Source organism: Lactuca sativa, chromosome 5 (assembly GCF_002870075.4).
Source record: "Lactuca sativa cultivar Salinas chromosome 5, Lsat_Salinas_v11, whole genome shotgun sequence".
Classification (NCBI taxonomy): Eukaryota; Viridiplantae; Streptophyta; class Magnoliopsida; order Asterales; family Asteraceae; genus Lactuca; species Lactuca sativa.
This window is the reverse complement of record NC_056627.2, coordinates 26,412,825-26,484,913: the sequence shown is the minus strand read 5'-3', so window position 1 is coordinate 26,484,913 and position 72,089 is coordinate 26,412,825. Positions and strand designations below refer to the sequence as shown.

The window sequence follows — 72,089 nt, the reverse complement described above, 5'->3', positions numbered from 1 at the left end:
ACAACACTCTACTACTATCTGACTGCTAGTGAATACTACGGCTACCCATGCAGACTTACAACACTCTACTACTATCTGACTACTTGTGAATGCTACAGCTACCCCTGCAGACTTACAACACTCTACTAGTATCTGACTGCTAGTGAATGCTACGGCTATCCCTGCAGACTTACAACACTCTACTACTAACTGACTACTAGTGAATGCTACAGCTACCCCCTGCAGACTTAAAACGCTCTACTACTATCTGGTTGATGCTGGAAAAATGTTGTGGCTTTCCCGCTGCTCTACCATGCTCTATATGCTGTCTCTGCTACTAACTACTAACACGGAAGCATCTCTTGCTAACCGTTCTCAAGATCCTCATTCCGACTCACTAGAGTCCTACAGGCGGTCCTCCAACCTGGATTCCCAACCAGCTACTAACCATCTCGATTACATGAACTAACTGTTGGGAAGTTCCTCAAACTCCTAATCCTGAACTCATCAATCCATCAATCGCTGTGATACTATCTTTTCTTCTTAGAGTCCGCGTATTCATTCTGAGTCTACATGCTTTTATCCTCGGAGGATTCTCCCCCACTTGGATCCGGCTAACTCCTTAATGCTTACTGGTCGAAAGGATTCCCCATCCTTCCTTCCATGAAAAGGGCGATCCGCTGCCCGCCCACGTTTACCTCTGTTGGCGCTCCAACTAATCCTTACCAGATATGAACCATTCCTGATAACTAACCGAGCACTCTTCAATCCTTCACTGAATTGCTTTAGTGACTGCATCCCGAGAACTTGCATTTAGGGTAAACATCTCCAACTCATTTCCCTACTATCCGCTAGCTACTTCACTAGAAGCTTTAAATCGTCACTATTGAGGATATAACTGATCAATACCCGAATAATATCTTCGAAAGTAGTGAGGCACTACTGAATCTTACACATACATGCTATAGTCACCGCACTTGAAGTAACCTGATCTAGAGGGGACGACCTCCAATTCACCATTCTAATTCCAAGGTATGCAGATGGCATATAACTCAATCACAAGCAGTTAATATAATACTCAAAGATACATGCTTACTAACATCGATGCAGTACCATAACAATAGATTTACTACAAAAGGAAGAATTCAAATTACATACCTACGATCTAGTGTGGCTCGATCTTGACTTTCTGCGGAATGATGGGCGCCTGACCCTGAACTCTCTCCACCACCAAGATGGGACATCGAGACTTGAAATGACCCAGCTGGTGACAATGAAAACATCTCTGATCCTGCTTACAGTCCCGATACACATGCCCCCTTTCCCCGCACTTGAAACACCTGAACTTGTGACAAGCAAACCCATGAGTCCCTCCATAGTTACCATACACCTCTAGGTCCTCCTGACCTCCAACGCCCAAGTCAGCTGAGTAGGACTCCACACTTCTTCGCAATCTCCCTGCAACACGTGCCCGCATCTTTTTTTCGAGTTGCCCATCCAAACCAATCTCCTGCTCTCGATTGACCCCGACTACTTCATTAATCGTATGAACAACAACTGGCTGTCCCTGGAACTTAACGGTCAACCGACCAGTGACCTGCTCAATGATGTTGGGTAACTTCTCGCGAATGACTAGCGAAACCTCATTAACTACCCAATCATGCAAGGGTCTCTCCTGGAGACAGGGTGCCCCACTCACACCTGTCCCCTGATGGTAAGAGCTAAAAATGGGAACTCCCTCGCTGATGGATCCCTAAAATCCATAAGCATCTGGCTCTAGACGAGCCCCAAACTGTCCTGAAAATATTTCGGCCCTAAAGGCCTCAAGATGACTGTCCATAAGCTCCAGGATGGCCTCTCTAACCGAGCCGAAAATCACTAGAGTCTGATCAATGATGTTGCGCATAATCTCTACGGAAATGAAATCCCTCATCTGACCATCAAGCTACCCGACTCTAGTACCTGAGCCAGATTCCTCCCTGGTAGCTGAACTGCTAACTGGTATCTCATGCAACATCACCATGCTGGAAACATAACACATTATTGATCAATACGCACTGCTGCTGAGGGATCTCTCACACACTCTGCTATTTCCCTGGTTTTACCTCGGCCCCTCTTGAATCGAGTACGGATCCTCTGCTTCTAGTAGTACGGGCCCATACTACCTTCCACATCTATCCGTACTTTCCTCAAGAGTTACCTCAACTTCACCAAGTCCCTTTTCTCTACTGCTAATCTTCGCTACTCTCATCCTAGGCTTGCCCTAGGGAACCTCTGACTCCACCCAAATAGTCCTCAGCTGCTGAAGGCCTCCTCGTAATGCCAATTAGCCACCATCTGAATACCATCACATGTGATGAGGCTCACATAATCCTTCCAGTAAAAGACTCGTCCCTACAACGGTTAGACTCAGACGAGAGCTGCGCAATAGGGCCAAATCCAGCACTCTGAGATTATTCAACCCTGATCACATGTGATGTGACGTATTCACCTAATAGCTAACTCTCATCACTCAGAATCCCTCTAAGCATAGAGCAAGCAGAATTCAGATAAAGGAAACATACTCATGCAGACTATTCTCATAATCAAGAAACTGTACTAGCATACAATGTTGAACTCATACTATCAGGCATAACCTAAACAGGTTATCCTAATGCTGTCTACTCAATACTAGCATGCAATTCTCATAAGGCTGAAACACATAAGCAGGCACATAAGGCATCCTCCTAGATCCTTAGTCCTATACTAGCATGATGTTCTACTGAAACTGAAACAGAAACTGAAATTGGAACTAAAACTGAAACTGAAACTGATAATCATAAACTTGTATGGGTAATTTGGGAGTACTTACTTGAGCTCGGCTTATTGCATGCACCACACCCTTTTTCTCTTTTCAAGTTATTCTCTTTCTAAATATTCTCTTCGCTTTTTCTAAAACTCTTTTCTTTTCTCAAACTCCTTTTTACTAAAAATTCCTTTCGAAAATGTTTTCTTTTGAAAACCTTTTACCGTTTCCTTAGTTTGAGTCCAGACACATTCTCAAGTATGTCCGAATCCCTCAAACCAAGGCTCTGATACCAACTTGTAACATCCCAAAACACGACCCAAAAATTTCTTTTAAAAACATTACAAAAACCATATTTATAAAAACCGCATCGTAAGTCATAATATAATTTCCAGTTGTTAATCCAAAACATAATCTTATTATCAGAGTAAACATTCCCAGGCTAACTGACTATGGTGTGTGTACTGCAACCTCTCCGAGCTCCTCCTTTGAAAACCGAGTACCTGAAACCAAAAACTGAAACCATAAGCACGAAGCTTAGTGAGCTCCCCCAAACTACTACATACCATACAATAACATATAAACACATATTGGGCCTTGCCCACTGCATCGGATCGAAGTCCGGAAACTGCATCGGATCGAAGTCTGGAAACTGACTGGGACCTTGTTCCCTACATCGGATCGAAATCCGGACTAACTGGGGCCTTGCCCCTGCATCGGACCGAAGTCTGAAAACTGACTGGGACCTTGTCCCCTGCATCGGATCGAAGTCCGGACTAACTGGATCAGACCGAAGTCCGGAACTGATTGAACATAACATAACATAAACATATCAACTAGCATGAACACACATATACTGCATACTGCATCGGGCCGTAGCCCGGAACACATAACACATAAATCCTGTCTGAGCCACGAAGGCATCGAACATACTAACTACTGCATTGGACCGAAGTCCAGAAACTACTGCTAGCTAAACGGGCCGGCATTGTGGCCTTAGACCGGTTCCTACTGCAAGGAAACTCACCTGAACTGCTGAGCTCTGTTGATAACCCTCTGATTGCTAACCAACAACCCTCTGAGGCGCTGCTCCTTTAGCTCTCCGAGCTACCAAACACAATATAACACTTAGTCTGACAGTCCTCCAAAAGTCAACTAAGTCAACTCTTGACAACGTCAAAGTCCTGGTCAAAGCTAATCATCCAGGTCAACCCTACTCGTCGAGTCTGTCTGCTGACTCGCCGAGTTCATATGCTCAGAATCCTTTCATTTGCGACTCGACTCGTCGAGTCAGCCCCTGACTCGCCGAGTCTACCGATTTCCGAGTCCTGTCCTGTCCAACTCATTGAGTCCCCACTTAACTCACTGATCCGAGTCTTAACTCGAAGGGTTTGGGGTTTTGCGACTTGACTCACCGAGTCCAAGAACAGACTCGCCGAGTCCAAGGCAATCTTCAACAGACTCGCTGAGTTGTTCTTCCAACTCGTCGAGTTCCTGCCTATCTTCATCCAACTCGCCGAGTCCACCCATGTGACTCGCTGAGTTACTACGCGATTTAAGTCTGGTATCTAGCCAGACTCGCCTAGTCCTCTCCCAGACTTGCCGAGTCCTCTCCCATACTCGCCGAGTTCTTACGTGTATTCTCATAATCTCGAGTCACAGAGCTTCTCCTTTGCTCCAAACAATAGATCTGGTCTTCTAAGACTATCTGAACACATAAAGTTGCTAACTTTACATGTGTCTATGATGCAATGAAGCCAAAACACTACAAATTAACTATTAAGGAGGCTAATTGGGCTAGAACAAGGTCGTGGCTACCAAAAGATGTCTTTCTTGAGCTCCTGGAGCTCAAGGATGTCTAGATCTACAATATGAACCGATATAACTGCTTCATCATTACGAATTTATGGTTTTTGAGCCCAAACCACCCATTTGGGGGCAAACTAAATCTAGAAATACAATAGCCAAGGTGAGAGCTTTATTACCAGAAAGTGTAACGACCATAAAAATCCAACCAATTTAAACTTTTCAAAAACAACCCGATTTCATAAAATTATTACAAAAAGGTTTTCAATACAATTATTTCAGAGTGTTCCCAAAATCACATCACAAAACATAATCATGAGGAGCGGTACGATCACGCCTTTGCCTTGCTACGGTCTCCTGAAGAACCTAAAAAACATTAAACCACAACTGTAAGCCCGAAAGCTTAGTGAGATATCCCCAAAATACCAACCACATATACCATACACGCATAACATGCCATATCATAACAGAACACAAAACAGCCATGCACCTCGGGTCTACTGTGTGACTGGTCTGCCGCACCGGCCTTCAGTCCACCTGATCGACCCTCCGAGTCTAACCACATACATCGAGTGTATAGTGTGATTGGTCCGCCTGCACCGGGCCTTCAATCCACCTGGTCCACTCTTTGAGTCTACAGTATGACTGGTCCACCCGCACTGGGCCTTCAGTCGGCTTGGTCCACTCTTCGAGCCTCGGCATGTCTGGTCCGCTCTCTTGGGGCCTACAGCCTATCCGGACCGCTCGCTGGGCCTTCGGGATAACCGGTCTGCCCTAGGTATGTTGGTCTACAGCCCAAAGCAGGTTCCGCCTCAACCCAACCCCAGTCCAACAACCATGTGCAGATAAACATTCAATCATATAACATATCACATCCAATCAAACCGATCTAACAGATCACATAGCATAACATCATCCTAACCAGGATACCGACCTAACCAGTCACTAGCATAGCATCATCCTATATACCAGGATACCGACCTTAACCAGGTCTCTAACATATACCATCCTAACTACCAGGATGCAACACAACAAACAAAACATAACAACGATACCCGGATCACAATCCGATAAAAGGGTCGGCCTTGGTGCCGTAGACCCTGTCAATATAGTGAGGATAACTCACCTCGCAACTGTCGACTGAACAGATAAACCCAAGATGCTCCGACCACTGATACGATCTCCAACACTGGCCAACACCAAAACTCTAAACTCAAAACAAAAGCCAACAATTACCAAAATGCCCCTGGAAATCAACTGGTCAACCCTTGGTCAAAGTCAAAGTCAAAGTCAACCCCTGACTGACTCTACTCGCCGAGTCAACCCGATGACTCGCCGAGTCCCCATGCACAGAACTTCCCCAATCCGCGATCCAACTCGCCGAGTCACCACGAGACTCGCCGAGTCCAACAACTCTGAGTCCTTTCACACTCGACTCACCGAGTCATCCCTTGACTCACCGATTCACAGCTCAACCAGAAGAAAGGTTAGGACCTCACGACCAGACTCGCCGAGTCCAAGGCTATCTGCAACCAACTCACCGAGTTGTTCTTCCAACTCTCCGAGTTCCTGCCCATAGTCAACCAACTCGCCGAGTTGTTCTTCCAACTCGTCGAGTTCCAGCCTATCTTCAAGCAACTCGCCGAGTACACCCTTGTGACTCGCCGAGTACCCCTAGATCTAAAACCATACAGAGGCTTTCCAAGCCATGCAGAAGCTCTAAACCATAGATCTACTCTTTTACAAGCCATCCATCACGTAAAGTGGCAAACTTTACGTGGATCCAAAGAGATCTAGGCATTTTACATTCTAGGGCTAGGGTTTGGGACAAAAGAGCTTCACCAAACACTCAAGAATCGGGACTTTATGACATATAGGACCGTCACAAGCTTAGATCTGAAGTAACATCCTCAGATCCAAGCTTCTATCTCAATTTAGATGTCATATCAACCACCACACATGAACCCATGAAGAAAATAGCTTAAGGAAATGGTTCCTTACCCCTAGAATGAGCCCAACCAACTGTAGATTCCTGATCTCCCCAAGCTTCCTGATACAAGCCTCCAATCTTCAAGCTTAAAGCACCAAAGATCCTTCTCTAAGCTCTAATTGACTCAAGAATGGGGTCTCCTCACGAATTTAGGGCTTCTAGAACTCAAGGAATAGTAAAGAGGCTGGGAGAAGATATGATGTTCTTTATATAGGGCTCAACCCTCGAAATTAGGGTTTTCTCCACTCAGCACCTACTCGCCGAGTCCTTCCATGCTACTCGCCGAGTTGGTCACTTAACACGCGACTAGAGTCGCGACCCAACTCGCCGAGTCCACTCGTGGACTCGCCGAGTTGCCCTTTCCTATTTACACTTTTAGGCCTTCAACTCTACTCTTGATATTCTAGGATGTTACAATTCTCCCCCACTTAAATTAGGCTTCGTCCTCGAAGCCTGCAGCAACACGACTCCAGAACTACTCTCCCAATGCATCACCTGGCATTAACCAGACCAGGTTCCTCAAAGGACAACCACCAAAACCCAAGCCCAATTTTCCTTCCCGCGGTGTTCTAACCACCGCTTCAAGCCGACCACTGGCCTCACCCTTTGACAACAACACTTACAAACTTATCAATTGAGTATCATTCCATGATACTTCACCCGCTCCAAATCACAATAATCACTTGACTCAACAAGCTAGAAATAACCATGAACCATCAGAATTCCCGGTCTGAGCCCAACTTTATTCATTCCATGCTAACAGGATGACACATCCTTCAGCCTCGGAGCAACTCCCATGAGTTTCTCCACCGCAATCTCATACCCATGCTGAACTGGCTCTAGCATCTTCGGGTTGGGAAAACCCGATACACTGACAACACCTCCAAACATCCCCCAGGATGAATTTCCACATTATACATAAATCCTTGATCGAAATCAAACTGGAAATCCAAGATACCATTCATGCATTCCTTCCGAGCCTCAACAAACATTCAACACGGATGTGATTCCATACCACAGCCGCAGAAACACTTCTCATCAACCATGATTGGAACACCCCAATCATAACTCTGCACTACTGCTTTCCCTTCCGTGAACTTACACTCCCTCTCGGAGCTACATTCCTTTCCCTTTCCTTACCGAGGAAATCCACTTGGCCGCCTTGTCACGATGACAAGTGCCATGGTGTTCACCCAATACAACACCATTCTCTTATAGCATAACCGTTATCCCATGCACCATACATGCTCTGGATCCACTCACAAGGACTCTCAATTCCATGCTCTACCTTCCACTCACCACGATCAATACCCGGGGCCAGACCTTCTGACGCTAACACGTCGCGACATACTCAAACCATTTCCTCTTATCGATCTCTCAACACAAGAAGAGTCTACAGCATGACTGGACTGCCTTTCTAGGCCTTCATCCCATCTGGACCACTCTCGGAACCTTCAGCAGGTCTGGACCACCCTCTAGGGCCTTCAGCCTGTCTGGACCGTTCTCCGAGCCTTCGGCCTGATTGGTATGCCCACCTGCCTTCAGTCTATCTGGATCGCTCAACCAGCATCCAACATCCCGAATTATCCCTCCTGGAAAACTCTCCCATGCATATTGTTCTAGCCCTCTAGGTGTTCCGAACTCTATCTCCACCCTACATACTCAATCCCGGCCCGATCCCAGGCCTTCCACAATCAATCACCCTTGGTCTGTATCCCGCCCCGCATACCTGTCACTTACTTATACCAACCTATACTCTTGGCTGAAAGAACCACTGCTGAATCCCAAGCAGCTAAGCAACCTCTCATGCACATCGACCTTCCGGAGAATTTTCCAATTCTCCCCCACTTAGAGCACTGACTATGAACCACTGGTCGCCATCACCGACCTCCCTCAACAACCCTACACAACACAAACACTTACACGCGAACTGATTCCCACTAGAACGAGCAACCTTCACAAAATCACATATCAACACAAATCATCTCGGCTCGAAAGAAACCCGACCTTCAGCAACCACTCCTCAGACCGCAGATGATACCCGACATTCGGACTAAAAGCCAATTTTCGACTAATAACCCTCATGAATGATAACCAATGAAATTCCCAACACCAAACCCTTAACCATACCATAACCCTCAAGGAACAACAAATACAATACCAGAAACCACACAACGAGACTAGCAGATATACAATACTAAACAATAATCATAAGATAACAAGACATCAAGAAAGAACCATACCCGCAGTTGCATCCGGTACTGCCCTGACCTCCTCTGCTGTGAGCTGAAAAGCACGACCCTGAGCCCTAGGGGGCTCCGCTCCACCCTGACCTCCGCCCGTGATCCTCAATGTGGCCGGTGCTGGAGCCTACACCGGTCGTGCAGCAAGCTGTGGAGAGTTGACCCTCAAGTGTCCAACCTGATGACAATGATAACAAATCCTCAAATCTCGACCCGGGGCTGCCTGTCGACAATCCCTCGTATAGTGCCCCTCCTTTCCGCACTTGCGGCATGCACCACCAGACCTACAAACCCCGGTGTGACCCTTCCCACACCTCCCACAAGTGTGGCTGCTCTGATCTCCCAATCTAGAATCAACGGTCTTGGACCGTTTCGGTGCCGGCTGCGACTGCACCGGAGCCTGCCTCTGCTCTCGCAACTGTAACTCAATCTCCAACTCACGTCGCCTGGCGGCCTCCTGCAACTCTAACAAGGTCTCGCACCTCTGCGTAGACACAAACTGCCTGATATCCCGCTTGAGCATACTCAGATATCGGGTCATCTGAGCCTGCTCCGAAGCAAACTCGGGGCAAAACATCGCCCTCTCAGTGAACATCCTGGTGATCTCCGTCACCGACTCTGAATCCTGCTTCAGCTCCAGGAACTCCTGAGCCAACCTCTCTCTCTCAACTCGCGGCACATAACAAGTACTGAACATCTTCCGGAACTGATCCCATGAAACCGTAGCTCTCTGCACATCCGAATACGACCCCGTGGTCAATCTCCACCAATCCTTCGTCCCGAGCCTTAACAGGTTCAGAGCACACCTCACCCTCTGATCAGCAGGGCACGAACACGTGAAGAAACACCCCTCCACGTCCGAAAACCATCTCATAGCAACAATCGGGTCCTGAACCCCGTCGAAGGTAGGAGGCTTTGTATTATCAAAGTCCCTATACTGAAAACCCCGACCAGCTCCTCCCCCTGCCGCTGCTACAGTCGTTGTAGCCGTCGCGGCAGCCGTCTCTGTAAGGGCTGCATAGCGCTCATCAAAATACTCAACCATGGCGGTCTTGATCGACCCAAACAGTTCCGACAACTCAGCCCGGAACAACGCAACAACCTCATCATGCAGGATCTCACGAATCCGCGCATCCAACTCGCATGTGCTCATCTGGCCAATAACCTTGGGCGGTACTGACCTGCCCTAAACTCTCTCTCCTGCTCCCGATCCTAACCCGGATCCACTCCCAGCATGCCTCAGAACCTCCATACTGAAAAACACCACAAGATCTCAGATACTTCCCACAAACCCCAGAACCAACTCCTAGCCCAACCCTAGAGGTCATGGTTTCCTTGATACGCGTATGGGTCCTATGCTTTCAGCAGTACGGGCCCATACTACCTTCCACACCTACCCATATTTGTATCAATTATACCACAACACCCTAGTGAAGAACATACATAACAAGCACACAACCCTCACTCCTAGAGGAACACTGGAAATCTCCCACAAAGGAAACCTTAGGCTAACAGGCATCATAAATCAGGCAACATTATCATGAAACCCTGAAGATCCCTAGCCTAATACTAGCATGTTGTTCTATCAAAGCTGAAAACAAATATGATGTATGGTATTTTGGGTTTACTTACTGGCTCCGGCTGATCGTACCTCCGCGTCCTCCTTTACTCATTTTAAAAACCATTTTAAATTCTCTTTTGAAAACCCTCCTCGATTTGAGACTAGATTCACACGAATGTTCCTCCAATTCACTCAAACCAAGGCTCTAATACCAACTTGTAACGACCATAAAATTCCAACCAATTTAAACTTTTCAAAAACAACCCGATTTCATAAAATTATTACAAAAAGGTTTTCAATACAATTATTTCAGAGTGTTCCCAGAATCACATCACAAAACATAATCATGAGGAGCGGTACGATCACGCCTTTTCCTTGCCACGGTCTCCTGAAGAACCTGAAAAACATTAAACCACAACTGTAAGCCCGAAAGCTTAGTGAGATATCCCCAAAATACCAACCACATATACCATACACGCATAACATGCCATATCATAACAGAACACAGAACAACCATGCACTTCGGGTCTACTGTGTGACTGGTCCGCCGCACCGGCCTTCAGTCCACCTGGTCCACCCTCCGAGTCTAACCACATACATCGAGTCTACAGTGTGATTGGTCCGCCCGCACCGGGCCTTCAATCCACCTGGTCCGCTCTCTGAGTCTACAGTATGACTGGTCTGCCCGCACTGGGCCTTCAGTCGGCCTTGTCCACTCTCCGAGCCTCGACACGTCTGGTTCTCCGTCTTGGGGCCTACAGCCTATCTGGGCCGCTCGCTGGGCCTTCGGGATAACCAGTCTGCCCTGGGTAAGTTGCCCTATAGCACAAAGCAGGTCCCGCCTCAACCCAACCCCGGTCCAACAACCATGTGCACATAAACATTCAATCATATAACATATCACATCCAATCAAACCGATCTAACAGATCACATAGCATAACATCATCCTAACCAGGATACCGACCTAACCGGTCACTAGCATAGCATCATCCTATATACCAGGATACCGACCTTAACCAGGTCTTTAACATATACCATCCTAACTACCAGGATGCAACACAACAAACAAAACATAACAACGATACCCGGATCACAATCCGATAAAAGGGCCGGTCTTGGTGCCGTAGAACCTGTCGATATAGTGAGGATAACTCACCTCGCAACTACCGACTGAATAGATAAACCCAAGCTGCTCCGACCACTGATACGATCTCCAACACTGGCCAACACCAAAACTCTGAACTCAAAACAAAAGCCAACAATTACCAAAATGCCCCTGGAAGTCAAGTGGTCAATCCTTGGTCAAAGTCAAAGTCAAAGTCAACCCCTGACTGACTCTACTCGCCGAGTCAACCCGATGACTCGCCGAGTCCACATGCACAGAACTTCCCCAATCCGCGATTCAACTTGCTGAGTCACCCCGAGACTCGCCGAGTCCAACAACTCTGAGTCCTTTCATACTCGACTCACCGAGTCATCCCTTGACTCACCGATTCACAGCTCAACCAGAAGAAAGGTTAGGACCTCACGACCAGACTCGCCGAGTCCAAGAACAGGCTCGCCGAGTCCAAGGCTATCTGCAACCAACTCGCCAAGTTGTTCTTCCAACTCGCCGAGTTCCTGCCCATATTCAACCAACTCGCCGAGTTGTTCTTCCAATTCGTCGAGTTCCATCCTATCTTCAAGCAACTCGCCGAGTACACCCTTGTGAGTCGTCGAGTACCCCTAGATCTGAAACCATACAGAGGCTTTCCAAGCCATGCAGAAGCTCTAAACCATAGATCTACTCTTTTACAAGCCATCCATCATGTAAATTGGCAAACTTTACGTGGATCCAAAGAGATCTAGGCATTTTACATTCTAGGGCTAGGGTTTGGGACAAAAGAGCTTCACCAAACACTCAAGAATCGGGACTTTATGACATATAGGACCATCACAAGCTTAGATCTGAAGTAACATCCTCAGATCCAAGCTTCTATCTCAATTTAGATGTCATATCAACCACCACACATGAACCCATGAAGAAAATAGTTTAAGGAAATGGTTCCTTACCCCTGGAATGATCCCAACGAACTGTATACTCCTGATACAAGCCTCCAATCTTCAAGCTTAAAGCACCAAAGATCCTTCTCCAAGCTCTAATTCACTCAACAATGGGGTCTCCTCACGAATTTTGGTCTTCTGGAACTCAAGGAATGGTAAAGAGGCTGGGGAGAAGATATGATGTTCTTTATATAGGGCTCAACCCTCGAAATTAGGGTTTTCTCCACTCAGAACCTACTCGCCGAGTCCATCCATGCTACTCGCCGAGTTAGTCACTTAACACGCGACTAGAGTCGCGACCCTACTCGCCGAGTCCACTCGTGGACTCACCGAGTTGCCCTTTCCCATTTACACTTTTAGCCCTTCAACCTTACTCTTGATATTCCAGGATGTTACAATTCTCCCCCACTTAAATTAGGCTTCGTCCTCGAAGCCTGCGACAACACGACTCCAGAACTACTCTCCCAATGCATCACCTGGCATTAACCAGACCAGGTTCCTCAAAGCACAACCACCGAAACCCAAACCCAATTTTCCTTCCCGCGGTGTTCTGACCACCACTTCAAGCCGAACACTGGCCTCTCCCTCTGAAAACCACAATTACCAACTTATCAATTGAGTATCATGCCATGATACTTCACCCGCTCCAAATCACAATAATCACTCGACTCAAGAAGCTAGAAATAACCATGAACCACCGGAATTCCAAGTCTGAGCCCAACTTTATTCATTCCATGCTAACAGGATGACACATCCTTCAGCCTCAGAGCAACTCCCATGAGTTTCTCCACCGCAATCTCATACCCATGCCGAACTGGCTCTAGCATCTTCGGGTTGGGAAAACCCGATACACTGACAACACCTCCAAACATCCCCCAGGATGAATTTCCACCATATACATAAATCATTGATCGAAATCAAACTGGAAATCCAAGATACCATTCCTGCATTCCTTCCGAGCCTCAGCAAACATTCAACCCGGATGTGATTCCATACCACAGCCGCAGACACACTGCTCATCAACCATGATTGGAACACCCCAATCATAACTCTGCACTACTGCTTTCCCTTCCGTGAACTTACACTCCCTCTCAGAGCTACATTCCTTTCCTTTTCCTTACCAAGGAAATCCACTTGGCCACCTAGTCACTATGACAAGTGCCATGGTGTTCACCCAATACTACACCATTCTCTTATAGCATAACCGCTATCCCATGCACCATATATGCTCTGGATCCACTCACAAGGACTCTCAAGTCCATGCTCTACCTTCCACTCACCACGATCAATACTCGGGGCCAGACCTTTTGACGCTAACACGTCGCGACATACTCAAACCATTTCCTCTTACCGATCTCTCAACACAAGAAGAGTCTTCAGCATGACTGGACCGTCTTTCCAGGCCTTCAGCCCATCTGGACCACTCTCGGAACCTTCAGCAGGTCTAGACCGCCCTCCAAGACCTTCAGCCTGTCTGGACCGTTCTCTGAGCCTTCGGCCTGACTGGTACACCCACCGGCCTTCAGTCTATCTGGACCGCTCAACCAGCATCCAACATCCCGAATTATCCCTCCAGGAAAACTCTCCCATTCATATTGCTCTAGCCCTCTAGGGGTTCTGAACTCTTTCTCCACCCTACATACTCAATCCCAACCCGATCCCAGGCCTTCCACAATCAATCACCCTTGGTCTGTATCCCACCCCGCATACCTGCCACTTACTCATACCAGCCTATACTCTTGGCTGACAGAACCACTGTTGAATCCCAAGCAGCTAAGCAACCTCTCATGCCCATCGACCTTCCGGAGAATTTTCCAATTCTCCCCCACTTAGAGCACTGACTATCAACCACCGGTCGCCATCACCGACCTCCCTCAACAACCCTACACAAGACAAACACTTACACGCGAACTGATTCCCACTAAAACGAGCAACCTTCACAAAATCACATATCAACATGTAATAGCCCGGATTCCCAGGTATTAATTATTCTTATAATTTTGGTGATTTGTGAGGAGTTGGAGCTCAAACTCGCCGAGTATGATCGCGGCTTGGGCACGGTTTCACGTCTGGACTCGGCGAGTCCAAAATGTGGACTCGGCGAGTCCACGCTGTTTAATGAAATCCTAATTTCCAGGGTATGAGACCTATTTAAAGGGGCTTATGGCCGTCATTTGCGGCCACCAACCCCAGAGAGAACACTAAAGAGTCTTTGAGCGTGTTGTGAGAGAGAAGAGGAAGATCCTTGACTATTTGTGGGTGTTTTTGCATATAGAAGAGGATCAAGGCAAGAGGAGACCAAAGATGGTGTTAACCCAGTGATTCTTGAGCTCAGAGACTTCATTTGAGGTATCCATTCGTTCCTTTCTCAGTCCTTGGTGTAAATCTTAGAGTTAGGGTTTCTTTGTGGAGTGATCCATGGAGTAATTGGCCTCCTCATGTGTTGGTGCTTTAGATCTGGGCCCAAAGAGGTCCAGAGACCCTTTTCCCTCAAGCTTTATGAGTGTTAATGGAGGCCATGAGCTTAGAATAGCATTCTAGAGACCATATCATCAAATAAGGCCTTTGAACCTTTGCATGAGCACCAAGATAGTAACTTTACGTGATGTATGTGCTTGGAAAGACTAGATCTATGAGTTATTTGAACGGATCTGACCTCAAGAGTGAGTTTGAGTTTATGCATGGCATAGACTCGTCGAGTCTGAAGAACAGACTCGGCGAGTAGCATGAAGATTGTCCATAACCACTCAGCGAGTGGTCTTGCCGAGTTAAGGGGTTGACTCAGTGAGTCAGGGAGAGTCAGAGAGGGTTGACAGGTGGACTGAGTTAAGATGAAACTCGCCGAGTTGTTCTTGAGACTCGGCGACTTGAGTCGTGGTGGCCGTGCAACTCATGCCAAGTGTAACTCGTCGAGTTAGGAAAATACTCGACGTGTCGAGAGAGGATCCCAGGGAATCAGTGGATGCATATAGACTCGCCGAGTCGCTATAGTGCACTCGTCAAGTCCGTTCAAAGTTGACCGTTGACCATTGAGCAGTGTTGACTTGATAGGGGTAGTCAACCTTAGTTGTGAAAGTGTTAACTAGAGATGTATTGTGTTATAGGAGGATTATAGCTCAGGGGATCGAGCGCGAGTGATTTCCGGGATTTGCTTGTTATCGAGATACGCGAGGTGAGTCTTCTCACTATACTTTACCTTGCGTAGGTAATCAGAGTTATGTGACAGAGTATTTTTATGCTATATGTATGTTATGTGTTGTACTGCATTATTTCTATGTGATTTATGTTGTGCATGTTTATAGAGTTGGAACCGGAAGGTTCACAGAGATTAGAACCAGAGGGTTCACAGAGTAGGGTCTACGGACCCACAGAGTTATAGCCTCGAGTGGCTAATATGTGTTATGTGTGGTATTTTGGGGAACTCATTAAGCCTTGTGCTTACAGTGTTGGTGTTATTTGTTTCAGGTACTAGTGATGACCGTGGGAAGGCACCGGCTTGATCAGTACACACACGGGATTTTTATGTTATCAGATCTTGGGATTTTTATGTAGCATGGATTGAGTTTCAAATATTAATGCTTTTATGAATGTTAAATGATTTGTGTTTTTATAAAATGCGAAAAATTGTTTTTGAAATTTACGGTGTTACAAGTTGGTATCAGAGCCTTGGTTTGAGGGATTCGAGTACACCTTCGGGCGTATTTGAACTCAAACTGAGGATTTGTGAAGTATTTTCAAAAAGAGTAAAAGATTTTTGGAAAAACGCAAAGCAGAGTTGTGTGTACGAGCAGTCCGTGCCCGAACGGTGATTTCCCAAAATACCCTCATGTTATGTAATATTGATATTGATATGATGTATTCTCATGCTAGAGTAGGCTAGGTACTCTTATTAGGACTAGAGTGGCCTGATTTGTGATGCCTTAGCCTAGGGAGAGGTGAGTGCTATGAGGTGCTTGAGAGTGAGTAGGTAGCAGCGAGGGGCTTATGAGAGATCGGTTAGAGAGTGGATTATGCATGATAGAGTACTTGGAATTTGGGATCCGAAGAGGAGGACTTGGGGTGTATTCTGCTACAATGCGGACAGTAGTATTGGGCCCGTACTATTGAAAGCACCGAGGCGGTGCACAGCCCAAGTAGGAATCTTTGGAATACCAAGGATCAAGGAGGAATGAGTTGTCAAGTGTGAGTATGCTCAAATGGATTCTAATTTATCGTATGCTGTATTTTAGAGGTAGATCATGGTGAGTACACGTCTTATGCCTGAGAGCAGTGGGGCCAGTGATGAGGAGATCCGCCGGATCATCCATGAGGAGGTGGCTACGGCCATCAGGGCAGAGATACCAGAGATTTTCGGGTCTATTAAGACCACGTTGATTGAGACCTTCGATGAGCATTATGCCACTCTTTCTGAGGCTGCTATTGCAGCGGCCACCGCAGCTATTGCTGCCGCGAGGCCGCAGGGTGGTGATGCGTTGCTGTTCCGAGAGTTCAGCACACAAAGCCGCCGGAGTTTGATGGGACCCAGGACCCGGTGGCGGCTATGAGATGGATTTCTGACATAGAGGGGTGTTTCTTCACTTGCTCATCTCCTGAGCATTTGAGAGTACGGTTCGCACTGAACCAGCTTCGCTTGGGAGCGAAGGACTGGTGGAAGTTTGTGACGGCGCACTTTACGCCTGCTGAGCTTACGGCAGTGACCTGGGAGAGGTTCACTGCCATGTTCCGAGATGAGTACGTTCCCCAGGTGGAGAGGGAGCGTTTGGCCCAGGAGTTTCTGACCCTCAAGCAGGGTACTGAGTGTGTTACGGTGATTACCAGGATGTTCCACAAGAGGGCGATGTTCTGCCCTGAGCACGTGTCCACTGAGCAAGCATGTATGAGCCGATATTTGAGTATCTTGAGGCGAGAAATTCAGGAGTTCGTGGCGAACTCCTCGTACCAGACATTTGCCGAGCTTCGGGCAAATGCCCGGAAGAGGGAGATTGAGCTAGAGACTCGGGCCAGGGAGGAGGCGGAGTCTCAGGGGAGGGATCGGCGACCGGCGCAGTCTCAGCCGGCAGCCAAGCGGGCCAAGCCCGCTGATCCCAAATCAGGGAGCCAGAAGGGCCGCACTTGCGGGAAGTGCGGAAAGGGTCAGGATGGAGCCTGTAGAGCGGGATCTTGCTACAAGTGTGGCAAGGAGGGGCATATCGCCAAGGACTGCCCCAAGGGGTTTGCGGTGTGTTTCCACTACAACCAGACCGGACACCGGAAGGCAGAGTGTCCGCAATTGCAAGGATCATCTCAGGGAGCACCTCAGGGATCTGCCCCTGCCGCCATCAAAGCTACCGAGAGTCGGCCAGTGAAGGCTGAGGCGCCGAGGGAACGAGCGAGAGCCTTTCAGTTGACTGTGGAGGAGGTCCGCGCATCGTCCGATGTCGTGGTTGGTATATATTCTTTCGTGTATTTATTTTGATGTTGAGATATTATGCTTATATTATGTTATGCATAGGTACTTTCCTTGTGAATTCTTTACCTGGCTTGGTGTTATTTGACTCGGGTGCGAGTCGGTCTTTTGTATCTTTGGCTTTTAGTCAGCATATCAGTGTTAGTCGTGAGGCATTGAGTCGGCCTCTGAGAGTTTTCATAGCTGACGAGAGGGTGATATATGCCACGGAGGTTCTCTGGGGGTGCGTGTTCGAGATTTTCGGTGTTGAGTTCCCGATTGATTTGGTTCCTATTGCGATGGGTGATGTCTGTGTCATTGTGGGCATGAACTAGTTGAGCAGATTCGGTGCGGTTATCGACTACGAGCGACAGCTGGTGACCATACGAGACCCTAGTGGGGGAGTTCTTATGGTGTACGGCTAGGGTACACGTTTTGGATCAGCATTTTGTTCGGCCGCTTGGGTGAGGCAGTGTCTGCAGCAGGGCTATAAGGGTTTTGTGGCGTATGTGATGGATACGCGGGTGGATTCTGAGAGACCGAGGTCAGTTGAGGAGGTTCCGATAGTGCGTGAGTTCCCGGATGTATTTCCAGAGGAGTTGCCGGGTGTGCCTCCCGTGAGGCAAGTGGAGTTCAGTATCGATTTGGTTCCAGGGGCTGCGCCTATCGCTAAGGTGCCTTATCGCCTTGCACCTCCAGAGATGCAAGAGTTATCCTCGCAGCGTCAGGAGCTGCTAGGGAAGGGGTTTATTCGGCCGAGCAGCTCGCCGTGGGGAGCGTCTATCCGGTTTGTCAAGAAGAAGGATGGTTCACACTGGATGTGCATTGATTATCGGGAGTTGAACAAGCTGACGGTCAAGAACCGTTATCCGTTGACGAGGATCGACGATTTGTTCGATCAGTTACAGGGAGCATCTTGGTTCTCCAAGATCGATTTGAGGTCTGGATATCATCAGGTGAGGGTGCGAGATGAGGACGTCCAGAAGACAGCGTTCAGGACGCGTTATGGGCATTACGAGTTTGTGGTGATGCCTTTCGGGCTCACCAATGCCCCGGCAATGTTCATGGATCTCATGAACCGAGTGTGCAGGCCGATGCTGGATCGGTCAGTGATTGTATTTATCGACGATATTTTGGTATATTCGAGATCTAGAGAACAACATGAGGAGCATTTGAGGGAGATCCTCGGAGTTCTGAGAGCGGAGAGGCTTTATGCCAAATTCTCCAAGTGTGATTTCTGGTTGTGAGAGGTCCAATTCCTGGGTCATCTCGTTAACCAGAAAGGGATATTGGTAGACCCGGCCAAAGTTGAGGCGGTGATGAGTTGGGAGGTGCCGAGGTCACCCTCCGAGATCAGGAGTTTCCTAGGGTTGGCAGGTTATTATCAGAGATTTATCAAGGATTTCTCTAAAATCGCAGTGCCACTCACCAGGTTGACCTGGAAGGGTGTCACTTTTTCATGGGGCCCCGAGCAGCAGGCCTCCTTTGAGACGCTTTGCCAAAGGTTATGCGAAGCCCGGTGTTAGCCCTCCCGGAGGGGATGGAGGACTTTGTGGTATACTGTGATGCATCGATCTTGGGGTTGGGAGCGGTGCTGATGCAGAGAGGGCATGTGATAGCATACGCATCGAGGCAACTGAAACCTCATGAGACGAGGTATCCCACCCATGACCTAGAGTTGGGGGCAGTGGTGTTCTCCCTCAAGATTTGGCGTCACTACCTGTATGGGGTTCGGTGTACGATATACACGGACCATAAGACCCTGAAGTATTTGATGGATCAGCCCAACCTAAACATGCGGCTAGGGGTGTAAGTGAGCCGAGCTACTCGTGAGCTACTCGGGATCAACTCGTTAAAAGCTTGACTCGAGATCGAATTAAACGAGTCCGAGCCGAGCTCGAGCCTAGATATGAGGCTCGTTTACTAAACGAGCTCGAGTCGAGCTTCAATTAATGGGGCTCGCGAGCCTAAACGAGCTTAAACGAGCCTCTCTCTCTCTCTCTCTATATATATATATATATATATACACACACATACACATACATACACACACACACACACACACATATATATATATGTGTGTGTGTGTGTGTATATATATATATATATATATATATATATATATAGTCTCGTTTAGGCTCGATTAGGCTCGCGAGCCCACTAAATTGTTCATGAGCCGAGCCCGAGCTTCATTTTAAGGATCGAATCGAGCTCGAGCTCGAGCTCGAGCTTCCTCAAATTAAACGAGCCGAGCTCGAGCTTGGTCAGGTTCGGGCTCGGCTCGGCTCGTTTACACCCCTACATGCGGCAGAGGAGGTGGTTGGATGTGGTCAAGGATTATGATTGTGAGATTTTGTACCATCTGAGCAAGGCTAATGTGGTAGCCGACGCCCTGAGTCGCAGGGCGGAGAGCGCCCCATTGCGAGGTGTATGTTTGCGATTGACCGTGATGGCTCCGGTGTTGGACACCATTCGTGGAGCACAGGCTGAGGCCATGAGATCGGAGAACCAGAAGAGAGAGCGAGTTGTTGGGTTGGTATCGGAGTTCGTTACCGATAGTCAGGGGCTTATGACCTTTCAGGGGCGTATATGGGTACCGTATGTGGGAGGGGCACATACCATTTTGATGGAAGAGGATCATCGGTCGAAATTTTCGATCCATCCTGGGGCCACTAAGATGTATTTGCACATAAGGAGAGAGTATTGGTGGCCCTATATGAAGAGGGATGTTGCGTGGTTTGTTGAGAGATGCTTCACCTGCCGTAGGGTTAAGGCCGAGCACCAGAGACCGCATGGTAAGTTGCAGCCGTTGGAGGTTCCCGAATGGATGTGGGAACAGATCACCATGGATTTTATCACCAAATTTCCAAGGACTGCCAGGGGAGTTGATGCAATTTGGGTGATTGTGGACAGTTTGACGAAGAGCGCTCACTTTATTTTTATCAGTGAGAGTTCTTCAGTAGAGAAATTGGCAGAGGTGTATGTGAGGGAAGTGGTGTTACGGCATGGAGTGCCGATCTCGATTGTTTCAGACCGTGATGTGCGTTTCACTTCCAGATTTTGGAAGAAGTTTCACAAGGAGTTGGGTACTAGACTGCATTTTAGTACCGCATATCACCCCAGACAGACGGACAGAATGAGCGGACGATTTAGATGCTCGAGGACATGCTCCGGGCATGTGTGTTGGATTTTGGGGGAAGTTGGGATACGTACTTGCCCTTGGCAGAGTTTTCCTACAACAACAGCCATCATTCGAGCATTGGTATGCCGCCCTTTGAGTTGTTGTATGGGAGGAGGTGCGGGACCCCCATTTGCTGGGGAGAGGTCGGACAGCATGTGATGGGCAGTACAGAGATCGTGCTTCAGACGACAAAGCAGATCCAGCAGGTCAGACAGAGGTTGTTGACCGCTCAGAGTCATCAGCAGAGTTATGCAGACAGACGCCGATCCGAGCTTGAGTTTTAGGTCGGCGACCTTGTGCTCCTGAAGGTCTCACCTTGGAAAGGAGTTATTCGATTCAGGAAGAGGGGCAAGTTGGGGCCCCGATATATTGGTCCATTCCGAGTGATCGCGAGGGTAGGCAGGGTAGCCTATCGTTTGGATTTGCCAGCAGAGTTGGGGCAGATTCACGACACTTTCCATGTGTCGCAACTGTGAAAGTGTATAGCCGATGAGTCGGCAGTGGTTCCATTAGAGGATATTCAGGTGGATGCGAGCCTGAATTATGCTGAGAGACCAGTGGCGATCAGAGATCGGAAAATCAAGGTTCTGAGGAACAAGGAGGTACCCTTGGTTTTGGTTCATTGGCAGCATCGGAAGGGGTCCGAGATGACTTGGGAGCCAGAGCGTGAGATGCATGAGCAGCATCCGGATTTATTTGCAGAGCGAGACTTCGAGGGCGAATTCTAGTTCTAGTGGGGGAGAATTGTAACAGCCCGGATTCCCAGGTATTAATTATTCTTATAATTTTGGTGATTTGTGAGGAGACTCGGCGAGTTGGAGCTCAAACTCGCCGAGTATGATCGCGGCTTGGGCACGGGTTCACGTCTGGACTCGGCGAGTCCAAAATGTAGACTCGGCGAGTCCATGCAGTTTAATGAAACCCTAATTTCCAGGGTATGAGACCTACTTAAAGGGGCTTATGGTCGTCATTTGCGGCCACCAACCCCAGAGAGAACCCTAAAGAGTCTTTGAGCGTGTTGTGAGAGACAAGAGGAAGATCCTTGACTATTTGTGGGTGTTTTTGCATATAGAAGCGGATCAAGGTAAGAGGAGACCAAAGAAGGTGCTAATCCAGTGATTCTTGAGCTTAGAGACTTCATTTGAGGTAACCATTCGTTCCTTTCTCAGTCCTTGGTGTAAATCTTAGAGTTAGGGTTTCTTTGTGGAATGATCCATGGAGTAATTGGCCACCTCACGTGTTGGTGCTTTAGATCTGGGCCCAAAGAGGTCCAGAGACACTTTTCCCTCAAGCTTTGTGAGTGTTAATGGAGGCCATGAGCTTAGAATAGCATTCTAGAGACCATATCATCAAATAAGGCCTTTGAACCTTTGCATGAGCACGAAGATAGTAAATTTACGTGATGTATGTGCTTGGAAGGACTGGATCTATGAGTTATTGGAACGGATCTGACCTCAGGAGTGAGTTTGAGTTTATGAATGGCATAGACTCGCCGAGTCTGAAGAACAGACTCGGCGAGTAGCATGAAGATTGTCCATAACCACTCAGCGAGTGGTCTTGCCGAGTTAAGGGGTTGACTCAGTGAGTCAGGGAGAGTCAGAGAGGATTGACAGGTGGACTGAGTCAAGCTGGAACTCGCCGAGTTGTTCTTGAGACTCAGCGAGTTGAGTCATGGTGGCCCTGCAACTCATGCCAGGTGGAACTCGTCGAGTTAGGAAAATACTCGACGTGTCGAGAGAGGATCCCAGGGAATTAGTGGATGCGTATAGACTCACCGAGTCGCTATAGTGCACTCGTCGAGTCCGTTCAAAGTTGACCGTTGACCATTGACCAGTGTTGACTTGATAGGGGTAGTCAACCTTAGTTGTGAAAGTGTTAATTAGAGATGTATTGTGTTATAGGAGGATTATAGCTCGGGGGATCGAGCGCGAGTGATTTACGGGATTTGCAAGTTATCGAGATACGCGAGGTGAGTCTTCTCACTATACTTTACCTTGGGTAGGTAATCAGAGTTATGTGACAGAGTATTTGTACGCTATATGTATGTTATGTGTTGTACTGCATTATTTCTATGTGATTTATGTTGTGCATGTTTATAGAGTTGGAACCGGAAGGTTCACAGAGATTAGAACCAGAGGGTTCACAGAGTAGGGTCTACGGACCCATAGAGTTATAGCCTCGAGTGGCTAATATGTGTTATGTGTGGTATTTTGGGGAACTCACTAAGCCTTGTGCTTACAGTGTTGTTGTTATTTGTTTCAGGTACTAGTGATGACCGTGGGAAGGCGCCGACTTGATCAGTACACACACACGGGATTTTTATGTTATCATATCTTGGGATTTTTATGTAGCATGGATTGAGTTTCAAATATTAATGCTTTTATGAATGTTAAATGATTTGTGTTTTTATAAAATGCGAAAAATTGTTTTTGAAATTTACGGTATTACACAACACAAATCATCTCGGCTCGAAAGAAACCCGACCTTCAGCAACCACTCCTCAGACCGCAGATGATACCCGACATTCGGACTAAAAGCCAATTTCTAACTAATAACCCTCATGAACGATAACCAATGAAATTCCCAACACCAAACCCTTAACCATACCATAACCCTCAAGGAACAACAAATACAATACCAGAAACCACACAACGAGACTAGCAGATATACAATACTCCACAACAATCATAAGATAACAAGACATCAAGAAAGAACCATACCTGCAGCTGCATCCGGTACTGCCCTGACCTCCTCTGCTGTGAGCTGAAAAGCACGACCCTGAGCCCTTGGGGGCTCCGCTCCACCCTAACCTCCGCCCGTGATCCTTAATGTGGCCGGTGCTAGAGCCTGCACCGGTCCTGCAATAAGCTATGGACAGTTGACCCTCAAGTATCCAACCTGATGACAATGATAACAAATCCTCAAATCCCGACCCGGGGCTGCCTGTCGACAATCCCTCGCATAGTGCGACTCCTTTCCGCACTTGCGGCATGCACCACCGGACCTACAAACCCCGGTGTGACCCTTCCCACACTTCCCACAAGTGTGGCTGCTCTGATCTCCCAATCTAGAATCAACGGTCTTGGACCATTTCGGCGCCGGCTGCGACTGCACCGGAGCCTGCCTCTACTCTCGCAACTGTAACTCAATCTCCAACTCACGCCGCCTGGTGGCCTCCTGCAACTCTAACAAGGTCTCGCACCTCTGCGTAGACAAAAACTGCCTAATATCCCTCTTGAGCATACTCAGATATCGGGTCATCTGAGCCTGCTCCGAAGCAAACTCGGGGCAAAACATCGCCCTCTCAGTGAAAATCCTGGTGATCTCCGTCACTGACTCTGAATCATGCTTCAGCTCCAGGAACTCCTGAGCCAACCTCTCTCTCTCAACCCGAGGCACATAACGAGTACTGAACATCTTCCGGAACTGATCCCATGAAACCTCAGCTCTCTGCGCATCCGAATACGACCCCGTGGTCAATCTCCACCAATCCTTCGTCCCGAGCCTTAACAGGTTCAGAGCACACCTCACCCTCTGATCAGCAGGGCACAAACACGTGAAGAAACACCCCTCCACGTCCGACAACCATCTCATAGCAACAATCGGGTCCTGAACCCCGTCGAAGGTAGGAGGCTTTGTATTATCAAAGTCCCTATACTGAAAACCCCGACCAGCTCCTCCCCCTGCCGCTGCTACAGCCGTTGTAGCCGCCGCGGGAGCCGTCTCTGTGAGGGCCGCATAGCGCTCATCAAAATTCTCAACCATGGCGGTCTTGATCGACCCAAACAGTTCCGGCAACTCAGCCCGGAACAACGCAGCAACCTCATCATGCAGGATCTCACGAATCTGCGCATCCAACTCGCACGTGCTCATCTGACCAATAACCTCGGGCGGTACTGACCTGCCCTGAACTCTCTCTCCTGCTCCCGATCCTGACCCGGATCCACTCCCAACATGCCTCGGAACCTCCATACTGAAAAACACCACAAGATCTCAGATACTTCCCACAAACCCGGGAACCAACTCCCAGCCCAAACCTAGAGGTCATGGTTTCCTTCATACGCGTATGGGTCCTATGCTTTCAGTAGTACGGGCCCATACTACCTTCTACACCTACCCATATTTGTATCAATTATACCATAACACCCTAGTGAAGAACATACATAACAAGCACTCAACCCTCACTCCTAGAGGAACACTGGAAATCTCCCACAAAGGAAACCTTAGGCTAACAGGCATCATAAATCAGGCAACATTATCATGAAATCCTGAAGATCCCTAGCCTAGTACTAGCATGTTGTTCTATCAAAGCTCAAAACAAATATCATGTATGGTATTTTGAGGTTACTTACTGGCTCCGGCTGATCGTACCTCCGCGTCCTCCTTTACTCATTTTGAAAACCATTTTAAATTCTCTTTTGAAAACCCTCCTCGATTTGAGACTAGATTCACACGAATGTTCCTCCAATTCACTCAAACCAAGGCTCTGATACCAACTTGTAATGACCATAAAATTCCAACCAATTTAAACTTTTCAAAAACAACCCGATTTCATAAAATTATTACAAAAAGGTTTTCAATACAATTATTTCAGAGTGTTCCCAGAATCACATCACAAAACATAATCATGAGGAGCGGTACGATCACGCCTTTTCCTTGCCACGGTCTCCTGAAGAACCTGAAAAACATTAAACCACAACTGTAAGCCCGAAAGCTTAGTGAGATATCCCCAAAATACCAACCACATATACCATACACGCATAACATGCCATATCATAACAGAACACAGAACAACCATGCACTTCGGGTCTACTGTGTGACTGGTCCGCTGCACCGGCCTTCAGTCCACCTGGTCCACCCTCCGAGTCTAACCACATACATCGAGTCTACAGTGTGATTGGTCCGCCCGCACCGGGCCTTCAATCCACCTGGTCCACTCTCTGAGTCTACAGTATGACTGGTCCGCCCGCACTGGGCCTTCAGTCGGCCTTGTCCACTCTTCGAGCCTCGACACGTCTGGTTCTCCGTCTTGGGGCCTACAGCCTATCTGGGCCGCTCGCTGGGCCTTCGGGATAACCGGTCTGCCCTGGGTATGTTGCCCTACAGCACAAAGCAGGTCCCGCCTCAACCCAACCCCGGTCCAACAACCATGTGCACATAAACATTCAATCATATAACATATCACATCCAATCAAACCGATCTAACAGATCACATAGCATAACATCATCCTAACCAGGATACCGACCTAACCGGTCACTAGCATAGCATCATCCTATATACCAGGATACCGACCTTAACCAGGTCTTTAACATATACCATCCTAACTACCAGGATGCAACACAACAAACAAAACATAACAACGATACCCGGATCACAATCCGATAAAAGGGCCGGTCTTGGTGCCGTAGAACCTGTCGATATAGTGAGGATAACTCACCTCGCAACTACCGACTGAATAGATAAACCCAAGCTGCTCCAACCACTGATACGATCTCCAACACTGGCCAACACCAAAACTCTGAACTCAAAACAAAAGCCAACAATTACCAAAATGCCCCTGGAAGTCAAGTGGTCAATCCTTGGTCAAAGTCAAAGTCAAAGTCAACCCCTGACTGACTCTACTCGCCGAGTCAACCCGATGACTCGCCGAGTCCACATGCACAGAACTTCCCCAATCCGCGACTCAACTTGCTGAGTCACCCCGAGACTCGCCGAGTCCAACAACTCTGAGTCCTTTCATACTCGACTCACCGAGTCATCCCTTGACTCACCGATTCACATCTCAACCAGAAGAAAGGTTAGGACCTCACGACCAGACTCGGCGAGTCCAAGAACAGACTCGCCGAGTCCAAGGCTATCTGCAACCAACTCGCCGAGTTCCTACCCATATTCAACCAACTCGCCGAGTTGTTCTTCCAACTCGTCGAGTTCCAGCCTATCTTCAAGCAACTCTCCGAGTACACCCTTGTGACTCGCTGAGTACCCCTAGATCTAAAACCATACAGAGGTTTTCCAAGCCATGCAAAAGCTCTAAACCATAGATCTACTCTTTTACAAGCCATCCATCACGTAAAGTGGCAAACTTTACGTGGATCCAAAGAGATCTAGACATTTTACACTCAAGGGCTAGGGTTTGGGACAAAAGAGCTTCACCAAACACTCAAGAATCGGGACTTTATGACATATAGGACCATCACAAGTTTAGATCTGAAGTAGCATCCTCAGATCCAAGCTTTTATCTCAATTTAGATGTCATATCAACCACAACACATGAACCCATGAAGAAAATAGCTTAAGGAAATGGTTCCTTACCCCTGGAATGAGCCCAACCAACTGTAGATTACTGATCTCCCCAAGCTTCCTGATACAAGCCTCCAATCATCAAGCTTAAAGCACCAAAGATCCTTCTCCAAGCTCTAATTCACTCAACAATGGGGTCTCCTCATGAATTTAGGGCTTCTGGAACTCAAGGAATGGTAAAGAGGCTGGGGAGAAGATATGATGTTCTTTATATAGGGCTCAACCCTCGAAATTAGGGTTTTCTCCACTCAGCACCAACTCACCGAGTCGATCCATGCTACTCGTCGAGTTGGTCACTTAACACGCGACTAGAGTCGCGACCCTACTCGCCGAGTCCACTCGTGGACTCGCCGAGTTGCCCTTTCCCATTTACACTTTTAGCCCTTCAACTCTACTCTTGATATTCCGAGATGTTACAGAAAGTGATGAGGTTGAGAAGCTAATCCTGGACCAACAAGCTTCTCCTTGGACCTCCCAACTCCTTCTCCTTCTTCTTCTTCTTCTTCTTCTTCAAAGCTTGCAAATTACTTCTCCAAGGCTAGACCTTGCTCCAAGAGAAGGATATCGTGGCTAGGGTTTGGGGTTCTGGACTATAGGGCCGCAAATGAGCCCTGAGGAAGAGAATAAGGTGCTTATATAGGGTACCAAGTCCCGGAATTAGGGTTTCCCAACCCAGACCAAAATCACCGAGTCCACTTGCCGACTCACCGAGTCGGTCACTTACTTTACACCCGGATCTCGCTCCGACTCGCCGAGTTCCTCCCTGGACTCGAAGAGTCGACCCTCTTTAAGTTATGGTTTTCCTTTCCTTTCTTGACCTTTCTGATTTCGGGTGTTACAAAATTGTACATCACAAGTGGTTTGGATTGAAAATCAACTAAGAGCCTAGTGTTTGTCCTTTAAAGTGTTTCTAGTGGAGAGGATCCATAAAAATGAGGTCTTGGATGTTGGAATCAAGCCATGCATGAGTTATAAGATTTTTGAGATAAGAGAGTGAGTGTTTTCGGTGTTTGTGACCTTCTCAACCGTGAAAATTCTGAAAGTCACTGACTTTATGGAGTAAGAGCCATTAGGGAGTCCAGATCTGGGATTTGAGTTGATGTCTTAACTGATTAAGACCAAATTAGTAGAAAGAGTGAATCTAGGGAGTATGCTGAGCGTAATTCTAGTACGCCCCGCGTACTGCCCCAGTGTCCCCGATGGCCAATCTAGATTCGTGAGTACGCTGAGTGTACCAAGGGAGGTACGCCCCGCGTAACCTCACTGTGGACGTTTGGGTTAAGTCTCATTTTTGGGCCTTGAGTGTTGGGCCTAGAGTTTGGGCTTGTTGTAATAGAGTTATGGACCATAGGATTATATATATGTGCTTTGGGCCCTTGAGTTGGGCTTGCCATTTAGATTTGAGAGTTGGGCCTAGAGAAAGCCCAATTATTATTGGGCCTTGGTGGGCCCAATGGGTTTTAGGTTATTGATGGGCTGGTTAGTGGACTACCTTTTGACCTAATGAGTGAGAGTTTGGACTTAATTCCTAATTGGGTTAATTGTGGATTTGGCTCAGAGTTAGAGGTCGGTGCGTAGCAACAACGTTTATAGGGGATGTTCATCATCCGAGGTGAGTCTTCTCACTATACTTACCATGAGTGGTATCCTTGTGTGACTGAGTTGTCTTATGTGCTTATCTGTGTATTGTTATATTCTGCATTATGTCTTTGTGAATTATGATGAGTATTATTATTATTATTATTGTTATTATGAGTTATTGAGTTGGGATCGGAGGGTCCACCCGAGTTTTGGGACCGGAGGTTCCCACTGAGACACATTGACCGAAGGGTCTTATCTGAGTATTTCCATGAGAAGCTACTGAGATATGTGTGGTATTTTGGGGAACTCACTAAGCTTCGTGCTTACCGTGTTATGTGATATGTCTTTCAGGTTTTTCTCAGGGCCACGGGAAGGCGCCGGCTTGATTGTACACACCAGAGAAAGAGTTATATTTCGAGGATTCTTGATTATTAATCAAACAATTATGGAGTTGTGTTGTAAATTAAATAAATCAGATTTTGTGAAATGTGTTATGAGAATTATGCGATTTTTAAAATGAAAATTTGTTTGAAAATTTACTTCGTTACAGTTTTGTCACCTTGTGTTCGCAACGCAACCAGAAGTTGTTGTGTTGTGGTGCAGTTTGATTAGTTGACTATTGATGTTGACTTTGACCGATTGATTGTTTATCTTTTTTACCAATTTGACTTTTGGTCAAACTTTGGTGGACTTAAGAATATGATTGAGGGGTTGGTCTCACTTTGGTGTTAGGTGCTCGTGTTATTTGTTCGTTGTGGAGACTGTTGTCGAGTTTCTGCTGCTAGAATCAGGTGAATTATCTCATTACACTTTGTGTTGTGTTATATATCCTTTGCATTATAGGATGTAGATGTGTTGTGGTATGTTGATTATGTAAGGATGCTAGTTTAGTCTTTTGCATGTTGATTATTTGATTTCATGTTGATATATGTTATGTTTAGGGGTTAATGGTGGAACAAAATTAGTGTTGTGAGACTAGAATACTCGTAGTTGGTGACCTGACAACACCAGAGTTGTTAGTCAGCACTAATGACTAGGCGACACCAAAACAGTTAGTTGTTGTTGATCAGGTGGATCGGTACTAGAGTCGATAGCCTTTTTTTGTATGTATTGTGGAATGTGTGGTATACTGAGAAACTCAATAACCTTTATGCTTACGTTGTTAACTTAAATATTTTTCAGGTTGATTGGAATTGAAAAGGAAGGGTGCGGCGTAATTGTATATCACATCGGTGTTATATTGCTATTTCGACTTCCATTGGTTTTAAAATATTATTCTGATTTGACGTTATGAATTTTAAACAGATGAATGTTATGATACATTTTCAAGGAATGACTTTTGAATGATTATTACATTTTTAAATCAAAGTTTTGGTTGGAATTAGGGACGTTACACTCAGATTATCATGATTTTGTGCAATGACTTCCAAATGTCGCTCTAGTGATTCATCATCTCATAGCAGTGTAAAAAAGGCAATGAGTGTTTTGTTTATGAAATGTTAATATGAACAACCATACTTGCCCTATTTACACTCCTATAGTATGATTACCTACTTGAGATACCTTGGGAAGCCATTATACAAAATCATAATGCTTTGAAAGAAGAAAAGATGAGGAAATAATGGAAGTGGGTGAATATCTATGTAATGGTTTAATTTAAACTAAATGTTTGTCAACTAGGATGATATGTAACCAAAACAACTTTTTGTCTAATTAACAAGTAATAAACATTAAGCACCTAAAGCATACTGATCGAATGGTTAGAAAAATTATAAACTTACTGAATTAATTTAATTGAAAAAAAAAAACGCATAATGTCAAAATCCAAATTTTATACAAGTTTACTATCTTTTATATACAATTATCTATATTTCAATGTCAAGTCGTATTTTGCCTAACTACGGTATTTCAAAGTAAAATTCAAACATCACATAAAACTAAAAGTTAATTATGTTAATTCCATAAAGATGAAATCAGTCTGAACATTCAAACTTTTGCCTAAAAACAAGATTAGTGGTCAAAATACAATCGGGAATTTGACTAAAACGACCATACAAATGTAAATTATACCATATAGGTCAAACAACATTTACGATTTCAACAAACAAATAACAAACAAATACATATATATTTTTGGTGTGTGGATTTTATTGTTTTGAAATCCATACTGTTCTTGCTCGGACTATTTCAACGTTGTCTTCTTGCATTCTTACCAAATGTGTGCATTCCAAATTTGGTGTTGAAGTTATACCACGTGCATTAGGAGTTGGACCACATGCATTCAGAGTTGTACTGATGGGGATTTTTTTGTCTTGTTTTAGGAGCCTTGTTTTCATGCTTGTTAAAGAATCCAACATATCGGATTGACGACATTCCCTTCTGTATTCCAATGTTATGCTTCCCATGTAGTACTCCTCTAGTACTTTAATTGGTACACTCTGCATATCATATCCACTTGTACATGAGAGAGAGAGAGAGAGAGAGAGAGAGAGAGAGAGAGAGAGAGAGAGAGAGAGAGAGAGAGAGAGAGAGAGAGAGAGAGAGAGACCTCCAAAATCCAACCAATATACTTCACATTATTTACATGTTGATTAGCATCCATGTCACTCCAACTTGGCTGGACAAAAATAAGCCAATATATGTGTGAGGTCTGTACATATATGTTTTATATTTTAACAAGGAAGGTTTATTCTTAATTATATTGTCAATTTTAAAACATTTATATATTAGGTTATTTTTGTTAGCTTAAACGTTTTTTTATTTCTTAAAAAGCTGTTATATTTTACAGTTTTCTTTATAATTTTTTTTAAATGATACTTTAATCAGATCTAAATTGAAGAAATAATAAAATATATAGTTTTTTCTAGAAAAATATGTTTTATGTTTTACCAAGGAAGGTTTATTCTTTTATATATATATATATATATATATATATATATATATATATATATATATATATATATATATATATATATATATATATATATATATATATATATATATATATAGGTGGTATGTTTCGTATAACTGAATGAAATTATAAATTAATGGACTATAAAAAATGATAATATAAAATATTTTATTTTACGATGATGTTCGAATTTTGATGACTTGAAATAATTGAATAAGTCTTTCAATTATTTTTCTATTATATATAAATAGAAAATTAAGTAAAACTAAATTGACAAATGTAGAAAAATATTTATTTTTATTTTTATTTTTAAAAATTAAATAAAATTATAACAAATTGCATATAAACATATTTATTTCATTTAAAATATATATTATAAATGTATTTACAAAATAACAAAAATACCATGAAAATTTGGATTTATATTATAATTAAAAAATATCTGACTTATTTTTGTTAGATAAAAATAGTCATAACTAAAATAAAAATTTGTTATTTAAATATTAATATTATTAAAGATTATATACATAAAAATAATTTATAATTTTAAAATAACTTTCCATTCTCTGAATGAATAACATGCCTACAAAATGAAAAATCAGTATTAAAAGTATTTACATATACAACAAATAATAATGATTTCTTATTCTAACTTTATATTTATTTGTGAAACCCATGTATTATATATGATAATTTAAAAAAAATAAAGCTCATAGTATGTAAGAACTTTGAATTTATAAAAAAATAAGAAAAATAATGAATTATTATAATAGAAATGGTTTTTATCTTTTATATTTAAACAAACATTTTAAATAAATAAAAGAAACTAATAAGCTTTAATCTATAGAATTTTGAAATTAAAAGGTAAGTTCATTACTGAAATTGGTGTCCATTTATTATTATATTTATTACAATTATTATATTAAAATATTATGTGAAATTTAATAAATTAGATAAAATGACATATGGAAAAAAAAATAATTCAAAATAACCACAAAATAACATTTGACAAATTGAATGAGAGTGTGAGAAATAACAAAAAAAAAACTTTCATTTGTTAGAGAGGATTACAGATTAAAATCTTAAAAAACCTTAAAAAACTTTGCCGAAGCTTCGATCCCACTTCTTATTAAGTAGACGATTATCTTTCGATTTTATTATCAAATTTAATTACTTCATTTATTTACATACATAATTTCGATTTTATTATCAAATTTAATTACTTCATTTATTTACATACATAATTTGTTATCATATAGATATATTGATACAAATTAGAAATAATTAACTTGTGTCAAATAAGTTATGATTTAATAAAAATGAGGAAAAATGACTCAAGAGAATAAAATGGGAACAACAATCTATTGATTTTGTTCATATTTACTATTATTTTTTTTATTGTATTATAGACCATCAAACTTGTTGAAATTGTTCACATTTTATTCTTATAATAGGCTATTGTTGGTTAGAAGGATAAAACATGAACAATATTTATAAATGAGATAATATGATGTATGAAAAAAAAAGTACATGCGAACAAAATAAAAAAAAGTAGAATCAATATTTGTTTGAAAACATGAATTCTTTTTTTTCTCCGTTCAAATATTTCAAAACTAACACCGTCCATAGTGCATCATCTAAGCCAGTCGCACCACAATAATAAAAAATGATGTTTTTTCTAATGTGCATATATGAAAATTCAAATATTCACAAATATGCATAAACACACAATAAACATTTATAGTTTTTCATCGTTTTTTGACCTACGATTGGCTTAGATGTTTTTGTTAAGTTATTTTTGGACAAATCAATGTTTATTAATATGCTTGAAATGTTGATTTTTATTATTCATATTTAACCGTGAACTAGATAAAATAACTTGAAAATCGATTCATTCAAACCTTATTTGGTTCAGTTTCGGCTAATATTTTAAAAGCAAAAAAAATGATTAAACCGAATTGAAAAAATAAATAACCGATTAAAACGGCGAATAAAACGCTACATACGTTGATAACCTAGTCTAATAGTAAAAAACTGACCCCCACCCTATAGTAACTTGTTACACTCTTTCGTTTATTTTCGTATGATAAAGTAAAGTAGAACGAGAATTCAAAAAGTATGCGATCTTTTAAGGTTTACGTGTTAGACAAACGTTTTAGTGCTAAACTATTGTAAGGAGTCAAACTAATGTAACCTTGGTGCCCAAGGATGATGTTGCATCTCGATTTACATGTAATTACACTTCTAACCTTTGGTATGAGAATTGTTTGCAATTTGATCTTCAATGGCATGCTTGTACGTTGGGGGTACATGGGTTTTCTTGACTACGCTGGGCATACGTGCTCAGGGGCTAAACCCTAATTTTTAGGGTTTCAACCCTATTTAAACATCCTTAACTCCCAAGTCTTCTTTATTTCATCAGCCTCCAGCCCCATTTCGCCCCCTTGCAAACCCGAATACATTTGAGAACATTTTGATCCATTAGAGTGTGTTTTGGAAATCTTGAAGAAGGTAGAAAGAAGAGAAGATCATCTTGGAAGAGCGGAACACTTTGGATCCAGAATCACATCATCATTTGGAGGTAAAAAGCTATGAACTTGGTGAAGTATTGCTTATCTTGTTTAGCCATGAAATGGTGTTCTTTTGGTCCCTTAATCTTCGTATTATGAGTATGGGTTACTCTAATCCATATAAGTTGTCCTTTTAGACATTTTAGAGTGTCTAGATGCATAAAAATGTAGTCTTGGTCATTAGTCTCTTTCCATGCATGATCTAGGTTGTCTTAATAAGTTAAGAAGTTAGGGTTTTTGGTATTGAGCACTTAATAGCCATGCAATACCATAAAGTTGGAATTTTTATGGTAAAGGACAACGTTTGAGGACTAGATCTGGAATTTGAAAAAAAGAGCTTAAGGATTAAGCTCTTAATAGAAGAAAAGGTGACAAAAATGTACGTTAGGCATACATAATGATACGTTGGGCATACCAGGTCAACATCCCGATTTTTTGGTCAATATGCTAGTACGCCATGCATACCAGCTGAGTACGTTGGGCGTACTCAACTAAGTTGACTCGTTAGACTATTTGACATTTTGATTTTGACCTGTTTTTGACCAAGTTTGACCTACGAGTATTTTGTTTATTTTGATTATAAGTTAAGTTGGTCATGTTCTGATGAATAGATGGCCGGTAGAGCTGATATTCAAAGTTATGTACTGTTCAACAATCTTTTTAGACAGAGAGGTGAGTTTTCCTTACTATACTCGTGGGTCGAAGGCACCAATGCCTACCCACTAGGTTTTGTATCTTGGTATAAAGGATGTTGCTATGCGGTAGTGATCTGTAGATCTGCCTGTTTTTCTGACTGGTTATATATGATTATCTGTTATGTATATGTTGACATGGTATGGTTGGGTTGAGGCAACCCTACTCTATGTAGAAGCCAACAAACCTAGGAGTAAGCCAAACATAAGTTGTGGGCCAGTAAGTCAAGCCAGACTTATGTTGTGGCTCGAGAGCAAGCCATGCATAAGCTGTGGGCCAGTAAGATAAGCCAGACTTGTGCTATGGGCTCTAGAGCAAGCCAGACATGAGCTATGGGCCGGAAGGCAAGCCATACTCATTCTGTGGGCTCGAGGGTAATCTGGTATGTTAGTTGTTAACCCAGTATGAATGTTGTTAGATGTTTGTGTAGTGGTATTTTGTGGGAACTCACTAAGCTTTGTGCTTACGGTTGTTTGTTGTGGTTTCAGGTTCCTCAGATGATTGGGGCAAGGCGAAGGCTTGATCGTGCACATCCTTCATATTTTATGAAATTCGATTTTTGGGATACTCTGATTTGTAATCAAGTCTTTTGGAAATAGTGTTTTGTAAACAATTATGGTTTTGGGCATGGTTTTAAAAATGAAATTTTTTTCTCTGATTTCTAGGAAGTTACAAGTTTGTATCAGAGCCCTGGTTTGAGTGAATTGGATAAGCATTCGTGTGAATTCAGCGTCAAGCTAAGGAGTTGTAAAAGTTTTCAAAATTAGATCCAAATTGTTTTCAAAAATGTTTTGCAAATTATTTACAAAGGTAACCAAAGAAGGATGAGATGTGTATGATCATCCAGAGCAAGAAAGTGTACCCAATATACCCACACTTTTATTTACTTATGATGCTTATGTTAGAAGTGCATGCTAGTATTAGGCTAGGGATCATCAGAAGTTTCATGGTAGAATTTCCTAATGTATGATTCCTGATAGCCTAGGAGGACTTCATGTATGAAATTGACATCATCACTGCAGTTCCTTAGTGTATGCATCATAGTCACACATAACTAATATTTTATAGTCTGAGAAAGTATGATTTAGCCTTATTTCCTGTTCTTTTTTGATTAATGGCTTAGGGTATAATCAAGTATTTGACTGTCTATAGGATCCAAATGTTATCTATGATTAGCATGCACGAACGGCTGCATGGTTGGTGGAAGTTTTAGGAGTGAGTATAGGTGTAGCGGGCCAGTTGAGGACTGTATAGCCACTCATGAGAGAGTAGATGCATGATGTATTTGTATGCTTGATGCTTAGGGTTTGTGGTATGGGATTTGTGTGTAAGATATGCCTGATATTCTATGGTGTCATTATGTCACTCAATTTTATTGACCGAATGTTGTTTGCTTTGTGCTTTGTGGGACTCATACTGCTGTGAGCTAACTATTAAGTGAATATGCTAAGTTATATGCAGTAAAGGTTAAATAATTTTAGAGTGATTTACTTGGCCCTAATACAAAACTCTTGTCTGAGTCCAACTGTTGTAAGGTTGGCTCTTTTATTCAAAATTTTATTTAAGGTTTGTTGTATGTAATTGTATTCAGGAAGTAGTTAGCTGATATTAGTAGGGGTTCTTCAGCAGTTGATGGCAGGTTGAGGTTGGAATCCTAGGAGAGCCTAGGAAGTGACTTAAAGGAATTGATGTACTATTTAGTGGTAGGTATTCATTTGAGAACATGTATATGTGGTTGGATTAGACGGTAGCGGACATGAGTAGTTACTTGGAGGACGCAGAATGATCCTTGAGGAAAGTACATATAGGTATGGAAGGTAGTATTGGGCCGTGCTGCTGAAAGCACATGATTCATACTCAATTAGAGGAAGAATTTCGGGGATTCTAAGGAGCTGATTAAGGTTAGATCGTATGGTTTGGCACCATGATTCATATCAATGTGTTTCCGTCTAATTTGGTTTATCGGGTGTGGTTGTTCAGGCTGAGGATGGGTCTGATGATTGTTAGGGCCTTAGCAGCCATGTCAGTTTGAGTTTGAATGGTGCAGACCTAGGTAAGTTAGTTGGTTTTGAGGTCTCGAGGTCCTTGCTTGAGGAAGTATAAATTGAGTCGCAGGATTAAAAAAGTAAGCGGTTGTAATGATCGGCTCGAGGATTTGCAGTTGGAGGCTGAATGATTGGCGAATGGATTGGGATGTCATTACCCACAGATGAGGTTATGCTCTTCTAGCTTTCTGTATTCGGATGACAAAGAGCAGACATGCGATTTTTAATGTGGAAATGCACTAGAGGGTTCGTGTGTTGTTGTTTCCTTGAGATGAGATCAAGGGCCTGTCTTCCTTGGGTATAGGTAGGTTAGGTTCTCGCTAATGGTTCCACACAATCAGGGAAGTGAATTGGGAGCGACAAATTTTGTTGTCTCTGATGTATCCTAACTGTGGGAATGATGCCTTTTGTATTTATGAATGATTCTCACGATGAATTGACCATTGGATATTTGAAGGCGAAGAGTGTAGTAGTCCATTCATTTCAAAATAGAAAATTGGTGTCATGAATGAATTGTCAATTATTGCTTGCGCATCTTCATGGGACTTTAGATGTTAGAGACATTCATGATTGGGGAGTTTTCGAGGTATCTATACGAGATTCAGAATCTTTTTGAGTTTGCTTGATCCTTGTTTGGAAGGTCAACTTGCGTGACGTTATACATTCCAATGGGTCAGGGGTACTATATATCTGGGTTAGCCAGTTTGAGTATTTCTTCCATTTGCAATGTTAGTTTGTGGTAGTTCGAACCCTAATTGGGAGAGAACAGGGTATTCTTCTTGGAGGATCATCGATTTGTTCGATTTTTTGGTGTCAGAAGAATGGTTCATATGGATCTGCTATTCTGGTATCCAGAATTTAGTTCAAGAATGGTTAAGATGGGGGTGCAGAGCAAGTTGACACCAAAGGTATGTGTTTAGTAATGCAAGAGTCGTCTTCGATATAGGAAACGGCTAGAGGAGAGCTCATTGTAGCTAGTGGTTCCTTTCATGAACGTCAACGAATAGATCAAGAGGGGTGTGGGTCCCTCAGGTTGAGTATCGGTTTTTGAGGGAGTTTTCAGCTTGTTATATAGATTGATATCTATAGTTTAGATCGGGAAATTGTTGACCAGTCAATCGGTTTCAGACTTGGTATGGTTAGTCCCTCATGGGCTTTGTCCAGTAGTGTGTTGGATCAATTGATGAGATAGTTGTCAGCTTGTTGTATAGATTGATATTTATAGTTTAGATTAGACAGTTGTTGATCAGTCAATTAGTTTCAGAGTTTATATGGTTAGTCCCTCATGGGCATTGTCGAATAGTGTGTCAGATCAATGGATTAGTTGTCAATGCACTCTCGATCGTTGGTCTTGTTTTTCATTGTCAAAAGCAGAGGTTCTTCAGAAGTTTTGAGTTATATTAGTTGGAGTTCAATGGATATGTCGACCTATCGTCAAGGTTTGTACATGGTATATTTTGGTTCCTGGGTATGGGTACCCTCAATCGTTGATTGTAGATTTTTTCATAGCAGGCTAGAGTTTGGCAAAAGTCCTTGGTTATTGGAAGTTCGGGTGTTGGGAAAACGTTGTGTAATTTTTCAGGTTTGGATTTGGATTTGCACATAATCAGGTTTTAACATGTCGGTTCGGTATGTTTGGTATATGGATTGGACCATATTTGTGTTTGGTTAGCATCAACATGGATGTTGATTGGGTTCCTGCAAGCCGTTTGATTGATGGATGGGTATTTTAGGTTCCTATGGCGTTGGTTGTGAGTCTTCATGCCCGTGAATGGACGACAACAAAAGCGACTTAGTATCACGAGCTTATCGTTTAGTGGTTTAAAAGCGTCACGATGCATCGTTAATTAGTGGCTATATGATTCGTATGGGTGGGACCCGGTAGTCAAATGTTTGAGGCTCTTAGGTCTTGAATCGTTGGCTTTCTTGGAATGTTTGGGTGTTAGTGCATAGTAGGAGTTGGGAGGATCAGTGACCAGTTGGTTTGGAACATGTGGGCAGTTAAGGGTTGTCGGGAGTATCAGTCATGTATCAAAGTCTCTTGTAAAGTGTTGGCATTATAAATCCCATTTTTTGCAAGTTGTCTATTAAGAGTTTGGTTACCAATGATGGGTATCGGTTATGGAACCTCAAATCAAGAAATTCATTGTGAATATCCCAAGTGATTTGCCAAGTGGGGCTAAAATCTGAGCTGATAAGAAGGGTTTGGATACAACATGAAAATTCTTGGATTGATCATCTTTTCTCGTGGGAGCAGTGGGTTGGTAATCATGTGTCGAGTAGTCAAGGGTGTATTTAATGTTTTTGGAATAACCTATGGATTTGGGATTGGTTGAAATTCGCAATCGATGTATTTTGAGTACTTCGTTCCGACTGTTTGGTGGTGTTATTAGTCAAAGACAAGGGGTAGGTTCAATGAATAGATGAATATTCATCTTGGAATATAGGTTTTAAAGTTTAGAACTGATGGGTTCTCAGTCCCGGTAAGCGTATTGATGAAGTTGTTTCAGCTGTTATAGTTTTGAGAGTCCTCGGGTCTATAGTTATCACTAGAAGTTATGTCTTATGGCTAGGAAGTTGTGGAATATGTTGGCACTGAACTTGTTTCTATACAACAGTTATCTAGCTTAGAATTGTGTTAGGAATCGCCTTATTTTTGAATGGAGTGTTTATCATGAGTGAATGGTTAGTGGTTCTGTTTCCTAGTGATATAAGCAAGGTAGTTTGGGGTCCAAAGGATTTCGTACGATTCAGATTGTAAAGTGAATTCATATTGGCTGTGTTCTGAGATAGTTTTTCTTGTTTGTGACTCTCTAGGTATTGGATTTCCGGATTTTGGGCAGAATTATAATGGTTTTATTTAGTGGTAAAAGCTAGTGGGTTAAGGATTCATTATTGGTTAGGGTACGTAAGTTTCGCTAAGATTGGGTTAAATATAGTATGGGAAGGCAGTCACCTGAATGAGCCTACTTTTAGTTTAGATCGGGTTTCGGGAGGATTGTCTGAATGACCCGAGGCGGAGATGCAAAAACACTACCCTGAGTTATTTGCAGTTGCAGACTTTGAGGACAAAGTCTGATTTAAGTTGGGGAGAATTGTAACATCTCGATTTCATCAACCTCCAGCCCTATTTCGACCCCTTGCAAACTCTAATCCATTTGAGAGCATTTTGAACCATTAGAGTGTGGTTTGGTAATCTTGAAGGAGGTAGAATGAAGAGAATATCATCTTGGAAGAGTGGAACACTTTGGATCCAGAATCACATCATCATTTGGCATCATTTGGAGGTAAAAATCTATGAAGTTGATGAAGTATTGATTCTATCTTGTTTACCATGAAATGGTGTTCTTTTGGTCCCTTAAGCTTATGAGTATGGCTTACTCTAATCCATATAAGTTGTCCTTGCAGACATTATAGAGTTCATAAAATGTAGTCTTGGTCATTACTTTCTTTCAATGCATGATCTAGGTTGTGTTAATGAGTTAACAAGGTAGGGTTTTTGGTACTGAGCACTTAATAACCATGCAATACCTTAAACTTGGAAATTTATGATAAAGGACAAAATTTGAGGACTAGATCTGGAATTTGGACAAAAGAGCTTAAGGATTAAGCTCTTAATAGAAGAAAAGGTGACAACTGCATACACTGGGAGTACCAAGTCAACATCCCGCTTTTCGAGTCAATATGCTAGTACGCCATGCATACTAGCTGAGTACAGTGGGTGTACTCCGCTAAGTTGACTCGATGAACTTTTTGACTATTTGACTTTGACCCTTTTTGACCAAGTTTGACCTAGGGGTATTTTAGGTATTTTGATTATAAGTTAAGTTGGTCATGTTCCAATGAATAGGTGACTGGTAGAGCTAATATTCGGAGTTGTGTCTTGTTCAAGAATCTTATAAGACTGAGAGGTGTGTTTTCCTCACTGTACTCGTGGGTCGAAGGCACCAATGCCGACCCACTAGGTTGTGTATCCTGGTATAGAGGATGTTGATATGTTGTAGTGATCTATTAGATCTGTTTCCTAGTATATAGGATGTTGCTATGCAGTAGTAATCTGTAGATCTGCATGTTTTTCTGACTGGTTATATAATTTTCTATTTATTGGATACATGATATATGTTATGTATATGTCGACATGGTATGGTTGGGTTTAGGTAATCATGTTCTATGCACAAGCCAACAAACCTATGAGCAAGCTAGACATAAGTTGTCTGGCAATAAGGCAAGCCAGACTTATGTTGTTGTATTGGGAGCAAGCCATACATAAGTTGTAGGCTAGTAAGGCAAGCCGAACTTATGTTGTGGGCTAGAGAGCAAGACAGTGCTGAGTTGTAGGCAGGAAGGCAACCCAGACTCATGCTGTGAGCTCAAGGGTAATCCAGTATGTTAGCGGTGGACCTAATATGCATGCTGTCATATGTTTGGTTGGTGGTATTTTGAGGGGAACTCACTAAGCTTTGTGCTTACAATTGCTTGTTATGGTTTCAGGTTCCTCAGATGATCGGGACAAGGCGAATGCTTGATTGTACACATACTTCAAATTTTATGAAATTTGACTTTTGGGATACTCTGATTTGTAATTATGTCTTTTGGAAACAGTGTTCTATAAAAAAATATGGTTTTGGGCTTGGTTTTAAAAATGAAAAATTTTATTTGATTTTTGGGATGTTACAGATGAAATCAGAACAGGAAGGATAAAGCAACATGAGAGAAAATAGCGAATTAGAGAAAAACGGTAAGACTCGAAATTACTTGGTGAACAAGAATTTTATTGCTAGAAAAAGTTGATTATAAGTAATAAAACAAAACAACGTAATATCCCTACTTATACTATATCTATAAGCGTGCTACTCTAACACAAAGACCTATATAAAAGCAATGTTCTCTAAAATACCATTAGAACTAAAATTGTTATTGAACTCATTTGAATAAATTGATTAGATTAGGCAGTTGTCGATCAATCAATCAGTTTTAGAGTTGGTATGGTTAGTCCCTCATGGGATTTGTCCAGTAGTGTTTTAGATCGATTATTGAGGGAGTTTTCAGCTTGTTGTATAGATTGATATCTATAGTTTAGATTGGGCAGTTGTTGATCAGTCAATTAGTTTCAGATTTTGTATGGTTAGTCCCTCACGGGATTTTTCCAGTAATGAGTCGGATCAATGGATTAGTTTCAATGCACTCTCGATCGTTGGTCTTGTTGTTTATAGCCAGAAGCAGAGGTTCTTCGGAGGTTTTGAGTTATATCAGTTGGAGTTTAATGGATATGTCGGCATGTGGTCAAGGTTTGTATAAGGTATATTTTTGTTCCTGGGTATGGGTACCCTAAATCATTAATTGTGGAATTGTTCATAGAAGGCTCGAGTTTGGAAAAAGTCCTTGGTTATCGAAAGTTGGATGTTGGGGAAGCGTTGTGTAATTTTCCAAGTTTGGATTTCGATCTATGCATAATTAGGCTTTAACATGACGCATCGGTAGGTTTGGTATATGGATTGAACCATATTTGTGCTCGGTTAGCATCACTAGGGATGTTGATTGGGTTCGTGCAAGCATTTGGATTGATGGATGGGTATTTTAAACCCCTGTGGCATTGGTTGTGAGTCTTCATGCTAGTGATTAGATGACAACAAAAGCGACTTAGTACCGCGAGCTTATTGTTTAGTGGTTTAAAGGTGTCACGATGCATCGTAAAGCAGTGGCTGTATGACTCGTATAGGTGGGACCCGGTAGTCAATTCTTTGAGGTTCTTACGTATCGAATCATTGGCTTTCTTGATATGTTTGGGTGTTAGTGAATAGTGGGAGTTGGGAGGCTCAGTGACCAGCTAGTTTGGAAAATATGGTCAGTTAAGGGTTGTTGGGAGTATCAATCGTGCATCAAAGTTTCTTGTGGAGCGTTTGGATTATAAATCTCATTTTTTTGTGAGTTTTTTTATTAAGATCTTGGTAAGCAATGATGGATATTGGTTATGGAACCTCAAGTTAGGAAGTTTATTGTGAATATCTCGAGTGATTTGCCAGGTAAACCTGAGCTGATAAGTGTTTGGATATAAAATGAAAATTCTTGGATTGATCATCTTTTCTCCTAGGAGAAGTGGGTTGGTAATGATGTGTCATGGAGTCAAGGGTGTATTTAAGGTTTTTGGTACAACCTATGGATTTGGGATTGGTTGAAATTCACGATCGGTGTATTTTGAGTACCTCGTTGCGCTTGTTTGGTGGTGTTATGAGTCAAAGACAAGGGGTAGGTTCAACGAATGGATGAATATCAGTTCTGGAATATGGGTTTTAAAGTTTATAACTAATGGGTTCCCGGTCCCGAGAAGCGTATTGATGGAGTTGTTTAAGTGTTTATAGTTTTGAAAGTCGCCAGATCTAAAGTTCTCGCTAGCAGTTAGGTGTTATATCTAGAAAGTTGTGGAATATGATGGCGTTGTACGTGTTTCTCTACAACGGTTATCTAGCTGAGACCCGTGTAGGGAGTTACCTTGTTTTTGAATGGAGGGTAGATCAGCAGTGAATGGTCAGGGGTTCTGTTTCCTAGGTATATCAGTAAGGTAATTTGGGGTCTGAAGGATTTCGTATGGTTCAGATTGTAAAGTGAAGTCATATTGACTGTGTTTTAAGATACTTTTGCCTACTTGAGAGTCAGTCGGGGTATTGGATTTCCGTATTTTGGGTAGAATTATGATGGTTTTCTACAGTGGTAAAAGTTAGTGGGTTAAGGATAAATTATCGGTTGGGGATTGTAAGTTTCTCTAAGATTGGGTTAAATATAGTTTGGGAAGGAAGTCCCCTAAATGAGCTGACTTTTAGTTTAGATCGGGTTTTAGGGAGGATTGTCTGAATGACATGAAGCGTAGATGCAAGAACACTAGCCCGAGTTATATGCGGTTGCGGACTTCAAGGACGAAGTCTAATTTAAGTGGGAGAGAATTTTAACATCTCAATTTCCAAGTAATTACACTTTTAACACTTGGTATGAGACTTGTTTGAAATTTGGTCTTTAGTGGAATTGTTGTAAATTTGGGGGCTACGTGAGTACGCTGGGCGTACATGGGTTTTCTTGAGTACATTGCGTATACATTTGGTACGCTAGGGCACATGTGGTTAGGGGTCAAACCCTAATTTTTATGGTTTAGACCCTATTTAAACATCCTTAACTCCCATGTCTTCTTTCTTTCATCAGCCTCCAACCCCATTTCGACCCCCTTGCAAATTCTAATCTAATTGAGAGCATTTTGACCCATTAGAGTGTGTTTTCGTAATCTTGAAGGAAGTAGAAAGAAGAGAAGATCATATTGGAAGAGTAGAACACTTTGCATCTAGAATCACATCATCATTTGGAGGTAAAAAACTATGAACTTGATGAAGTGTTGATTAGATCTTGTTTACCATGAAATGGTGTTTTTTTGGTCCCTTAAGCTAGGTATTATGAGTATGGGTTACTCTAATACATATAAGTTGTCATCGCAGGCATTTTAGAGTGTTTAGAAGCATAAAAATGTAGTCTTGGTCAATAGTTTCTTTCAATGCATGACCTAGGTTGTGTTAATGAGTTAACAATGTAGGGTTTTTTGTTTTGAGAACTTAATAGCCATACAATACCATAAAGTTGGAAACTTTATGGTAAAGGACAACATTTGAGGACTAGATCTGGAATTTGGACAAAAGAGCTTAAGGATTAAGCTCATAATAGAAGAAAAGAAGACAAGTACATACACTGGGCGTACCAGGTCAACATCTCGCTTTTCTGGTCAATATGCTAGTATGCCATGCATAATAGTTGAGTACATTGGATGTACTCAACTGAGTTGACTCGGTGGACTTTTTGACTTTTTGACTTTTTGACTTTGACATTGACCAAGTTTGACCTAGGGGTATTTTGGGTATTTTGATTATAATTTAAATCGGTCATGTTCCGATGAATAGGTGACTGGTAGAGTTGATATTCAAAGTTATGTCCCGTTCAACAATCTTATAAGACTGAGAGGTGAGTTTTCCTCACTATACTCGTGGGTCGAAGGCACCAATGCCGACCCACTAGGTTGTGTATCCTGGTATAGAGGATGTTGATATGTTCTAGTGATATGTTAGGTTTGTGTCCTAGTATATAGGATGTTGCTATGCGGTAATGATCTGTAGATCTGCCTGTTTGACTGACTGGTTATATGATTATGTGTTTGCTGGATACATGATATATGTTATGTATATGTCGACCTGTATGGTTGGGTTGAGGCAATCCTGTTCTATGCGGAACCCAACAAACCTATGAGCAAGCCATACATAAGCTGTAGCCGGTAAGACAAGCTAGAATTATGTTGTGGGCTCGGGAGTAAGCCAAACATAAGCTGTGGGCTAGTAAGGAAAGCTAGACTTATGTTTTGGGCTCGGGAGCAAGCCGGACATGGGCTGTGGGTCAGAAGGCAAGTCAGACTCATATTGAGAGCTCGGGGGTAATCCAGTCTGTTAGCTGTGGAGCCAGTATGCGTACTATTATATGTTTGTGTGGTGTTATTTTTAGGTGAACTCACTAATTCGTGCTTACAATTGTTTGTTACGGTTTTTGGTTCCTCAGATGATTGGGTCAAGGCAAAGGCTTGATCATGCACATCCTTCAAAATTAATGAAATTCGATTTTTGGGATACTTTGATTTGTAATTATGTCTTTTGGAAACTGTGTTTTGTAAACAATTATGGTTTTGGGCTTGGTTTTAAAAATGAAAAAATTTCTTTGATTTTTGGGATGTTACAGATGAAATCAAAACTGGAAAGATGAAGGAATAGGAGAGAAAATAGCGAATTAAAGAAAAATAGTAAGACTCAGAATTACTTAGTGAACAAGAACTTTATTGCTAGAAAAACTTGATTCTAATTAATAAAACAAAGCAACGTAATACCCCTACCCCTACTTATACCAGATTTAAAAAAGTCCTACTCAAACACAAAAACCTGCATAAAAGGAATCAATCACCCCCTTAATTGGTTTGGCCGTGTTGCTCGTTTACAATAATATTTAATCACCTTCTTTTTGAACCATCTCGATTATCGACCTTTCCCAAACACCCGACCTCCACCTTGGTCATCTCCAAAGTCATCTCTCAATCCTTTTGATTGTTGACAACACATGTGGCATATACCATGGTATCCTATTGGACATGTTCATTACTATCTCGATTTTTTCCGGATCAATGACCTCTTCCTTAGCCACATCCAAAGCCACCTGATTTGAACTCCAATGCCATAATGTTCACACCATGTAGTTTCTCCAATCTCTTCCTTTGTTTCGATCACCTTTGTTCAAAGTGGCATATCCGCTGACCAATAAAACAAAGCCACTTGCTTCACTTATTTCTTTCAGTCATGCCAAATGAACTGAATCGAAAGCCACCTGCTTTAGCGGATCATTCCTGCCTAATTTTCACGCACTTACGCCGGTATCCCCTTATCACGAACAAATCGATCAAGACCTACAAAATCCCGTCAGTAGCACCCCCTGCTGAAAACGTTTCGAAACAAATCATTCTTTGATCGTAACTAATAGCCACATACCGCCTCTGTTTATCACCGGTTCCCCCCCCCCCCCCCAATCATATAGAACTGTGCTCCCCGTCTCCCCATGACAATGGTTGACCCGAAAATACTTTACCATCTTCATCTTCTAATACAAAATAGTCTCGAAACAACCACTGCAGTCCCGGACCTTCTTGTGCGACCAAACCTTCAGTTTTGTTGCTCCCCGTTGAAAAAAAAATCATTGCCGAACACCTTGCTTCCGCTGCGATGGCAACCCCGCACCCGAAGGCTCATCACTTTCAAAAGTTAACGCTTAAACTAGCCCCATCTTAACCTCACTTTGATACCAAGTATATGGAGTCAAACTAATGTAACATGTTGCCCAAGAATGAAATCAGAACAAGAAGGATGAAACAACATGAGAGAAAACAACGCATTAAAGAAAAATAGTAAGACACAGAATTACTTGTTGAACAAGAACTTTATCACTGGAAAAACTTGATTATAATTAATAAAACAAAGCAACCTAATACCCCTGCTTATACCAAATCTAAAAGAGTCATACTTAAACTCGGAAAACTGCATAAAAGAAATGTTTCTAAAAATACACTTAGAACTATTTTTTTTAACTCATTTGACTAAACCGATTAAGCCAACTACTATAAATTAAGAAAAAAAACATGAAAACTATAAATATACATACATGCAAAAAAACAAAAAGAAAGATCATTTTTATTATGGTATGACTAAGCTTAGACGATGCACCAGCCGATCATAAGGGGAAATGTGAACAGTTGCAACAAATTTGATCGAGTATGGTGTACAAAAGGAAAAAAAAAGACTAAACAGAATATAGATGCAGCAAATTTGATGATATATTGTGTACAAAAATAAAAAAAAAATACAAAATGTAAACCAAATCAATACCTCGTTACCGATAGTCATTTTCCCATAAATATGTACCCACATAAATTACTACATTCACTACTAGAAACATGACTTACGGAAAAGTCCGTTAATCACTTGCAGATTTATCGCTAAACGATAATATTTAGCTTAGGATTTATTTTGTCGCAGATTCCGTTTCTAAAAACCTTGTTTCTGGTAATGATTATATTGATGTTAATATATTATTGAATAACTATTAATTAAATATAATTAAGTTATTAGTTAAAATAAAAGAGTTTAAAGTAATATTTCTTAATAAATAAAGAATTTTTTTTGCCACGTGTAACACTTATTGATTTGACCACATGTTATTTTGTGGTTATTTTCAGTTAAATTTTTCCGTATAACATTTTATGGTTTTTTCCATTTTATTAAATTTCATATAATATTTAAATATAATAACTGCAATAAATATAATAATAAATAGATATCAATTTCAGTAATTGAGTTTTTTTTTTAATTTTTAAATTAAAACTTCATTATTTTACTTTGTTTATTTATCTTAATTATTTGTTTAAATTTAAAAGAAAATAAAACACATTCATTTTAATAATTCAATATTTTTTAGTTTTATTTTTTTATAAATTCAAACATTTTCAAATTTTTAGAACTTTTTTTAAATGAAACTATCTAATACATGTGTCGTATATGTAGTTCTTATGATATAAGTGCAAAACCGCAAAGCGTAATTGAAAGACTACTAATAGTGCCTAAGAACATAAATATTTGTTTGACTTACCGCTAAACCATGCCGAATTCTCGCAGCAGTTTCATCCGTTAGTTTCTCGATCTTTTCATGATCGATCTTTTCCGTCGCGATTGCGTCTCTGTTGAGATAAAATGGTGTCACTTCGTTTCGAACTTCGTCTGGGATCTTTGATAACCTTCTCGTTTCTCTATTCATAATCACCCATGTACTATATGCATGCATACAACCCGATGATATTTACTTCAAAACTAATTATTAAATAAGAAAAACAATAATAATAAATAATTTACAAAAATTTACCTTGTAGCCCGAGTTATAATTTTCTGAGTAACAAAATCACGTATAATCCAATCTCTTCTCATTCCATTTTTCCCAGCTGCATTCACCCATGTATCGATCTCAACTACGTCTCCCCTGTCGGCCTTTTCGGTTAATAAGATATTGGAAAATTAGGTCAAAGTTCGGAAGAATCAAGAATTTGGTCAACCCTTTACCATGAGCTATATTTTTCGACTTGAACATGGATCCGTGTCACGACCCAAATCAATTTCCGAAGACTCATTTCATGGGTGGCTCCGAATCCGTTTCCAGCCAAACCTGCGCTCGTTACATGATTAAGAGCCGTTTCCTGTGTATTATCACAACCATGTTTGGCACTTAAAATCAATGAATCATATATGAGATTTGGCATTAATAAAGATTAATTTGGCAAGAACTTCTAGAAGAAAAGAAAGAAGTAAATTTAACCTACTTGTAAAAGATTCATCAAAGTTTCCATGGTGGCAGTCTTATCGGGTCCGATTTCATAAGATCTAATAGCAAAAGTTTGTCGATAAACAAACCGATTCTCCACAAACCTACCTAGAAGAACCCCACGATCATCGGGCTCCTCAAAGCTACAATCTTTACTACTAATTTTTTCTCTTTGATCACCTAAACGCACCCCATTAACCTTCTTCCCATTCACTGTTTCAACCCCCTTATCAAAACTCCCAACGCTCGCCTTCACCTTAACCGACTGTCTCAAGATCCTAATTCGGTTTTGCATATCAGAAGCCAAGAAACCCACTCTAGAAAGGTTTTTTTTGGTGGTATGAATATGATGACTCTTTTGAGAATAACTACATTGTACAAGATTAACGCTGTTTGATGATGCCATTGATGTCATGACTACGAGTAATTCCACTTAACTAATGTAGAGAGATATGAAAAAAAAGTAGGGTTTTTTGTTGGGTTGGAGTTGATGGTTCTTGGCTTACCAATTTGGGAAGAACAACGTTGGAGTAATTATGATGGTTGATACAACTACTTAGTTTAGAAATTAAGGAACATGAATGGGAATAATGAAAATGTAGATTTGGGAAGATTAAGAATATTTTAATTAATGGAAGTGTGTTTGTGTTTTGTAGGCGAACAACCATTATGAGTGGGGGAGAAAAATGGTGATCGGGTTAGACGCAAAAGTAGGACTTTTTGTCGGGTACTAAATCAAGTCTATTGCTGTTTAGATTTACGATTAGTTTTTCTAAGGTTAAAAGTGTTTGTGGTTAAGAGTGTGATTATGGTATTGAAAGGTGGCCAGGTACGGATCTTGGTCAAAAAGAGACAAAATCAAGATTCATCGAGTTATGTGGCTCAAAATCTGCACATGGTCCTTTTTTATTTCAATATATTTTTCAATATTTTTATTTAGATTATATAATATTTTTGATGTGGCAAATGTGTAAAACAAAGAGTTTGGTTAAAAGAGAAGTATTGAAAGTCGATCAAGATGTGTTTCAAATATATTTATGTTCTTCACTCATTTTATTTAAATAAATATTATAAAGTCGATGAAGGTGTGTCTCAAATATATGTAAATATATGTAAGTTCTCTGGGACGGTTTTGTCTAGGTGTCCGATATGGTACCGATAACATCCAGTTTCTGTGTATGCAATGTACATTTTTTCGATTTTTTTATCTATTGTGTCATTACATTAAAAAAACCGGCAACTACGTAAAAGAAACTCGCAACTACGTAAAAAAAGTGTCATTTTATTGGATTAGCCAAGCCCAAAAATATATTTACAACTTAAACTTATTAATTAGTAGTCCAAAATCCTATTAATTTTAGCCCAAAAGAATAGCCCAATGACATTTGGATAATTGGATCTTTTGATCCAATTGGAAGAATGAGAGTTTGGACCGGACACTTAATCAACAGAAGAAAAAAAAACAAAAAAAAGGCATCGATACTAGAGGCATTGTGTTCGAGATCGATTTAGGGAAACAAACGCCGAGTTACTAGAAGACATAGGTGCTTTGAACCATTGTGATTCATTTGTAAAATTTGAAAAATCAAAGTTGTTGAAGTTGGCTAAGTTGTACAAGTATGACTTTGATGATTAAGATTTGATAGATCTTGAAGGACAACTTGAGATCTTTTAATATTCTTGCATCAAAGATGAGCGTTTTACCACTTCGAAAAGAATATCCAAGCTTTCTTGTTTGATGGTTAGTACGGGAAAACATTAGTCTTATCCTTTGGTTTATAAGCTTTTAAAATTGACATTGATATTACCCATAGCAACCGCAAGTGTAGAAATATGTTTTTCGAAGATGAAACTCTTGAAGACCGACTTGTGCAATAAGATTAAGAATGAGTTTTTGAACGACCCGTTGCTATGCTATGTTGAGACCGAAACACTTTTGAATAGATGATAGATTGTTGTTATGTTTTTAACTTTTATGTAATGGATTGCTTATTTGTATTATACGTAATGAATTATTTTTCGGTTTTATATTATGTTTGACAAGAAAAAAAAATTTGGCAACACCTACTATCAATTAGTGCGTCCGTCCCTGTAAGTTCTTAACTCGTTTTATTTAAATAAATATATTATTATTGTAGTAATATAATGTGGTAATTATATTTAATATATTGAGAATTAAATTCAATACGTTCAAAGACTGTTCCCATACATTTTAATTTGTACATAATATTTACTCATGTTGTACACCAACACTTATATTTAAATAATAGATGTTACTTAAATATAGAAAAGTGTTGGTGTGTACGGTCATACCTTCGCATCTTCACGAACTGATAAAGTACTTGAACAAAGTATTTAATTCACAATTACAAGTTAAAACTTAGTGAGTTTTCGAAAATACCACATACCACAATACACATACAAACATACAAGCATTGTATCCGTAGCAATCCAACAAATTTTGTAACATCACTTACAGGGGTGTGTGTGTGTGTATATATATATATATATATATATATATATATATATATATATATATATATATATATATATATATATATATATATATATATATATATGAAGATGTTATATTGACATGTGAATGTTGAAAACACGAAAACAATTATACACCGATCGATATATAAAGGTATGTTAGTAATTGTATATTTTTAATAAATTATTACCATTAAAGTTAAATAATAACTTCCTAAAATCTAGCATCTGCTTAATATTTATCTATAAAAAATTATTTAATTGATTTTTTACCAAAAAAATATAAAAATAAACATTTTTTTATATTTTATTTAAAAAAATATTTAACATGATTTTTTTTCAACTTTATCGATTAAATATAAACAAATTTAATAATTTATTGTTTTATATGAATATTTATTTAAATTTTCTTTAAATTTTTGTATAAGTAGTTATTCGTACGTTTATTCACAATTAAATAAAGTTATAATTTTAAATGAATAAATAAGTTATATTTAAGATATACTTGTAATCGGAAATGAATAGAACACCAGATAGATATCAACTACGGTTGTAATCGAAAATAAATAAATCAAATTTATAATCATAAGTGAATAAGTTACTATAAATATATAAAATATTTCAATACAATTATAATTATATGTGAATATGTTGTTGTTGTTGGTGTTTCTTTTTGTATAATTTCCATTGCATTCTTCCTTCTATTCATTTAAGTCATCCACATTAACTCAATTCCATCTACACAAAGTCAAAGAAACAATTAATTAAAGTTATACTTATTGTTAGGTCCAAGATCCTCAATTCTATTCAAGATTCTGGATCTTCAAGATCTTTCAGGATCCCAAATACTTCTTAGGATCTTGAACATTGTTATTATTATTATTATTATTATTATTATTATTATTATTTCCAAACATTTCTAATAGATATACTTCTAGTCTTTTTCTCACATGTACACAATTAGTCAACATAAGGCTCGTTCTCACCGAAAAAGTACTTTAATTAGGCAAAATACCCGATATACCAAGTCAAACAAACATGTTCATTTTTATTCTAGAGGATCCTGGAATATCCGACTTATTGTTTCTTAAACTAGACTATAAATACACATGTATTTTGCACACAACAGACACTTAGACTTACTTCAACTATTGTACTCGTATGTTTATCTTTTCATTTGTAACTTATCTTTTCAATTAATAAAAATTTACAAGGCATGTGATCATTTTCACCTCCCAAGGTTGTGTGCCAGAGATCCTAGCAAGGATCAAAGTCTTTCCTTGTAAACCACTTGTGTCACCTACTTTTGATTTGCTCATTTGCTTTGATTACAACATCACAACCTCTCATATAATTTAGTTGATTTACACTTGATTAATTTTTGACCAAAACAATTTGGCACCCACTATGTGTCTGTAGGGTTCGTAATCCCAAAAAATTATGTCTACACAATCAATCCTTTCTTCTTCCTCTGCTCCCTCTGTTCCTTCGAAAAATCTTCCACCTCCTCCAAGTGGGCTACCTGGCCAGAGGAAAACTTCCAATGTGCAAATGAAGAATACTCATTCGGTTGCTCTAGGATCCCTGGGATCCCAAGATTCTTCTGCCTCAGTCTCCAATAAAGAACTCTTCTTTATGATGAAGACGTTGACACGACATGTGGCTCAGTAACAGGAACATAACATAATGCTGCTCAAGGAATGGAACGGATAAGGGCATATATCCATAAACCTCAGGAGGCGACACCTTCAATCTTACAACCGAGGATCATGAATGTCGACAATCCAGGATCCCTAGGGAAATGCCCGAAATTAATGGTTCCAATATCCGTTGCTACCCTAACGTGGAGAATGATCCCAAACATCTAATCTCTTATGACCTAGGATCTCGTTGAAACCTTTAATAATCTTAATAATAGAAACACTAGTAAATCTTCAATAGTAATATTTCCAATACTAATTCTATTGATCTTGATGCAAGAATAAGTCCAATTATAGCCAAAAAATCCAATAGCTAATGTAAATGATATCAAGTGTACCGAGGATAGTCCAAGGGATAATGACTTAATAGGGTAAGATACTTTTTGAAATGTACACATTTAGTCCTTATTCTTTTTTTCTTGTAAAATAAACCCTTATATTTTATTTTTTGTAACAATGCAGTCCTTGTGACCGGCTATACCCGGTATGCCGGTAATATACGAATTTTCTTTTAGGGAAAATGACTTAATAGGGTAAGATACTTTTTGAAATGTACACATTTAGTCCTTATTCTTTTTTTTTTTGTAAAATAAACCCTTATACTTTATTAATATGTACACATTAGGTCCTTTTCACCGGATTCTATAGGTTTTGCTGATGTGGAAGCACAAGTGGTACTAAATAGCAATTAATTAGCTTAGTCACCGGAGGTGGGTGATCCTCTAGAAATAAGAAAAGGGCGGCGAACCTTTTCTTTCTCGTCTTTCTTCCTTCCGGTTGAACAACAACAGCCAAACACCATTTACCTGTTGTGTTTCTCCGATCTGTCTCTCTTTGCCTCTATCTTTGAGATATGTTGCCAGAAAAAGAAGAAATAATCGACGAGGGGGCTACCAGAGCAGCTCCTCGCAGCCAACTACCATCTCTACTTTCTCCTGCCTCCCCCTTCGACCTTGTTCTTTTTGCCATCATTCCTCCTTGCTACCAGTGATGTGTAGGAACACACAATGGAGTCGCCGGAGATCAGGATTCTCCCTCTTTTTCATGATGAATATGATGGGTTTTAGGTAAAGCAAATAAACTAGAAAACAATTCCTAAGTTCACATGCAACCTACTTTGGATCTATGTTTTAACTATTGAACATACAACTTTGAATTGCAAAACAAGAACCCTAGAGGAAAGAGGCTATTTTCGAAATTTACAAACTAGGGTTTAGTAATTACATACCTTTCAATTGTTATAGTAAACAATTGATAATTCCCTTGATCTTGATCTTGATCTTCTTGGAAGCTTAGCACCACAAGTGTAATGCCTCTAATGGAATCACACCCAAACTAGCAAGAAGGAAACTAGAAGGAGAGAGAGAGAGAGAGAGAGAGAGAGGGAGTATGCAATTTCGTCCCTAGGGTTTCTTCCAAAAGAAGGAGTGGCCAAAATGTGAACCAGGAGGCTCCTTATATAGCCGAGGGATCTAGGGTTTAGGGAAAACCCTAATGCTCGTTTGCTTAGGGCCTAAGCAAACCCAAGGGCCTTATCCAAGCCCCCTTGGACGAAATCCTTAGGGTTTCCCATATAGATTTCGTCCACCTCCTTCCAAGGAGGTTCTGGAGCCTTCCACTCAACTATCTGATAATTGCAAACTAGCCCCTGCACTTCATAATTAATACTTTTAACCCCAAAATTAATTCTGATTAATTTCTGGCTAACTAATTAAATCTTATGATTTCTAATCAATATATTATTTTCATAACATATTAATAAATCATTTATATTAATTTATTAATCTCATAATAAATTAATATCTCTCATTTCATAATTTCCTTGTCCGGTTGCTAGGTTTGAGGGCAACCCAAAAGGACTGTGCTGCTATTAATTCAAGTACATACCAATTATAGTTATGGGCTTAGACACCTAATCCAACAGTCTCCCACTTGGATAAGTCTGTAACTATAATTGATAGTATGACTTCTAAATTTGACCAACAAATTGTAGCTTCCAAAAGCTGCTGTCGAACTCTGACCCAGTCAGTTACGTTTCCTTAGATAAGTGATCATATAATCCTTTGTTCTGCAAGATATCCCCAAACATAAGACATGGAATACAATCAATCTCTTTGTCCATAAGCTATGTTTCCCGATTTCTGATTTGTGATGATATAGGACTTCTAATCGAACACATCAATTTAGTCCTGGCTGGGCCCAGCACAAAAGTCAACACCAAATCATCTAGGGGCCCACAGATATCGCTTTTCCCGTTAGGGCAAAAGGAACGAATAAACGTTGACTCATATGCTTGTATCTTTTACTCATCAAACCATACATGACAATACGTTTTATAACACCAAGTTACTGATGCGTTTTCGTATCACCAATGTATATCCGACTTGCAAATTACAACTCATATATCTCTGTTTCAAGATCATAGATATTATCGTCTCAGTATTACTCGTGATGAATTCCATGAAGTAATACTCTGAGCGTGGGTTTATCCAATACTCAAATCTCACTCTCTGAGTACTCATGAACATTGCAGCAATTCTATTGCTATTCCTATCCTTAGACAATCTGCAATCCTATTCATGACAGTCTTGATTCACTACTTCCAAAAGTACGAGCGACTGTGGAGTTTGAATAATCTTATTATTCAGGAAGACAAAAAACATGCAAAGTGAAACACAATAATAATATTAATCCTATATGGCCCCAAAGCTTTTGAGCGTAAATAAAAACACTTTTATTTAAACACCATATTGATTACTCATTATTCATTGCTTACAGTTTCAGAAAATCAACTTATTACTCGAATTATAACCACAATTGTCCCATGCTCCAAGCATGCACACTTTGGTTTCCTATGGTCCATACTTTGTGAAATAGATCAATTGAAAAACTTTTCATCTCACAATCCCCAATCCTTATTATTAGTATAAGAATACCAAATTCTTACCACTTCTAGAATATGTTAGATTCTAACATTTTATGCAATAATTCTTTCGTAATGTCATAGCACAAAAGTCACCAAGACTCGACTAATGAAATTACAAGGTATTCTATCGGAAATTGTTACAAGACAATTCCATAGACGTGAAGTCTCACATTCAAAGTACATTCCTTTGAACATCCTTCTCGCATAAAAGTTTCTAATCTAGACATATTTCTTAATATCCAACTCCCATTAATGGAAACATTTCCATATTTGCCATATGACAACTCATTCTTAATAGAATCTTATATATTCATAATAATGTCAATATAGCCCATTCAGTACTATACTTCCAACTACTCACAAGCGACAAATCCTCAGTGAACCTCAGATTTTCCTTTGATAGTTGTTTAATTATTTTAGTCAAAACCGATTCTAGTTCCTTTTTCCCTCTTAATGCCCAAGGCATTTGGAAAATTTTAGAATGGTCAAATATTACAGCATATGCAATCGATCCTATACCCGAAGCGTATTGGACACGATGCATAATGTCTCACATAAAGACGTGATACCTTATCATCCTTCTGCCATAATATTTTATGTGTCCTGTTCCCACAATTCGATCTATGAAGAGGGATGTCGTGATCATAATCGAATTTGAGAATGCACTATATATCCTTGACTAAATTTATTAACGTTTCTCGATCTAAGCTTTAGAATTTTGAAATGAAGTATAATATTCTCTCCCTTAATTATAGCAAAACAACTTTTCAACCATTGCAACTTTGCAAAGTGAATCTTTGTTTTCTATAATTAATATTGCTAACTTGCAATACTTTAGCATAATAATCATGCTCCCACTAACATGATGATTATTTTCTTACCAGCATAACACTTAAGCTCCCACTAGCTTTGACATGTATTCAGAAAACAAATCAACTTCCAGAGAACAATGCTTATTGAATTCCTTAAGTTCATATTTCTAATACCTAATGCTTTGATAAGCCTTTATCAAAGCTTCTTAAACTCATACACCTTTGCCTTAGAAAGCTCATATGTGTGTTTAGACAAATTCAAAACTTATGTCACTAAGTCCCAAATGCTCAAACTAATTGCCAAATCTCACAATTCGAACTATGGAAAGGGATGCCGTAACCATAATCGAATTTGACAATACAATTTCCACAATCGCTATCTTCTTAAAATCTCTCTTAGTGAAAGCATTTCCTCACAGTCATTTTTATGAAGGAGGTAATCTTATGACACTTATATTTTGTGGTGTATAAGTTCCTATCCATGTGAATTTGTCAAAACCAAAGTTTGTGACAAATCCAAACTCATATGGACTGAACTTTCTTAATCTTGATTTCTTGCCTTATGGTAACACGAGTGCCCACCATGTCTTCCAAGAAGTTTAGCATCTCATCCTTATCAATGTACTTTCCATTGATCAAGGTGCTTTGTCTTTATGCATTCACATGAGAACTCATAGAACTCACATGCATAATTAACTCAATTGGAATGGCACAGAAAAGGAGTATGTCATCCATGATAGGCTGTAAACCTCAAGTCGTGTGCTAGTGATGATTGATAAGGTTTATTCTTGATTTGTTCTTAAAATCCTTTTCAAGATCATTAAAACTCCCACTGACCTCTTGACATATATGATTCTCTTGTCAGGATACTTTCCTAGACAAAACAAATATTCAAGAGTTAGTGTAGTTCTTATCAAGACAAAACACTTCACAAAATGTGTCCTAGTTGGTCTTTGTCTTATCCAAGACATCATAACTTACCAATTTCAAATGTGCAAGAATAAGAAAACTTTTCAAAATTCCACATTTGATGAGTGTTATAAACCTTCTCGAGACTTGTCACTCAATTCACAATCTTGGAGTATAACTCTAAGACTTGATGTAGGAACAAAGTATGATTGACTTCTTGATTTTAACCATTTCCACAATTCTCGATTCCTCTTCTTAGACATGCAAATGCACTAAGACTCACTTAGAGGATCAATTGAGGTATGGTTCCTGATCACTAAGACTTATCATAAAACGCAATAAAAGGTACTCTCCATTCTTCTTAGAATAGAGAAACTTTTATCTTTCTGTCTTCTTGATTCTTCTTATTCGTTCTGCTATTGATTGAAACTCTTTCGATCAACTCAGAATTATACTTAATCTTATAAGCATGGTTGCAGAAATCGTTAATCAGCTGCTAATCGGTGGACTAGCGATTAGGGATTAATCGTCTAGGCGGGGATTAATCGGGAGATTAGTCGGGAACCATTAATTATTAAGAAAATTATTCAAAAAATTATAAATCTTATATTGATCCTACAAAAAAAGCGATTAATCGGCGATTAGGGCCGATTAGACCCGCCTTTGACCTGCGTTGACCAAACCCGATTAGGTCCGATTAGGTCCGGTTAGGCCCGATTAGGTCCGATTAATTCCGACTTTGACCTGTATTGACCAAGCCCGATTATAGTGACCGATTAACAATAAATCTCATCGGTGGAGGTCCGATTAGCGATTAATCGCCGATTAATCGGCCGATTAGACCGATTTCTGCAACACTGCTTATAGGTATAACCATATTTACTAAACTTTAGTAAATCATGATGAATATCTTTATCACTCTTGTGGTGGACTTGATCAACGCACAACCTAGTGTACTTGATCTCCTAGTCCTTCTCTTGACACTTTGCCAAAGAATTAGTCTAATTTCCAAATATGAAGTTTCTCATTCATCATGCAACCTAGTTGTATGATTTCAAGTTTTTGTCCAATTGAAACTTGGGCGATGAGAATCTTTCCTCATTTAGCAAATTCTCGACGTTTCCACAAATAACATAATTAAGAATCAAATCCATTCATTGTAGTAATACACAAATATCAATTTTTCACAATGATTTCATTGCAAGGATATATATATATATATATATATATATATATATATATATATATATATATATATATATAATTATTCAAACAAAAAGTTCTTTTATTCATAAATGCAGTGGAAAACTTGTCCTTACAATGCAAAATCAACTGAAAAACTATGTATTTATTCCTAACAAATCTATCATAACTTTCTAAGCTCAAAATCTAATCTTCGAATCCATGCGACAGTGATCCATTTCTTCGTGATCAGACTCATCTTGCTTTTCCATCAAGCTTCCTCTCTTTTCTCTGATCCTGCAAAACATTCAAATGTAATCTTATCACATTATGTATTAAGAATCAATGAATAGGAACTTAATGAAGTTAGATAGTGGATTTCATACCTGAGGAGGGGTCATAACACTAGACTCTCCCATCTCTTAGATCTCTTAGGTAGATAGGGCAGCTTTGTCTCCAATGCCCCTTCTCTTGGCAATAAAAGCAGATGGACTCTTTTGGAATGACACAAGGAACTATCTCAGAGTTTACCTTTTCTGGATCTCCAATGTCATCATTTTCAATGTCCATTGAAGTATGGGAGTTTGATTCACCAGACAAATTTGCTTGATCAGCACGCCAAATCATTGCTGATTCAGCAGCTATAAGCAAATAGGTGAGATCAATGGGGGTCACGTCGTGATCCATCATATAGTATTCTCTAACGAACTCACTATATGATTCAGGAAGTGACTAAAGAACCCAGTCAACAGCCGACTCACTTGAAATCTCAACACCAAACATGCTTAACCTATCAATGTTTGACTTCATCTCTAAGACGTGTGCACACACAGGTTTCCCATCTTCGTGTTTACTTGCCAAAAGGGCTTGAGTGATATTGAACTTTTCAATCCTTCGGTCTTGTGGGTTTGGGAGAACAACGGGAGGAGGTGGAGGAATTGAAATCAAGCTAGTCCACATGGCAGGGATTGATCTTTCACCTTTATAGTGGAACAGACTTTGAGTAAGAATACCTTTTCCTTTAGATTCGGGAAGACCATGGTTAGATTCAGACATCTACAAAAACGGGAGAAAATTCAAGTTATTTGATAAGAATCCTTGATGTAACACCCAAAAGAAACATCGAGGCTAGGATCCAACACAACATTCCACAAATTGGAAGAGGGATGCCGTAATCCAATTTGCAGAATATTTGAAGGTAGGTAAATGACGATTTACCAATTTCCACCATGAAAAACGAAAAAGAAGGTTAAGTTTTAAATGTATTGGAAACTCCTAGATCCTTTGAGATACATTGAAACTATTCAATGGCATGTTTTAATCTCGAATTATGCTCTTCTATTTGTGACTGGGATGCCGAGGATGACAAACAAGATGTGAATAACCATACAAATATGCTTGGTAACCTCATTGTCTTTATCATTAACTATTGATGTGCCGGTAAACCACACACGCTCCATCAAAATGACAATTATGAGATACCCATTACTACTCTTTATTAGTGCCTTTTAGTGTGCCGGTTAACCACACACGCTCCACTGACGACCAATAAAGCATAATGTGTAATTTCTTGGATTAGCATACTTTTCACATTTTTCCTAAAGTAACTAGAGTTAGGATTTTTGTAAAATAATGTTCTAGTACTTTCTTTAATAACATTATACTTTTAATGAGATGTAGTTGTCCTATCAAATCCGTTATGCTAACGACCCTCCACTAATCAAGGAAGCGGTGGGTGAGAGTGGACACCCATTCAACTACTATTTTATAGGCAGTTTCCTTATACCCCCTTATAGACTAGCTTCGTGAATGAGGCATACTAGCGATTTGACTGACCATAGTCTTATACATATATAATATTTAACTTTTAATTATAATATATATATATATATATATATATATATATATATATATATATATATATATATATATATAAGGTGTGTTTTAAAACATTTTAAAATCCAAGGGTTTATATAAATTTTCAAAATTTAAACTATTAAATTTTAAATTTAAATAAACCAATTAATTAGATTTAATATTTATCTATTAATTAACTTTTAATTAATTTATTAAATCTTTTAAGGATTATCTAATTAAATTAAAGAATTAATTTAATCCTAATCCATATCCCTTCTAGATTAAAAAATATGAGGATAGGATAATTTCCTTATTTTTCTCAACCAAATAACTAGATTTAATATTTATCTATTAATTAACTATTAACTAATTTATTAAATCTAGTAGGGATTATCTAATTAAATTAAACAATTAACTTAATCCTAATCCATATTCCTTCTAGATTTCAAAAATATGGGGATAGGATAATTTCCTTATTTTTCTCATTTATCCGATAAGGCAACTATTATCCAAAACAAAGAAACCCTAATCTTTATAACATATTTTGAAATTTCAAGGGGAGGAGGCTAGGGTTTTGGAAACCCTAACCCTAATTTCGACTAGGGTTTATAGAGGCTAGGGTTTTCGAAAACCCTTTGCACCAAAACACTAAAATCGAAAATTTTGGCCTTTAGGGTTTAATGGCTATAAACCCTAATTTGCAATTAAACTATTATAACAATTCAATTTAAAACAACAATGGCTCTGATACCACTGATGGGTTTTAGGTAAAGCAAATAAACTAGAAAACAATTCCTAAGTTCACATGCAACCTACTTTGGATCTATGTTTTAACTATTGAACATACAACTTTGAATTGCAAAACAAGAACCCTAGAGGAGAGAGGCTATTTTCGAAAATTTAAAAACTAGGGTTTAGGAATTACATACCTTTCAATTGTTATAGTAAACAATTAATAATTCCCTTGATCTTGATCTTCTTGGAAGCTTAGCACCACAAGTGTAATGCCTCTAATGGAATCACATCCAAACTAGCAAAAAGGAAACTAGAAGGAGAGAGAGAGAGAGGGAGTATGCCATTTCGGCCCTAGGGTTTCTTCCAAAAGAAGGAGTGGCCAAAATGTGCTAGGAGGTTCCTTATATAGCTGAGGGATCTAGGGTTTAGGGAAAACCCTAATGCTCCTTTGCTTAGGGCCTAAGCAAACCCAAGGCCTTATCCAAGCCCCCTTTGATGAAATCCTTAGGGTTTCCCCTATAGATTTCGTCCACCTCCTTCCAAGGAGCTTCTGGAGCCTTCCACTCAACTATATGATAATTGCAAACTAGTCCCTGCACTTCATAATTAATACTTTTAACCCCAAAATTAATTCTGATTAATTTCTGGCTAACTATTAATTAAATCTTATGATTTCTAATCAATATATTATTTTCATAACATATTAATAAATCATTTATATTAATTTATTAATCTCATAATAAATTAATATCTCTCCTTTCATCATTTCCTTGTCTGGTCGCTAGGTTTGAGGGAAACACAAAAGGACTATGCTGCTATCAATTCAAGTACATACCAATTATAGTTATGGGCTTAGACACCTAATCCAACAGAATAAAAGTTGGAAAAATATCGTTGTAGATATGTGGATGCCACCTGGGTATTTCATTTTAACAAAATAAAAGAAAGGGAAAATGACTTGATAGGGTAAGATACTTTTTGAAATGTACACATTTAGTCCTTATTCTTTTTTTTTGTAAAATAAACCCTTCCACGTCAACAAACCTGTAGAGTCCGGTGAAAAGGACCTAATGTGTACATATTAATAAAGTATAAGGGTTTATTTTACAAGAAAAAAAGAATAAGGACTAAATGTGTACATTTCAAAAAGTATCTTACCCTATCAAGTCATTATCCCATAGTCCAACCTATACCCAAAGCATCTCCCACCAGTCATATGATCTCAAGATTTTCTCCTACGATAGCTGATACTGAAGTCCCAAAACATTTCCAAACTCCAATCATGAAACCTTCCGATGAGACTATGGATCCTGAAGAACTTGTGGCACAATATAGAGAAAGAATGAAGATCATCCCCATTCCCTTTCATTTGAAGGAAGCTTGCCTGTGCAAGACTTTTGGTTCGACCCTCACAAAATCATGCTTAACATGGCTACTTAGTTTTCCACTTAATTGTATTACTTCATTTGCACATTTAGTGAATCTTCTTAACAATGAATTTTCTTGTAGAAGAAATTTCAAGAAGATCACTAGTGATCTTTATCGAGTAATCCAAGATCCTAAGGAATCCATTTGGGACTTTGTAAACCGGTTCGGCAGGGAAGCATTGACTATCCCTAACATCGATATGGTGACCACCGTAGAAGCTTTCAAAACGGATTTGAGGAAAGACTCTTTCTTATGAAGCCCTTGTAATGACCCCATGTGAAAGGATGGATGAAGTTAGGAGCAAAGCATTAAGGTTCATTAGGCTAGAAGAGGATAAAAAGATCTAGAAGAGGAACAACCCTCCTAACTCATATGACAACCCTAATAGGAAGGCTGGCTCCTCGGTCCAAAGATTGCATAACTCAAAACCTTGTTCCAAAACTGACCATTACAGGGTTAATACCCTTGAGGATGAATGGGAGGGAGACAATTTTCCTAAGATCACTAACTATTGTTTTTCTATGAATGTTTCAGGTATAATCTATGCCATTCAGGATCTCAGCGACAAAGCAAGGTGGTCAAAGAAAGGAGAAAATTCCACTGGGTTCAAGGATAAGTCTAAGTGAAACATCCCAAAATTACAGTCCAAAAATTTCATTTTTAATTATCAAATAAACCATAATCATTTCATCCAAAAACATGCGTCATTGTATCAAATCAAAGTATCATATCAAAACACATTTCAAAATATCAGAGTAAAACATCCCAGACTAAACGAATAGTGTGTGCACTGCAGTCATCCTGAGCTCTTCTACTTGCTACCGAAAGTACTTGAAACCAAAACTGAAAACTGTAAGCATCAAAACTTAGTGAGTCTCCCCAAAATACCACATACCATACATATAATCATACTACTAGGAGATACGAGCCTTGCCCACACTCTGGGAGATATGGGTCCCGCCCATACACTGCGAACTAGGAGATACGGGCCCCACCCACACTCCGCCAACTTTGAGATACGAGACCCGCCCAAACTCGACTAACTATGAGATACGGGCCCCGCCTACACTCAGTTACTAAGCATGCATACGAGTATCACACATATAACAATTATAATCAAGTCTATCATTCAATCCTATATCCATAATGCTATGATATACGGTCCCCATCCACAATCAGTTACTAATCAATACACATAACTTATACGGGCCGAACTCGATGCCTTCGACCCATTTAAACTAGGAGAAAAAATCAACTCGCAAAGGTGACTGTGAAATCTCGTGGTAAGGAAACTCTAACGGCTGCTCTAATGACTCCCTGACTATCATTATCACAATAACACTAGTCAAAATTCAATAATCCTTCTTAGGGTAAAATGACCATTTTACCCCTAGTCAAATTCAACATTCTGGTTTAAGTCAACATTCTGGGTTGACTCAACTCGCCGAGTTGACCCATAAACTTGTCGAGTTCCATAAACTAGAAACCCTGAAATCATGATCCAACTCGTCGAGTTATTCACGAATTCGTCGAGTTCTCCTATCATCATAATCGCAACTTTCGTATACCACTCATCGAGTCCATCCTGAAATCGTTGAGTTTTTCCTTCTATAGGGTCGGGGCATTTCGACCCAACTCGTCGACTTCCTTTATGGACTCGATGAGTTCTTCAGTCTGTTAAGCCATCTTAATAGATTAAGACCTTTCTTGCAGATCTAATCTCCATACTTCATATGAAGGTTGCAGAAATCTCTCGACGGTAGCTCGGCGGTCGACCAGGGTCAAGGGATTAATCGGCTAGGCGGAGATTAATCGGGGACCATTATTATTAATAAATTACTAAATATAACATTAATCCTAAGAATATGGGTTCAAAATACCAATAACTATCCAAATCTTTAACTTCTTAAATTAACCCTTTACGAAAGTTATATTGTTGTAAAAAAGAATCAATAAATCTAGAACCAATCTCACACACTTCCAAGATAACATAAAACTGAACTCAAAGTACCAGTAACAATCCAAAATTTTAACTCTTTTACTTGGCCCTATAATACTTGTTTTAAGAGTACATAACAATAATAGAAACTCTTAACACTTCACCTCCTTCAACCCAACACCAAAGTACAAGAATGTTGGATCAATTTCACCTTCTTTGTAATAAGCAAACACAATGTTGCTATCATCATGCATACTCTCTCCAACAAAACTACACATAAGTATAAATAACATTAACACCAAGTTTTTGAACAACATGTAAAAATGTGGACTCCGTTCATAAATGGAAACTTAGAGCAAAAAAAAATTTACAATTGAAGGTCACTGAGCTTTGAGAGGAGGTACTTTGTTGCTGCTTCAATTGTGAAAATGGAAATGTATCTAAATTCTATTTGGGACAAAAATCATTTGCAATTAGTTGAGGATGAGATTGAGTATAAGATAATACATCCCTTTCATTCACCAAAATTTTCCTAATTTGATAATTTCCAATCTCACACATTGAAATCGTCAACTAAATGTTTTCAATAAATTCTTTAAGCAAGAATCGTGCATGAGTTGATGCAAATCATCAATTTGTAAATGTAGCTCCTAGATTGTTAAGTATCAATCTGATTTGATGTTAAAGGAATTACATTAGGTCAAGTATCAATATCAATCTAGATGCATATGATTCGTCAAGGAAAAAGAAACAATTGAAATTGAATCATAGAAATGATGAAGTTTTGAGGAATTAAACCATTGATGTGATTCCCTGTGAGAATCAAGACCTGTAAATTTAGACCAAAGGCGCTATGTCGTGAGTGAAGAACTAACATGCGAGCTTTGTGTCGACGAAAAATGGAGGTTCGAGTCGACGTGATTTCTGCCAACTACTCCAGCCGCCACCTACATCCTCGCTAATCTGTGTCGCCGAATCAGGGAGAAGAAGAATCCTTTGTACACTCGAGTTGTGATGTGGGTTGGTGATGGAACTCAAATTCACCTTCGGAAGAACGAAATGCAAAATGGGGAAGAACGAGATGCAAAGTGGAGATATGAATCAGTTATAAGTTCATCCCCATCGCTAGTTGAGGCATTCTTTAGAGGAAAACTTATTCTATAAAAAGAGCATGTATCTCTTAGAAAATTAAACCAAGCTATGTTGGCGAGCCAACTCCTTTGAGCTAGTGGGTTTTTGGTCCGATTATGAGTCTGATTTGGACCGAATTGGACCGGTTTTGACCGATATTGACCAATGCCGATTAGTTAACCCTCTAGCACCTATTCGTAGGCGGTTGGAGGCTGCCAAGCACCTAGGAACTGATTAATCGGCTGCCTAGACCGATATTTACAACACTGCTTCATATACACCCTAAAACTGTCATTTTAAGGGTAAAGTTTCCAACTTTACCCATTAATAACCTTCCTTAATGGGTTTAGCTCAAACACTAACTTTTTAAGACCAAGATCATGATCCAGAAGCCATTAACACTTCAAGCCTTAACATATAAACTGAGATCTAGACCCTACACACTACATGAATAAGTAAAGTCTCTGATTTTCCCTCCATGCATGGCCTTTTGGAGATTAAAAGGCCAAAATGACACCCTAAAGCTTGCATGGGGCTTCAATAGCCATAAAGTTTGCACCTTTATGCCATGAAAGCCCTTCAAGGTCCTAGATTTGGAAGTATACTCACTTGGGACGTCCATTTCCAACGATCAAGGTAGTTGGACAAAAAACCCAGTAAAAGTGATAGAGAAGAGATCCAAGTAATCATTAAGCAAGTTTGAGACTTGTTTACCAGAAAATGCATTGAATAAAATGAATTTGCTGGATCTAATATCTCCTTTTTGAGTCTTCATTCTTCTTCTTCTTCCACATGCTTCACACACATGATTTCTCTAAAAAATGACTCATAAGCTAACACAATGCATTAGGGTTTCAAGATATAGGGTTTAGGACTTGGAGGCTATAAACGAGGCTTACTTTAGTGGTTAAGGCATTTAAATATGGTGTAAAACCCTAAAAATTATGGTTTCACTCTGTCAGTCCTACTTGCTGAGTTGAGGCTCTCAACTTGTCGAGTAGGCTCTACAACCGACATCAAATTTCCATTCCTACTCGACGAGTTTGGGGCCTACAACTCATCGAGTTTCTATACAAAAATGAATAAATCTTTAATTAAATACATACCAGGAACTAGGCATTACAATTCTCTCCCACTTGTTGTAGACTTCATCCTTAAATTCTACTACGTCAGGAAACAACTTCGGGTAGTGCTCCCTCATCTCCTCCTCAGGCTCTCAAGTCCATTCTGAGCCCTTGCGGTGCTGCCACTGCACCTTCACTAGTTCTACTCTCTTGTTCCTTAGCTCTTTGGTTTTTCATTTGAGAATGGCTACCGATCTCTCAATGTAGTTCAGGAAGTCATCAACCTGTATATCCTCTAAAGGCCCAAATGTGGATTCATCCACTAAGCATTTCCACAGCTGGGAGACATAAAAAGTGTTGTGGATCTAGCTAAGCTCTTCTGGAAGATCCAAACGGTAAGCAACCCGACCCACCCGAGATAAAACCCTAAACGGACCGATGTACCTGGGGCCCAGCTTGCCCCGCTTTCTGAACGTAATGACACCTTTCCAAGGTGACACCATCAGGAGAACCATGTCTCCTACCTGAAGCTCCAAGTCTGAATGACGCTTGTCGAAATAGCTTTTCTGCCGACTCTGAGCAGTTTGGAGCCTACTTCGGACCTACTGGATCCTCTCAATAGTCTTGAGTACTATCTTATTACTCCTCATGACTCTCTGACCAACCTTGCCCCAATAGATTGGGGTCATACACTTCCTCCAATAGAGAATCTCAAAGGGAGGTCGGTCTATGCTAGCATGGTAGCTGTTGCTATATGAAAATTCCGCTTATGGAAGATACTTATCCCAAATACCTCCAAAATACATACACATGCACACAACATGTCCTCTAGAGTCTGAATCGTCCTCTCACTCTGCCAGTTAATCTGCAGGTGGAAAGCGGTACTGAAGTGAAGACGCGTACCCATCTCGTCGAGAAACCACTTCCAAAATCTGGAAGTGAAACGAACATCTCAGTCTGACACAACCGAAACAGGCACTCCATGTCGTGCCACTACGTCACGTACATAGATCTAGGCCAGATTCTCAGCCGATATACTCTCCTGGATCAAGATGAAGTCAACACTCTTGGTCAACCGATCCACGATGAACCATATCGAATTTACTCCACGTGCGGTCCTGGGAAGCTTCGTGATAAAATCCATAGTGATATCTTCCCATTTCTACACGGGAATGTTTAACGACTGCATGTTTCCGTTTGGTCGCTGGTGTTCGGCTTTGACTCTCCTGCAAGTCAAGCACTGCTGTATGTACCATGCTACGTCCCGCTTCATGCAGGTCCACCAATAATCAAGGCGAAGATCCCGATACATCTTTGTCGCCTAAGGATGGATGGAGAAACTCGACTTGTGAGCCTCATCCATTAGAACCTGGCGTACACCGCCCCAATACGGAACCCACACCCTTCCATGCAGGGTTAACAACCCACAACTGTCATAATCAAATGAGGCCACCTGGCCTATGATCCGCTCACACTGTCGACGCTCCTCCTTTATACACTTGAACCGTACCTCTCAGATTTGCTCTAGCAATGGAGTAATCACTGTCATCCTTAGACATATGTCTCGAACCGAAGCCGCCACCGCCTTGAAGCTAACAACATCGGCCACCACATTGGCCTTCCTTGGGTGATAAATGATCTCACAGTTGTAATCCTTCACCACATCTAACCACCGGTGCTGCCTTATGTTCAGATTCGAATGATCCATGAAGTACCTTAAGCTCTAGTGATCCATGTAAATGGTGCAAAGAACCCCATATAGGTAATACCATCAAATCTTGAGGGTGAAAACTACAGCCCCAGCTCTAAATCATGCGTCGGGTAGTTCGCCTCGTGAGGCTTCGACTGCCTCAAAGCGTATGCTATCACGTGACCCCGTTGCATCAGCACTGCACCCATGCCCGTGATCGAAGCATCACAGTAAACCATGAAGTCATCGACGCCCTCCGGCATGGTCAGAATCGATGCCTCGCATAACCGCTGTCTAAGAGTCTCGAAGGTTGGCTGCTGCTCAGGCCCCTAGTGGTATGTCACTGACTTCTTGGTTAGTCAGGTTAAAGGAATAGCGATCTTAAAGAAATCATGAATGAATATCTGATAGTAACATGCTAGCCCAAGAAAGCTCCAAATCTCAGTTGGAGACCTCGGAACCTCCCACTGCATCACGACCTCTATCTTGGACGGATCAACCAAAATACCCTTCTGTTTGACAAGGTACCCTAGAAACGACACCTCAAACAACCAGAAATCACACTTGGAGAACTTTGCAAAAAGTCTCTCCCTCCTCAGTGTCTCCAACACCTCCCTCAGGTGCTCCTCATGCTACTCCTGAGTCTTGGAATAAACCAAGATGCCATCGATGAAGACTATCATAGACTGGCCCAACATTGGTCTATACACGTGGTTCATGAGGTCCATGAACACGGAAAGAGCATCGGTGAGCCCAAACAATATCACCACAAACTCATAGCGACCATAGCGAGTCTGAAAGGCAGTCTTGGGCATGGCATCGTCCCCGACTCGCATCTAGTAATAACCCAATCGCAGATCAATCTTGGAGAACCAGGATGCACCCTGAAGTTGGTCAAATAAGTCATCAATCCTTGGGAGGGGTAACAGTTCTTCACTGTTACCTTATTCAGCTCCTGGTAATCTATGCACATCCGATGTGACCTGTCCTTCTTCTTTACAAACAGGATCGGGGCTCCTCATGCTAAACTGCTCGGTTTGATAAATCCCTTGTTTAACAACTCTTGTAGCTGAGTAGACAACTCTTGTATCTCAGGAGGAGCCATCCTATATGGTGCGTTGGCAATAGTAGCCGCACCAGGGACTAGGTCAATCCTAAACTCTACCTACCTCTCTAGAGGTACCCCAGGAAAATCCTCTGGAAACACGTCTGGGTACTCCCGTACGATCGGTACATCATCCATAGTTGCCTTACCCTGATCTCGGGTATCCATAACATTGGCTACATAATCTGTGCAACCCTGCTAAAGGTAGCGCCTCGCTCTCGCTACTGAACATAAAGTCGGTCCATACTGTGGCCTCTCGCCATGAGTCACTAAAACTCTCCCACATGAGGTCCGAACCTGTACAAGTTGCTGCTCGCAGTGGATCGCTGCCCCATTGGGACTCAACCAGTCCATACCCACTATAACCTTATTCCCTCGCAGGGGAATAGGGACTAAATCCACAGAAAATTGCTAATCGGACAACTGTAGTGTACATCCCCTATGAACCCTCGCAACTCGTACCATCCTATCATCCGCTATCTCTAGATCAAGAGAACAGTCCAACTCCCCCAGATCTCCAGCAAATCGTTTGCTAAGCGCAAGCAATACAAAAGATTGGGTAGCCCCCAAGTCAAATAGTACCAGAGCAGATATACAGTTCACAAAGAATGATCCTATAATGAAACACATAAACATAAGCAATAATCTATATATATATATATATATATATATATATATATATATATATATATATATATATATATATATATATATATATATATATATATATATCAGGATAATATACATACCCGTCACGACGTCGGGTGCTGCATGTGCCTCCTCTGTGGTCAACTGGAAGGCTCTGCTCTTTGCCACTGGCACCTCTGCCCGGCCCTGACGACCATCGGTGATCATCAACGTAGCAGGAGCAGGCACCACAACCTGTCCTGCTACTGCTAAAATCGGATACTGGGACCTCTTGTGGCCCCTCTGATTGCACTGAAAGCAAATTAGATCAGATACAGCCAGGGCGGTGGTGGTAGTAGTACAGTCCCTGCTAACATGACCAGTTCGGCTGCACTTGAAGGAGCTCGAACTACCAACCTTGGACGTCCCCTCATGCGACCTCCCACACTTGCCGTAACGGCCTCGACCCTACTGGCCCTTCCTTCGGGAATCTACCTTAGGCTTCTTTCCCAAACCCTCTATACCAAATGCCACATCTGGTTTCCTCTTCCTCTCCATCTCAAAATCAATCTCTCTGTCTCTCTCTCTCTCTCTCTAGTCCTGGCAATCATACCCTCCAGTGTTATTCAGCTGGATCGACTCACGAACTGTCGGATATTGCTCCTCAACATCTCATGATACCGGGCCTTTTTCAATTGTCCAATTCCCAAGGTAAAAGACCAGTTTACCCTTTCCTCACTTGACCCAATAAGCAAAGCCCATCCCAATAGCTCCAAAATCCAAATATATCCCAAAATCCTAAATGGCACTCAAAACCCATTATGGTCCAAACCAAGAAGCCCCAATGCTAAACGATTACCCAAAGGTCAAATGACTATTGGCCCAACAAGGCCCAAACCCTAAAATTCCAAATATGGCCCAAAACACTAAAGTCAACAATAGTCAAGTTGTTGAGTGCGCTCGACGTACTCAGACTTACACCTAGCATACTCCCTCTAGGGCCATTACATACAATGTATGATCTGGGTATGCATAACGTACTCCACATACAACTAACCATTCTATTAATCACTTAATCGGTTAAGCCATTAAGCCAAACTCTCATATCTGATCCTAAATTGTGTTTTAACACGTAATGTTGGCAACGTTACACAATTTATGACGTAATGGGGGCGCAAAATAAAAAAAAAAGAACCATAAGATCAACTCTAACTTATGTATGGGCCAAGATGACTCATCAAGATTGCATTTATGAACAATGGACCTCAAAAATGCCAAGATCAACGATCCCTATCTTCTGGAGTAGCTCGTACTCTCAATCTTGGCTTAAAGGACCTTAAAAAGTATAAAAAGAAGCCCTAACTAGATCTAACCAAATGTTCCATCAAGTTAAGAGCTTTATACCTCAAATAGATTGCAAAGTTGACGACGAGTCTGAATCTTCAAGC

At 40.7% G+C, this 72,089-nt stretch overlaps 1 protein-coding gene across 1 annotated transcript; it reads right to left on the bottom strand.

Moving 5' to 3' along the window:
- Positions 1-30,858: 30,858 nt before the first annotated feature.
- Positions 30,859-49,690, bottom strand: LOC111885680 (palmitoyl-acyl carrier protein thioesterase, chloroplastic). Its single transcript, XM_023881925.3, has 6 exons — positions 49,042-49,690; positions 48,785-48,918; positions 48,591-48,704; positions 48,321-48,498; positions 31,445-31,513; positions 30,859-31,334 (listed from the first exon to the last, which is right to left on the bottom strand). Exons 1-6 carry the CDS (start codon positions 49,456-49,458, stop codon positions 31,044-31,046), a joined length of 1,203 nt encoding a protein of 400 aa, XP_023737693.1. The 5' UTR covers positions 49,459-49,690; the 3' UTR covers positions 30,859-31,043.
- Positions 49,691-72,089: the final 22,399 nt, after the last annotated feature.

Coding starts and splice junctions, on each gene's coding strand:
- LOC111885680 (XM_023881925.3), bottom strand. CDS start 49,458: ATGACATCAATGGCATCATCAAACAGCGTTAATCTTGTACAATGTAGT. Junction 48,499..48,590: donor ATTATAACTCGGGCTACAAG/GTAAATTTTTGT, acceptor GCATGCATATAG/TACATGGGTGATTATGAATA. Junction 31,335..31,444: donor ATATTGGTTGGATTTTGGAG/GTCTCTCTCTCT, acceptor TATGATATGCAG/AGTGTACCAATTAAAGTACT.